This window comes from Glycine max, chromosome 3 (genome assembly GCF_000004515.6).
Source record: "Glycine max cultivar Williams 82 chromosome 3, Glycine_max_v4.0, whole genome shotgun sequence".
NCBI classification, from domain to species: Eukaryota; Viridiplantae; Streptophyta; class Magnoliopsida; order Fabales; family Fabaceae; genus Glycine; species Glycine max.
The window spans coordinates 42,130,345-42,201,947 of record NC_016090.4 but is presented as its reverse complement, the minus strand read 5'-3'; the positions used below and the strand labels follow the sequence as shown (position 1 = coordinate 42,201,947).

At 32.6% G+C, this 71,603-nt stretch overlaps 11 protein-coding genes and 2 pseudogenes across 14 annotated transcripts in view; 10 read left to right on the top strand and 3 right to left on the bottom strand.

Moving 5' to 3' along the window:
• The window catches only part of LOC100796354 (digalactosyldiacylglycerol synthase 1, chloroplastic), a 5,990-nt gene extending 5,590 nt beyond the window's left edge, over positions 1-400 (bottom strand). The window contains exon 1 of the mRNA XM_003521446.5: positions 1-400. This exon is cut by the window's left edge and continues 552 nt beyond it. Coding sequence (XP_003521494.1) covers positions 1-42 — 42 coding nt within the window. The 5' untranslated portion in view covers positions 43-400.
• A 13,244-nt stretch (positions 401-13,644) lies between these two features.
• Positions 13,645-17,489, top strand: LOC100305366 (protein kinase). Its single transcript, NM_001349334.1, has 2 exons — positions 13,645-16,238; positions 16,718-17,489. Exons 1-2 carry the CDS (start codon positions 13,910-13,912, stop codon positions 17,224-17,226), a joined length of 2,838 nt encoding a protein of 945 aa, NP_001336263.1. The 5' UTR covers positions 13,645-13,909; the 3' UTR covers positions 17,227-17,489.
• Positions 17,490-20,612: 3,123 nt separating this feature from the next.
• On the bottom strand, positions 20,613-23,999 carry LOC100796886 (mediator of RNA polymerase II transcription subunit 27). Of its 3 annotated transcripts, XM_006577033.4 has the most exons (8): positions 23,651-23,999; positions 23,369-23,534; positions 22,464-22,911; positions 21,640-21,699; positions 21,480-21,548; positions 21,331-21,374; positions 21,056-21,251; positions 20,613-20,959 (listed from the first exon to the last, which is right to left on the bottom strand). In XM_006577033.4, the coding sequence occupies exons 1-7, from the start codon at positions 23,964-23,966 to the stop codon at positions 21,077-21,079; spliced, it is 1,278 nt and encodes a 425-aa protein (XP_006577096.1). In that variant the 5' UTR covers positions 23,967-23,999; the 3' UTR covers positions 20,613-20,959; positions 21,056-21,076. The 3 variants fall into 3 exon arrangements, with proteins under 3 accessions (XP_006577096.1, XP_025983693.1, XP_014629409.1); XM_026127908.2 differs by having other exon boundaries at positions 20,613-21,256; positions 21,336-21,374; XM_014773923.3 differs by having other exon boundaries at positions 20,613-21,251; positions 23,651-23,998.
• A 183-nt stretch (positions 24,000-24,182) lies between these two features.
• LOC100808054 (protein CHROMOSOME TRANSMISSION FIDELITY 7-like) lies at positions 24,183-24,843 on the top strand (annotated as a pseudogene).
• A 14,241-nt stretch (positions 24,844-39,084) lies between these two features.
• On the top strand, positions 39,085-40,290 carry LOC100795832 (NDR1/HIN1-like protein 1). The gene has a single exon (XM_006577032.4). It carries the CDS (start codon positions 39,205-39,207, stop codon positions 39,961-39,963), a length of 759 nt encoding a protein of 252 aa, XP_006577095.1. The 5' UTR covers positions 39,085-39,204; the 3' UTR covers positions 39,964-40,290.
• Positions 40,291-43,465: 3,175 nt separating this feature from the next.
• On the top strand, positions 43,466-44,422 carry B13-1-9 (syringolide-induced protein B13-1-9). Its single transcript, NM_001250190.1, has one exon. The coding sequence runs from the start codon at positions 43,604-43,606 to the stop codon at positions 44,213-44,215; it is 612 nt and encodes a 203-aa protein (NP_001237119.1). The 5' UTR covers positions 43,466-43,603; the 3' UTR covers positions 44,216-44,422.
• A 1,939-nt stretch (positions 44,423-46,361) lies between these two features.
• Positions 46,362-47,374, top strand: LOC100795302 (NDR1/HIN1-like protein 10). The gene has a single exon (XM_003521445.5). It carries the CDS (start codon positions 46,534-46,536, stop codon positions 47,221-47,223), a length of 690 nt encoding a protein of 229 aa, XP_003521493.1. The 5' UTR covers positions 46,362-46,533; the 3' UTR covers positions 47,224-47,374.
• Positions 47,375-48,896: 1,522 nt separating this feature from the next.
• On the bottom strand, positions 48,897-49,725 carry LOC100794769 (NDR1/HIN1-like protein 10; annotated as a pseudogene).
• Positions 49,726-51,689: 1,964 nt separating this feature from the next.
• Positions 51,690-52,750, top strand: LOC100794249 (NDR1/HIN1-like protein 10). 2 transcript variants are annotated; one of them, XM_041014158.1, is made up of 2 exons: positions 51,692-51,925; positions 51,998-52,750. In XM_041014158.1, exons 1-2 carry the CDS (start codon positions 51,914-51,916, stop codon positions 52,595-52,597), a joined length of 612 nt encoding a protein of 203 aa, XP_040870092.1. In that variant the 5' UTR covers positions 51,692-51,913; the 3' UTR covers positions 52,598-52,750. The 2 variants fall into 2 exon arrangements, with proteins under 2 accessions (XP_006577094.1, XP_040870092.1); XM_006577031.4 differs by having other exon boundaries at positions 51,690-52,750.
• Positions 52,751-55,464: 2,714 nt separating this feature from the next.
• On the top strand, positions 55,465-56,480 carry LOC100806990 (NDR1/HIN1-like protein 10). The gene has a single exon (XM_003520665.5). It carries the CDS (start codon positions 55,756-55,758, stop codon positions 56,377-56,379), a length of 624 nt encoding a protein of 207 aa, XP_003520713.1. The 5' UTR covers positions 55,465-55,755; the 3' UTR covers positions 56,380-56,480.
• A 2,683-nt stretch (positions 56,481-59,163) lies between these two features.
• LOC102660144 (probable galacturonosyltransferase-like 7) lies at positions 59,164-60,249 on the top strand. Its single transcript, XM_006577654.1, has 2 exons — positions 59,164-59,619; positions 60,133-60,249. The coding sequence occupies exons 1-2, from the start codon at positions 59,164-59,166 to the stop codon at positions 60,247-60,249; spliced, it is 573 nt and encodes a 190-aa protein (XP_006577717.1).
• A 336-nt stretch (positions 60,250-60,585) lies between these two features.
• Positions 60,586-61,510, top strand: LOC100793725 (LEA_2 domain-containing protein). The gene has a single exon (NM_001253965.3). The coding sequence runs from the start codon at positions 60,646-60,648 to the stop codon at positions 61,327-61,329; it is 684 nt and encodes a 227-aa protein (NP_001240894.1). The 5' UTR covers positions 60,586-60,645; the 3' UTR covers positions 61,330-61,510.
• A 1,898-nt stretch (positions 61,511-63,408) lies between these two features.
• On the top strand, positions 63,409-64,474 carry LOC100793187 (NDR1/HIN1-like protein 10). Its single transcript, XM_003521442.5, has one exon. The coding sequence runs from the start codon at positions 63,516-63,518 to the stop codon at positions 64,179-64,181; it is 666 nt and encodes a 221-aa protein (XP_003521490.1). The 5' UTR covers positions 63,409-63,515; the 3' UTR covers positions 64,182-64,474.
• The last annotated feature ends 7,129 nt before the right edge of the window (positions 64,475-71,603 follow it).

Genomic DNA, 71,603 nt, shown 5'->3' with positions numbered 1-71,603 from the left:
GAACGCGTTCGATGAGGTTGGAGTTTGCGGATGCGTTGCCATGGCGAAACCCGAACAACCTTTCCAGAATGATGTGGTGTTGTGTTGTAGGAGCCACACAAGCGGGGAGCGAGGGAAGGAGGAGCAACCAAGTTTTAACGGTTAAGATTTTCGGACTATTCAAGCTTCGTTCTGCCACGTAGGATGTGGACGGATAGCGTGCGCGCTGACGTGGAAGTGTCACATGATGTGGCGAGATTTGGATGGACCAGGTGGACTCGTGCTGATTATGGACTGTGGACGGAGGGAAGAATATTCTTTCTTCCCGCCGCACAAAAGATCCATGCTTATCAATTGAGTGACGAATCCAAGTGTGTTTCTTGGACTCTGGAGTCTTCAGATTCTCGAATTAAGGATGAAAAAGTCAAATAAAAAGAAGTTGCTAGATTAGAGAAAATTTATAATATTACTAGGATTTTGATAAATAAGAAATATTAAAGTTTAATTTAAAGAATAAAAAAATGATAAAATAAAATAAAGATGAGATGTAACAGAGAGAATAAAGAGATAAGATTTCGAAAGAAATTTCAAAATATGTTATTGTTAAAAAAAGAACAAACTAATGATGAATTAGGATGGGTTTGATGGCGGGAAAAAGGAAAGAATGAGAAAGAATATTTGAATTAAAGTCGAAAGAGATAGGTCTAAGATTCACATTATTTTGTAAACTTTTTTTCCAGAAGGTTAATGAATTTTTTATGAAGTTAGAGTTAGAAGGAATACATGAGAGAGGTTATTTTTTTCTATACATGTTTGATTAAACATTCTGTATCCCACTTCTCTTCCTCTCTCCAATAAATTATTCCAGACATACAAGAATGATAGCAGTAGTTCCTATTTCCTCGGGACTTTTGTCGTAACTTGACGTCCGTGAAACATAACCATGACCCGCCACTCTGAATTGCCATGCCTCTATAAAATAGTTACTCAAATTAAATTGATTCATTGAAGTAGGCTAAAGATGTGAGTAGAAGTTGTAATAATAATAATAAATTAAAGTAAAAGTTAACTTATGTTGGTTAAGAAGATACAAATAAAAATATTTATTAAAGAAGAACCATGCGAAACTTCTAGCAAGCAAATAAAAATGTACTAAAAGTTTTCCAAAACATTGGTTAACTGGATTCAAGTATTAATAATTACTCATGGAATAATGTAACACGTTCAAACCCAATAATCTAAGCACTGCATTATAATGCGTACAAACAAGTGATGACAAGCAATTGACACCAACAGCAACGGTATGGAAGTATGGAACAAAAGAACGATCCACAACTCTCTCTTTCTGGCTGGTGAGCAAACAATGAATCACCGTTTCAACTATTCATAACATCCAATGAAGATATTTGGGGGACCAAGCAGCACAATTTTCTGCTAACGCTTGGATCCTTCACGCTAAACTTCATTTTCTCACAAAATATATATTTGATTTGACTCGTTTGGAAGTTACTCCAACCCATACGTACATACCCATCACACATCATATATGTGGTTTTGCTGCTCCCCACTATATTTTGCCCCATTCTGTTTCTTATTTTTTTTCCGTTTGGTGTAGCTTCAATAACGCCACACGCGGGTCACGTTATAGTCTTTCCTTTTCTTTTCCTAAATCCTGTTTCAGTTACAATACAATAATGGAAAGAATGCTCACAGACAATGCCATGCAATAGAACCGTGATTGGACATTATTTTGGGTCGCTCAACTCAAGGCCCAATATAATACCTATCAATCTTGGCAGATTGTATTTTTGGGCCATTCGGGATATCAAACTATCGGGCCAGAAGCCCACAAGTAAAGAGGCAAATATTATATTCACTCCCTTTTATTTTAATTTAAATTTTCTACTACCAATAATACTCTTTATACCTAAAATATCCTTACACACTGTTTAATTACTATAAAGTAGTTTCTAAAATTATGTTTTACTTTTCTTTTAGTGTCAAAAAGTAAATACAAAATCTGAAAACAATACTCCAGAAACTACATCCCAAAATGCAACAGTAAGGGTCTGGAAAGTAGATTTCATATTGTTTTAGATGTCGTATTCTGAAAAGAGCTTTTTAGAATGTAAAGTGCAAAATAGTATTATAAAAACTACTTTTTGGAATTTTTTTAAAAAATGTATTTAAAAAAATCACTTTATCGAATTTAATTTTTAATTTTCTTTCTTTTTCATATAATTTTTATTTATTTATGCATAATTTTTTAAAAAAAAAGGAGTACAAATACTATGTTTGAGAGCTTGGAGGATGAAAAAACCTTAATGTTAGACAAAAAGACCAAACAAACAAGAAAAACCACAATAAAATATTAAATTGGAGGTCATAAAGAGAGTAAAAGATAGGAACAATTTCAATGGTCGTATAAAAGGCAAAATTCAAAGGAAATTGCTTATGAAAGGCAAAATATGGAGGGAATTAAAAGGGGGGTAAAAAAGTTTACAATTTGTACGGTAGAATAATGGCCACCAGTAGGTTCTTTTTGTCAAGATCCAACTCAGTAGCCTCTTCCTAATTAATCGAGACTTGTCCAAGTATCAAAGCATTACAGAACAAGACAATATTCCGCTCCGTTACCAAAAATGCTTCATTATATTCACCGAGAAAATCCCAAGTACCAACAAGGCGGTGTACAATTAACTTTGAACTTTCAATCAAACATTGCAGATGAAGATTCAGTTGTACGTGTAAAACATAAAAGGACATAGCATGCATTCAAACCACTGCTTTTGCGATCAAATTAGTTACTCCATTCAAAGTTATATGATATAATCTTGAACTAGGAAAACTGCATTTACACAACAATCGTTTTCTGGGATGTTCATAACCTGGGCATCCTTACCTGCACTTTTCACAAACAATAAACCAGATCACTTTCAGTTAAAAACTTAGCGAATTAGTTTTAAATAAATAATAACTAATTATGACAAAACCAAAATGCAAATAAAATCATATAATCCCAAACAACTTTACCAGCAGGTTGAACCAGATTGAGTTCACTGACATTCATCTGAAATTAATTAGGCAGAGAAAAAATATTAATATCATGTTTGAGTACGACTTTAGCATAACAAAAAAGAATCTTGAAAACTTTTTAGTTTTCATTCTGCGTCTGTATTTAGAATGTGTGAAAAATAGACAAATCTAGCTTCATGAAAATGCATGCGGCGTGAAGAGAGAGCTTCCAACTGCTGCAAAATGAAATTGGAGAGCGAGCATAGCAAGGGGCGATGAGGTTTTCTTTCGATCAAGACCCAGTTCTTTTTTGGGATCCAATTTTTTTTTTTCTCGATCTATAGGTCCACATCAGGTCTGCAATGGCGGGTTTAGCATTTGGGTTTACTACTTTGGGCCTGACTTGCATTCTGGCATGGAAGCAACTATTGACATTATCAGTTTGCTATTGGCACTATCCCGTGTGCATTTTTTTTATGAAAATGTTCTTTTCAAGGAAACACGATTTTGTTATATACTACACTATTCCGTAAAACTAAATCATGTTTTCATTGAATTAAGTGGGGTGAATATATATATATATATATATATATATATATTCGTTAAGAAAAACGTCTTTTGATGATTTCAAGAACAGTGAATTTGTTGAGAAAGACTTTATAGAGAAAGAACTTATTTAGTTACACTTGCCCTCATTTTCTTTCTTATTTTTTACTTTATCTTCCTATCATATTAATTATTCTATCTCATATTTTGTTCTTCTTATTTATTTTTATTATAAAAGAATATTAAAAAAGTTATAGAAATGGAGTTTCTCAATACAAAATATCAATGATAATGATAATCCATTCCAAAGTCCTTGGTTCAATTGATAATCCAAAATATGATGCCACCCCCACGTTCGTACTTAGATGCCAGACTGGGATAATCACCGACTTAAATGGAATGGGATACCCCATTTCTTTTTTGATGGTTCATGGGTATAATCGACTTAAATGTTGTTGTTGTTTTTTTCATGTCTACTTGTGCTTGTGTGTGATAGCCTCAGATAGTGACCGGAATTGAAGTGTTGAGATCAGGATAAGGCAATGGGCTAAAGAAAAATGTTTCGTTTCCATGGAAAAAATTGTAGATAGCCTCAGACCCACGACCACGAGAAAAGTTTCTAGCACTTCTATTTTGTCTGTCGCAGCGTCACAGCAGAGCTTTCCCTTCTGGTTGGAACTACAATAGAGGGTATATATTCCACTGGAATTGGACCATTCATTTGACATGCATCTAGCTACCAATAAGCGGCTAGCAACATATATACGAGACTTATCTCTTCCTTAATATATAATTAGTATCATGCTATCTGTGTCATCATTTAATGGACACATGCACATAGCTAACTCCCCCACATGTGTTATGTCCCTTATTCTTTTTTTACTGTTTCATAATCCAAAATATATATTTTATCATTTGATTTTGTCAGATTTTCTTTTAACTTTATTCAGTTATCAAATATATGCCGCTTATCTTTAATTTCACCTTTAATTAATACTATATGACTATCAATATATCAATAAGATGTGCTGCTAAACTATATTTGATAGAAGATGTCACATTGACATCACGATAGCATCATCCTCAATTCCTCAACACAAGATAAAATTGGGCCTGTATTAATATCCTGTTCCAAGCTAAAAGAACTTTCTATTAAGACGCGTAGTTTTCACTTATAAAATTGAATAACCTAAAAGGTTGAACATTATGGACATTCCACTGGTCAATATCAGTTCAATAAAACAGCTGGACGCATATATAATATGCCACATTAAAGTTTGGATTTAACATATTTTTTCAAAGCATATCTTTTGAACAGGTGAATCGGATTTAAATTTAATTATCCACAATGACAAATTTTCAATGAATAAACTAGGGAAAGTTACAAAAGTGAGTAATTCCTAATTTGTCAAACGAGAGCAAATTTTGAATTAATATCCAAACAGCAACAAATCGTAGGATTTTTCACGATTTTTGGTAATGAAAGACTTTGATTTTTTTTTTTTTTAAGAAGTTGTCAAAAGTGAACAACTTTTGTTTTTTTATAAGAAGTCGTAAAGTAATTAATGAGTTTAAAGTCATTCAATTTTTTTTAATTATTTATTTAAAACCGTAAAACTTTATATGATTTCAAAATTGTTTTAAATTTTTAAATATTAAAATGTAAAAATATTAAATAAAATAATATAAAAATATTGTAAAAAGATTTAATATTATTTGATAAATTTCAAGTCAATATTATTTATTAATATAACTAACAAAAATATTAAAACATTGAAACAAAAACGAATTAAAAACAAATAATTAAATAAAAAATAGAATGCCTTTAAAGTCATAAAACATTTTACACTTCATATAAAAAAACTAGCATTGTTCAATTTTTACTTCTTCAGTAAAATAAAAATAAAGTCATCAATTTTTTATGACTTTATAATTACAAGTCATAAAAAACGTACTACTTATTCCTGTTTAGATAATAATTTAAAATTTATTCCCATTTAATAAGTTACAAAACGAATTGTCCGTTTTGGTCATTGGGCCTAATAAACTGTTATTGACCAACAGAATATTCATAAGATTATCAATAAGCGGATTTAACAAAAAAAAAAAAGTAAGTGGATACCATTCAATAATCCACACATCAGAGCGCCTGCCGCCAGCCCCTCACCTTTCTTATTGGTTTTTTATTCAGTATTGGTATTTTTAATTGTATGATAAAAATAAAAGAAACACTATATCCTAGAAACAGAAAACTGAATATTTATAATAATATCATGCTTAAACATTATATCCTAGAACTTCACAACTGAGAGTTTGTCAAGTATCTTTTACACTCACATCATTCAACTGACTCTAAATTTTTAACTGAGAGTAACGTGGTGGAGAAAACCCAGGAGAGAAAGGAAAGTTTTTATTAAGTGGAATTAAACGATGAGTTGAAATTTGTCAAAAAGTGACACATGCATGTAATGATAATATACCAAACTGCAATTGCAATGCGACACATGGTTGTGGCAATAGACAATAAAGTGCAAAAAAATTGAGAGCAAAAAGATAAAAAAAACCAAAAAATGTGCCATGTGTCAAGATACTAAACATGAACATTATAGGTATTTCATTAACATCTTCTTTTATAAGATTTTATATAAATTAAAAAAAATTGAGTAACACCTTTCTCAAAAATACAACTGTTACAATATTTATATTTTGAAAATTTTGGTAATTAAATAATTTGTTTAAAGATTGAAAGATTATAATATAGCATTTTCTATAAAAAATATCATTAATATGAGTAATCTCTTAATTCTCAAAGACATAAAATATCACCACTTTTCCGTAGGAAAGATTAATAGTAATGACACACAAGATTTTTTTTATATAATTTTATGACAAATTAATTTTTTAGGAACTAATTAATTTAGTGAAAAATATTTTCAGCCAACGCTAAATCAATAAGTATTTTCATTTTAAAAAATAGAATTCAAAATATTATTTCCATTTGTCATTGATTTAACTAAATGCTATTAATGTTGGTGTTGAGTCAGGTTATCTACGTCACATTAAAGGTTTCTCGAAGTGATGCATGAAATGAAACATTGTATTTTCATTTAGTAAAAATATATTTGAGCATCTCAAATGCTATTTAATATCTAGTGAGATAGAAAAAATTATAAATATAATATGATACGAAGAAAGAAAGAAATAGAAAATAAAAATATTGATAAAATATTCAAATATCATTACTCTTTTATTTAATGAGTGGAAAGATTATAATTTGTAAATGTAATATTCGAAGAAGGTTAAATGAGGAAGGTGTATGGAATGAAATGGCAAGATTAAAAAGAATATATTGAATAATTAGTCAGAATAAATGGCATAATGAAAGGAAAGATTAAAGATCCTTTGGTCCCAGAAAAAGTGATCTCATTGATGCAGTGGAAACAAAAGCACTTGCACGATCCATGGACCCCAAACTTTGCACCGGCACTGCACTGCAGGGCTCACTCTCTCCATTTCATTTCTTGGAATCATTATTGATCGATCGAGCTGTGTGCCTTGCCTTGCCCCACAATCGCAACAAAACTACCCAAAATTATGAACAAATTAAAGTTGATGGGTAGCCAGACCCCACCCTTGCAGCTATGTTTGTTGAAACACTAATGATTGGTTAAACATGTCCAATGCATTGATGCCATAACATAACATTGATACACCAACCCAACTACTTATTATGGCCTCTGAAGAGGTTGATTATTAGTTGATGCGATTAGCTATGTTGGTCTCAATACTGAATAATAATCAAATTTCTAACAACACTATTAAATATATTCATGGTGTGATGTATGTCATTAGAACGAAATTCTTACTTATTTGTATAATTATTATAAGCTCAGATATTAAAAAACAAATATAGATGAAGTTTTGTAATTATTTATTCCAAATTAACATTGTTTTTTAATAAAATAAGTACAGCATGTATATTGTTTTTAATAATTTTGTTTTCTTTTTTAAAGTTGTCATGACAATGCCTGACGTATAAAAATAGAATATTTTGAATCAGAAGATAACATCACCAGTACCTAAATTATGTAAACAAAATATTCGTGTTATGATATCGATCAATTGCAAAATGACGATGCAAAATAATTAGGTACACCATTACCATCCTTACTTGGTCGGAAATTTGTAATTAGTTTAAACTATTTTGTATAATTTAGTCTTGAATCATTTAATAAATTTGTTCAGTTGAATTCTTATCAGAGAAAACAAAAGGACAAACATAAAATAATATAACAAACAACTGAATCGTCATATAATTTAAATCAAGATATACCTGCAGTGTATTTTATTTCTATTAAATTACAGTAATATTTAGACATCATCAGTATTTACAAATACAAGATTCCATTATTTTTTAACCATAAGCTTGTGTAAACTCTATAAACAATGTTCATGCCTGCATACGTGTTAATTGATTAAAGGATCAAGAGGATTACGCGTAAGATCATGAGATGGTTTACTGATAATGATGAAATAGAGTAATAGACATTCCATTTTGATGCATGCACGGAATTTGAGGTGGACATGTGGTAAAGTCATTTTCCTCTCTGATAGAGGAGCTTCTTAATTAATTAATAACACTAATTTCAATTCCAATAAAAAAAAGAAGCTGATTATATATGAACTTGTCCATTTTCTTTAACCATCTTTCATTATAGTAGTAAAACACAAATTAAACAACTTTAATTGAAGAGCTCCACAGTGTATAGATCCATCATCGTAATCTAGCTCCTCTTTCTTTCCGTTTCCCCCCACTTAAGCAACGACTAGAAAATTTCATTATATCATCATCAATTGCTCCAATCTTTTAAAAGGGTACCTGTGCTTTAGGAATTAGGATGTGGCTGCTATAGTCCACATAAAAACAATTAAAATGATCACATTCTTCCATTTTGACCAAACAATATAAAAAGGAGTTACAGCTGGATTGCAATCTTAGTGAAAATAACAATTGTAATAATGTGATATTCACAATAAATATACATAATTTTGCGTATGCTCCTTTTTATCAAGAATCATGGAAGATGCACCTTAAAGATAATATTCCTTTTATCGTGTTAAGATATATGTGTATAGATAGATATAAGAACATTTCTTGTGAAGTAAATATATATATATATATATATATATATATATATATATATATATTATTGGAATGGAGTACATATATATGCAGCACCCAGAGGAATTTGATACCCATTTAAGCGCAATTTATTTGTGGTTAATTTGCAACATTGCTCGAAAGCATTAACGTTGTTGGTTCTTAGAATTATTTTATATAACTAAAAATAAACTGGTTTTAAGAAAAAAAAGTATTTGTTATATTTTTATACAATTTTTAAAAAGTGATACATACATTGTTAATAAATTTATTTACTTGTACTATTATCTAATCACAAACTATTGTCGTGAATATAAGCTTTTTTTTAAAACTTTTATAACAATATACTTGAAAGACATAATACTAAATACTGTTAATTAATACTACACAGTTATTTAATTTTACATTAAGAGTTCAAACTTATTAAATTCATAAATATTTTTTTCATAAAATTTTTATCTTTTAATTATTTAAAATTGTTAACGAATTGAAATTGGTTTCTTTTATAGCACCAATTTTTTTATTAAAGGAAATACAAGGAATTTTTTGGTCCTTTAAAAGATTACCGATACAATATTTATTTGTTTGTTATACATTAAATGAGATGCATGAGATTGGATTTCTTCCACTTAAAATTATGGCATAATATTATTCTCACATTTTAGCCTTTATTCATAATCAAGTCCTAGAACTTCATCAGTTGAAACATGCCACTGATATTATTCAGTTTCTATGTAGTCAGATTGACAAAATAACAGAACACTTTATTAACTTCCGGATTTTTCTACTTGTTTTTTTTCACTAATTCATTGGTACATCAAGAAATGAGTTAGTATTTTTTCCATATTTTTTAGAGATACCTATCATTTCCCAACCATGCATATATAGCACTTTTGCCAAAATATAATAAGAGACTTTACATGTGAGAAATAATTTATCGGTAGTTTAAGAGCTGCAGAATACACAAATGACAAAACAACTTGTCATTTTGTGCTAAAATCTTTCTTTGATATGCAAGTTCACCTATGTTAGAATTCTGTCTGAGAATGCCTTCCAAATAAAAGCTACGATTTTCAATGGGGCCACCTAACTTAGAGCAGAAATTTTTGTATTTTGGAGAAGGCATGCTTAAGAAATAAAATTAAAAAAGCACACTATATATTCTTACATTTTTTTTAAGAGGCTAAAGTCATTGTTCATTACACTACTCACCGCCCTGAGAACCACCACTTTGACCTATCTGTTTCGACATCCTTCCTTTGAATGAGATTGTATGCCGACTTTTTAGTATACATGTACCCCTAAAAGCTAAAACGCCTAATATTGTCCATCGCCACCAACAACTTGTTTTTCAACATTTATGTATTTTTTTTTTTGGTGGAAACATTTATGTAACTTGGGCAATAACATTTTATATAATATATAAATAAAATATATAGATGGATCACGACACATGTAGAGATATTTGTTTGAGTGGCACTTCTTTTTTAAATAAAATATATACTCATATATCATCTATTTTTATATATAGCCTTTTTCTTTTATACTTTAAAAATAATTAAATGACTTTATTAGTCTTTTATATTAATTTAAGAAGTTGTCTCCTCTTTCATTTTCATGTTTTTTCTTTAATTTATTATCTTTGCTTGGACAGAAAACAAAGAAGATATATTATATACGAATAAATAATATTATATTTTCAGTAAAAAAATAATATTATACTTTCTTATAAATCTTCTTACTATTTTATAAAAAAATGTTAAATGAAAAATTGAATATATTAATGTGTTGAAATAAAAACAAATTAAATTCTCACCACATTATTTATATTAATAAATACTCACCATATAAAAAAGTTAAGAAGATATTGTAGAGAGAGAGAGAGATTTGTTATCAAACATAAAATTTTATGCACACGTTACTCTAGTTTACTGATTAATTTAACACGGGTAGCTACATATATATGATAGTGGCTGCCGGCGGCTAACGGCTATAAGGTAAGAGTTACCACTCAACAACTTCATACTATTTCTGATTTATATTTATTGATGTTTTTCTTAAATTATTAATATTTTATAAATCAAGTTTCGTTTATTATTTTTCCTACTTATATCCCTATTTGATGATTACTATAATAATAATTTATTAATAAGATATTAAATAGTTAAACATAACAGTATTTTACATCCATTAAATGTGTCTACTTTGTTTGCATTAATCTTAAACATAACAGTATTAGACATAATGATAATTTTTAAAAAGTTATAAATTTAAAATAAATTTATTATTATTAATTAACTTAACTATTTTTCTTAATCTTAATGAATTGGGTAAAAAAAATTATAAAAATAAAAAAACAAGGGAGTAATTGATATAAAACGGACTTAGTCTTATATACTACTAGAAGCTCGGGGTACCTCCCATGACGTGCTACCAACTCCAACAAACAATGTACTAAGCATAGAACCGAAGAAGGTAGTGAACTACTACTATTAAATTATCAATACAAGAACAAACTACGTGCACGCAAGTGTCATTAGTTTGAAACCTATTAGTATTCTGTATAAATTGGTAAATTATTTGTATAATTGTATGATGACTTGTTGTTTTTCCTTTAAATTTGTAATGTTTTGACATTAAAAGTATAATAACTTTTCTTCTAAATATGTTTTATAAAAAAGGCACTGGAGTGGAGGGCGGCAAAAGTAATCCTATATAAAAAAAGAAATTATTCATTATTTAAAAGGGTAAGATTAAGAAGAAGAAAAAAAGACGTGATATTATTACTTGTCCGCTAAAACGAATGTGCGTAACTTACGGTAATGTCAATTGTCATTTATTTTATTTTTTCGAGGATCGTCAATTGTCATTATTGGAATCATTTATTTTCTACTTTTGTTATTTAGTGTAAGGAGATGTATTATTGATGAACATGATGATGGCGAAGATTAAATAATATACATTCTTTTTAATGTGAGTTTAAAAAACGAGAGCAAAATGGAAGCAAATATAGATGATTGGGCGGAGGGTGAGAAACCATAGAAAATGAAAAGGAGAGGGAACAGAGAGATGAGATAAAAAAAAAAAAAAATGTACTGTATTCACTAATGAAGGGAGAATGAAAATGAAAAAAAAAAAAAAAGAGGGATAGAGAGGATCTCAACATTAATTAAAATAAATAATGAAAATTGAAATGCCAAAGGATGATGTATTACTATTTTTGCTATGTTTAAATAAAAGTAAATATTATGAAAATTTCTATGGGCCATTTTTTTACAAATAACAATAAATTAAAAAATAACAAAATAAAAAATATATTTATATTTGAAATATTTTAAATAAAAATTAAATTAAATATTAAAGTAGAATACAAATTCATTAATATTTTAAATTGAGATAAATTTAAATATAAAATTGAGTGCTGATAGTTGCAAGTTTTAATATAGGTGGCATTATAGAGACGATTAAAATTGAGTTAAGAACTCTAAACTTGAATTTTGGATGAAATGTTCTTAAAGTCTATTTCGCTTAGTAGATCATCTTGATTCAAAGTTATTGACCAGTCCAATTCATTAAATGTTATCTAAGGTTAACATCCATTCAAACACAAGGTTCTTTCAACGTAATTATAAATAGAAAATTACATTTTAGATTAAAGTGAAATTATCATGTTACACCAGAATAAGGATAGTATTACTTATGTGTAATCTTGAGTTTTGTGTCAAGGAATCCAAATTACTACCTTATGAATACAACCAACATAACTATGTTAGATAAATATTTATTACATATTATCATGGATATATAATTTTTTTTATTGACTTCAGCACTGAAGTATCTTTTACAGATAATTAATTAATTTATTGGAGTGAAGTGTTTCCATCCTGACATGTATAATATACATCCATATATGTATAGTGCACCTTAGTTAAAGTAGTTGGGAGTTACGTGAAAATTCATAATCTTACATCAAATGTAACAAAATTCAAAACGTATATTTTTTTTCCCTTTTGACTCTCTTTAATTTCACTTTTAACCCCAACAAATCCAGATATAATCCTTGTAACTTTAGTTTCTAAATTTTACAATTATCAATTGATTTAATTTTGCTGTTAAGGATTAAGTTATTTGATATGTAGCAAAGACTGACGACTAAATTAATTAATTAAAAAAATAAGAATTAAATCACTATTTTATAACATGATTGTGAAATACTATACTAAAATATTAACTAGTAATTGTCAAAATTAAAATTATAGTATTTGTTCTCCAGAATATCAAACATTAAATCTATTGATAAAGTAAAAGTTAGAAACTAAATTGCTATTTTATCCATTATCTAAAAAGTCAAAAGTACAAGAAAATACAAAAAAGATGAAAAATGCAAATCACAAAGAAAATAAGGACAGAATGAATGAAAGTTAAAAGCATTAGTCAAATTAACTTGAACTTTATAATTTTTTTTTTAATTTTAGAAAAAAATCTATTTTAGTAGAATAACGTTAAAAAAAAACAAAATATATAAACTTTGTTATTGGATTCAACTAGATACTAAAATAAGAAACCTATCAGATTAATTAAAATTATGTTTGATAAAATATTTTAGTTAGTTTTTAATTTTTTTATTAATTAAAAATCTCATTTAATTACTGGATGAATAATTTTTTTTAGTAAAATTTTATTTGAAGTAATAATTTTTAAAATATTAATTTTTAACTTTTTATATATATTTTTTATTTTTCTCCTCAATATATTTATTTCTTTATTTGTTATTTTTTAAAATAAATTATGATTTTATTATTTTTAAATTACTTTTAATAATTAATTTTACAGATTATTTTTAGTTTAATAAACTAACATTTTAATTTTTAATTAGCAATTAATTTTTTAAGAAAAATAAGCTATGATTGAACTAAAACGGTGACATTGGGGGAGTGGGGGGTTTACAGTTTTGTTCCGGAGAGGAGAGAAGATATAGTGCTGCTAGCTGTGTCTGTGTGGGGCCCGTCAAGCTATGAATGGGACGACCCCTACTGTGTGTGTAGGTGACACACACCGTAACGGGAATTCCGAAATTCTCAAAAGCCACACCAAATCGAAAGTTCCCTTAATTTCCGTCTCTCATTCTCTTCTTTTCTGCTCAGATTCAACATGCGCCGCTTCAAATCCCACTCTCTCTGATGAACTTCACATTCACGCGCCCTCCTCATGCTGCACCCTTCCCTAACACTCCTCCTCCTCCTCCTCCTCTTTCACCCCAACGCCGGGGACCCTAACGACGCCAAAATCCTCCGGCAACTCCGCAACGGGCTGGACAACCCAGAACAACTGCCATGGCCGGACGAGGGCGACGACCCATGTGGTTGGAAATACATTTTCTGCGACAGCAACAAACGCGTGAACCAGATTCAACCCAAGGGCTTAAACCTCAGCGGTCCCTTGCCGCAGAACCTGAACCAGCTCACCATGCTCTTCAACTTGGGCCTCCAGAACAACAGGCTCAACGGCCCATTACCCTCCTTCCGCGGTCTGTCAAAGCTCAAATACGCCTACCTCGACAACAACAACTTCGACTCCATCCCTTCAGATTTCTTCGACGGCCTCCAGAGTCTAGAAGTTTTGGCCTTGGACCATAATAACCTCAACGCCAGCACCGGCGGCTGGCAGTTACCCGAAACTCTCCAGGAGTCAACGCAGTTGACCAATTTCTCTTGTATGGGCTGCAACCTCACCGGCCCAATACCTCAATTTCTCGGCTCCATGAACTCACTGTCGTTTTTGAAGCTCTCTAACAACTACTTAACGGGTGACATTCCCCGGAGTTTAAACGACTCTGCGTTGCAGGTTCTGTGGCTGAACAACCAGCAGGGAGAGCGTCTCAGTGGGGGAATTGATGTTGTGGCTTCTATGGTTTCTCTCACGAGTTTGTGGCTTCACGGAAACGCTTTCACTGGGACGATCCCCGAGAACATTGGGGCTTTGAGCTCTTTGAAGGAGCTCAACCTTAATGGGAACAACCTCGTTGGGTTGGTTCCTCGAGGTTTGGGTGACATGAAGCTGGGCAAGCTGGATTTGAACAATAACCATTTTATGGGTCCGATTCCGGATTTTAAAGCGGCTACTGTGTCGTATGATGTTAATAATTTTTGTGTGAGCAAACCGGGGGTTCCTTGCGCGTTTGAGGTGATGGCGTTGTTAGGGTTTCTTGGTGGGTTGAATTATCCTCTGAATTTGGTTGATTCGTGGACTGGGAATGATCCTTGTGGGGGGAATTGGTTGGGGATAAAGTGTAATGCTGATGGAAAGGTGATTATGATTAATTTGCCTAATTTGAATCTTAGTGGGAGTTTAAGTCCTTCTGTTGCGAACTTGGGTTCTCTCGTTGAGATTAGGTTGGGGGGGAATGATATTAGTGGTGTGGTGCCTGGTAATTGGACTAGTTTGGCATCTTTGAAATCGTTGGATCTGAGTGGGAACAACATTTATCCTCCACTGCCTGACTTTAAGACTGGATTGAAACCTGTTGTTGTGGGGAATCCTCTGTTAAATGGTGGAGCGAAAACTACTCCTTCGGGGAACAATAACCCGTCAACTGGATCTGGGAATGTTGACCCTTCAGGGAACACTAACTCGAATTCTAGTTCAAGTGATTCTCATGAAACTAAGAAATCCAAAAGGAAACAGTTGGTTTCGATTGTTGCTCCGATTGCGGGTGTGGCAGCTGCGGCTTTTCTGCTCATTCCGCTCTATGCATACTGTTTCAGGAGGAGGAACGGTGGCTTCCAGGCTCCAACTTCACTGGTAATTCACCCTAGGGATCCATCGGATTCGGACAGTGCTGTGAAGATTGCTGTTGCTAATAATACCAATGGAAGCATTTCCACTTTGACAGGGAGTGGGTCTGGGAGTAGGAATAGTAGTGGAATTGGGGACTCTCACATCATTGAAGCTGGAAATCTAAGGATATCAGTTCAGGTTCTGAGGAAAGTGACCGAGAACTTTGCGCCTGAGAATGAGCTTGGCCGTGGTGGATTTGGGGTTGTTTATAAGGGGGAGTTGGATGATGGTACTAAAATTGCAGTGAAACGAATGGAAGCAGGTGTGATTAGTAGTAAGGCCTTGGATGAATTCCAGTCTGAGATTGCAGTTCTATCGAAAGTCCGACACCGGCATCTGGTGTCTCTTTTGGGTTATTCTACAGAGGGTAATGAAAGAATTCTAGTGTACGAGTATATGCCACAAGGGGCTCTCAGTAAGCATCTTTTCCATTGGAAGAGCCATGATCTGGAGCCCCTCTCTTGGAAGAGGAGACTCAATATTGCCTTGGATGTTGCCAGAGGGATGGAGTATCTCCATACTCTGGCTCACCAAAGCTTCATTCACAGAGATCTTAAGCCGTCAAATATCTTGCTTGCTGATGATTTCAAAGCAAAAGTCTCCGATTTTGGGTTGGTAAAACTTGCTCCTGAAGGGGAAAAAGCATCTGTAGTGACCCGGCTTGCAGGGACGTTTGGATATTTGGCGCCAGAATATGCAGGTATTTTTTTTTCACTAGTTCTTAAAAGTTTTAATTAGTAATTTGATCCATATACATATACAATCTTCACATCTACACTTGTTAATCTTAAAGATTATGCAGATATAAGAACCAAAGAAATAAATAAACCTTCTTAAAATTACAGACACTCTTATTTGATTACTCTCTTTTTTATATTTTTTGTTATTTACTTTATATCTACTGAAATATTAGTACATGGGTTCGACAGGTATGGGGTAGATTTCCTAGTGGAGCTCTAGCAGAATTGGTAGCCATTAATCTCTTGTTTTATTGCATTGAATTTAAGGGCTGTCAGCCTGTTAGTAGAGTGACAGATTCTAAGGGGAAAACTTTAATTTACATTTAATGCATAATTTACTGCTGGCAAACTTTTCATTTCTGCATTGTCTTCTAAGTTTTAACACATAATTTTAACTTTATTTGTACTAATTTATTTGGCATGTTCAAATACATTCCAGTGACAGGAAAAATCACTACCAAAGCAGATGTTTTCAGTTTTGGGGTTGTGCTAATGGAGTTGTTGACTGGATTAATGGCACTTGATGAGGATAGACCTGAGGAAAGCCAATACTTGGCAGCATGGTTCTGGCATATAAAATCAGATAAGAAGAAACTAATGGCTGCTATCGATCCTGCCCTTGATGTAAAAGAAGAAACATTTGAGAGCGTCTCCATCATTGCTGAGCTAGCAGGGCACTGCACTGCAAGAGAACCAAGCCAACGGCCAGATATGGGTCATGCCGTGAATGTGTTGGCACCGCTTGTCGAAAAATGGAAACCCTTTGATGATGACACCGAGGAGTATTCCGGCATTGATTATAGCCTTCCCCTTAACCAGATGGTGAAGGGATGGCAAGAGGCAGAAGGAAAGGACTTAAGTTATATGGACCTTGAAGACAGTAAGAGTAGTATCCCTGCAAGGCCTACTGGATTTGCAGATTCTTTTACTTCTGCTGATGGCCGGTGAAACAAATTGTTTGGTGTACCCGTTTTCCTTTTGATTTTCCAATAGATGTAGATAGATAGCATGCTCTTTTCTTTCTGTCTGTCTTAATTGGCAAAGTGTCTAGTGCCAGTGTTATAATAGTGTTTGAGTAAAGAGATTTCACATGCACTTGAAATCTCAGTTGCATGCTTTGTATTTTCCACCAAGACATTTAAGTGTTAATGGTTGTAGATATTGCGCCACGATCAATCATCAATGAGAATGCTTGTTTTTTTGTTCATTCATTTACCTTTCAGCAATCTTATGTCAACGTTGTTTGTGTGAGACTTTAATATGTACCTTTTCCCCGTGTTGCATTGATCATGCAACACAAACCGAAAACAGGTAATATCTAAATCGTTGGTTTTATAATTTATTGGGGAACCCCTTATCCTCATCCACGACTTCCATACTGTGGATAAGGTAGTGTGCACATTTTGATTTGGAATTTAAATATTCTCATTATTTATGGTAATCGGGGGAAAAGACCACTCCTAGTTATTGGGGAAGACAGGGAGAGTGACGCATTCGCTATGCTCATGCCTTTTTGTTGTATTTCCTGCTACTTTTGGTCCAATAAACTTAAATGGTGGATTCTTGCCTCCGATTTTTTGTTTCTTTGTAATAAGCCAATAAACTATTTACTAATAGTTGGTGATCTTTTATACTGCCTAAGACTTGGATTTTGCTTCCTTGTGTTGTTCTCCTGGCTCCCTCAACGACCATTCAATTCTTACAGGAGGTGGTTCTCTACCCACATTATATTGCATATGGGGTTTCTTGTAAGGGTACACGTACACTTTTTCTTTCCAAGATTTTCACGAGGACTCCTCTATTCAAGATCTAGTAGCAATAGGGACTACAACTTGTTGTATACTGTGAAAAAGATTACGAGGAATTTGAAAGCAGGTAGGTCAGCATTGATGATCTGGGTTTGACTCTTGACAATGTCCAATTAGAAATGCTTGGAACTGCAAAAAGGTCACGTGACTCGAACTAACATAAGTAATCTTTGGTTCTTCAAACTGTTATAGTATATGCATCTAATTTAATGCGTAACTGGTTAAGAGTCAAACCTTCTTGTCGTGTCTCTCTCTTGTTTAGTTTGCACTCTGATGCTGTGTTTTCCTATGAAAGGTAGTATGTGTAATGTGTTGGTGACTTGGTCTATACTAACATTAATTTTGGAGCCAGATTGTAGTGTAGTTGTTGCCTTTGAAAGTAGCCCCTAATATTGCCAATTATTTTGGTGAACTAGCAGTAAATGCGCAGAAGTCCACTTTGCAAATATCTACCACTCTTCCCCAGAAATTCCTTTCCTTCTTTGTCTTTTTTTACAATTTCGAAATTTTAAAATTCTGTTTTGTAATAGTAACTTTTGAATGAGCTGCAAGACAAAAAGATGCCATGTGCCACGTCCTTTTAATGAAAACTTGCAAACAAATCTATCGTGTCACTAAATCATCTAATTTATTCGAGACTGGAAAGAAATTGAATTAAAAAAGCTAAATTATTTTAGGGATGGTGTTTAAGTTGAACACATGGATTTTGAGTCACTGATTGTCCAAGTAGTGATTAGTGGACCATGGGGTTGAGAGGAGCCAGCAAAGGATGGTTGTTGTTTGACGTGGATGACTGATGAATCTCACATGGCATGAAGCTGAGAGTCATGTCAATCAAATTATTATCCGCCATGCAGTTGGCACACACATAACTCATAAGTCCCTTTGCAAATGCAAAACAGAGACAGGTGTGGGTACAGAGGTTGTTCGTTTTCAATTGGAAAAACAAGCACCTATGAATCAGCCAAATGCCAATTTCCAACTGAATTCGTACGTGTACGTGACCAATTTGATCATATCTAGAATGAATGACCCACCCACCTTTTGCCACGTGCGTAGCTACTCGTGCCGACACCTGGCCCATCTGCGCTTATGACAAATTCTATTGGCCACGTGATAGGACTCATACACCAATCAATGCAATTATTAATTATTTCTGACTGTGGAATGGATTCGAACCTAACCTATTAAGCGGCGGAAGGAAGAGTGAGTCACGTAGTTGTGGCTTGCCACTCTCAATTTTGTAATTTATTTGATTGTTCCTAGTAATTCATTTTAAAAACTCTCTTCGTGTTATCTGTGTTCAGTCCACTTAATATTTTTCTAGCTCCAGGCTAAGCCTATGTTTTTAATGATTTATTGATGAAGAGCTTCAATCAAATTCTTATTTTTTTTTTTATTTCTTTGAAACTGCATCTATTTCTCACGAATCACGGCAAGCATTTTTGACATTTGACTCTACTACAAATCTCTGAATATAAGCTAATGAGTGATTATGTAGACATGCTTATATATCAAACATCTTGTTAATTAAAAAAAAACATCTTGTTAATATTTTCTTGGATTAAATATATTTATAATTCTTACAGTTTTACATTTTTTTTAATGATTAGTCATTACAAATTATGTTTTTTTGTTTAGTTCTTAAAAGACACTTTAGATAACATTTTTATTTATATTCAAAATATTATGTAAAGTGACTTAAGAACTAAAAATAAAACAAACCTAATTTATAAGAACTTAATATTTTTTTTACAAAGATAAAAAACAAAAAAAAATTATAAAAACTAAAAATATATTTAAACCAAATTTTTTATACCATATTATATCAATTATTATACCTACATTATTCTTATCTTTCTTCCCCTCTATATTAGGAGTATAATAATCGGAAAAAAATGTTTACACTGATAATGTAAAAAGTCATCAAATTACAAGCCATGATGTATAATAAATTTGTTAATTTTTAAAATAATTATTTTAAAGTAATTTAAATAATAATTTATGAATAAATAACTTTTACACAATCAAACATTAAATTTATAATAATTGATAAAATATGATATAAAAGTTTTTATAATTAATATAACACCAATTTTTCACTATATTACTCCCTCCTCCCTCCACTCTTATATGTAAAACTCAATTATCTAATTCATAAAGATTAAAAAAATTATTAATTTAATTGATAACAATAAATTTATTTTAAATTTATAACTTTTTCTAAAATCATCATTGACATTAATACTCCTCTCATAATTATTTATCAATATATTCTCTCTTCTTTTAATGAAAAATATTCTTAGTCTATAAATAATTAATAAAAAAATATTATAGATCAAGTCTTATAAAATAGAAATATACATAATTTTAAACTTGAATTTTATAATTAAAAACTAAGGGAGTAGGACGTAGAACTAGGACATACGGAGAAGGTAGCTGTGCAATACACTGTAATTTTGTAGTGATTATATAATAACTATTATACGGAGAAGGTAGTTGTGTACTACATCGTAGTCAGCATCATTTTAAAATAAGAAATATTGCAGACGGTCATTATAATGTATTCACATGCTGATAAATTTCAAAAATTACAGTCAGCTGGCACTTTCATTTAGCATACGCAGGTCATAATGTTCCTATCTTGTACTTTTTGGTCTAGTGGCAATTATACGTGAGAACTTCTTGGTATCCAAAAAACCAATCTCAATGAATATCTGAGAAATCTTTAGAACAGATGGCTGCCACTTTCATGAGGCTTACAAAACAAGCAAGGCACTCGTCAATTTCCTGAAGATCCAATTCCAATCTAAGAGATGAAAAATATAGACCAAAGATAACCAAATCGCTTCACCAACCCCTTACCTTCCAACCTATACATGACAGGAAAAGGGGAACATACATACATCAATGAAATGGAAACTCTTGCTCCTGGTAGTTCCACATTGAATCGGGCACTTGGGTTATACCTGAGTCACTGGTAGATGCAATTATGTTTCCTCAGAGAGGCAGTCAATATGATAAGCCTGAGTAGTATCAGAATTCTGGTCCTTTGAGGATATGTTTAACAAAATTTTAGAAAAGGAAAACTGCCAATAAGGACGATGGACTGGAGGTAACAATAAAGTTGATTGTTTATCCATTGCAAGTAGCCGGGAACATTTGCTGCACCACCAACAAATTGAGATTAGTAATTTTACCAAATGATAGGAAAATTTAAAGTTCTAGAAAGTGCCAATGGAACCTGCAAGGTTTTGAAAACAGTGTCTGGTAGCTGCAAATCCAGTGCTACAACAAAAATGGCAGAAAGCTAAGCAAACCTCAAGTATATCGAGAATTAATACATTCCAAGCCAAAAAAAGCATTATGATTTGAAATAGATAATTACAGTACCAGAAGAAAATACAGACACGTTTCAGATTGGTTCCCAAGAAAATACTGCAGAGCTGTCGCTGCATACTCCTGTAGTGCAAGATAAAAAAGCTATATACATGAAGACTTCAAAGAGTAACTGAACGAATAAAATGAAATAAGGAGCCACAGAGACCATTACCGTAATATGTCTAAACACATGATGAACTGAAAACCCCCTTGCATGCACATAACTTCCGCTCTGTTAAGTAGTACACAGTTAAATACACTGAGCCAGAGGTATTAATAAACTATAAAACAGTGGAATATGTAGATGGAAAATTCAAGAAAATTGAAGTATTTTTATTACAATATAAGTCATTTTGGAGAGAACTTTAAAAACTCCCCCAGGTCACAAGGCAGCAACCTTACTATTGCACCAAGGCTCACCCTATGAAAATTTTAGATTTCCATATAGACACAATTTGAAGAATGACAACTTTAAAAACTTTGCATCTACAGAATCATAATAAAACACATATATTATGAGTAGACTATCTAACAGAACAAATACATGTATAGTGAGGTTGAATAAATAAATGAAATCTTAGATTAGATAAAGACAAAAATATGATGACTATGGTGGATGACCACAAGCCTGTTCACCCTGAAACCAATTTGGTTATGAAAATAAATCAAGAAATGAATAGAAAAACAGCTTCAAGAAGGTAGTGGAATCTTGTAGACAAGCAAGTTTACATTGCAATCAGAAAATGAAGTTTACAGCTACAAGAGTTAATATGGGCTTTATATACGAGCTTCATTATCTGAAACTAGGGATTCAGGAGACAGGAAAACAAAAATCACATCAATTACAGGAACTATCAAAGAACTGATGTTAAGACATCATCTAGTATGTCCATAGAATGCTGAATGCTGAATTGCTGAAAACCAAACAGTTCACACCACCAAAAGGAATATTAGGAAAGAGAATGATAAATATCACAATAATATTGGCAACCATACCTCATCTGGAGCAAAGAAAGCTACAACATCTGGATCCATGGAACCAGCAGGATGTAAGGATATAACAGCCCTGAAGACACATGGGAATAACAATTCTATCACTGCAACCTTCTCTGCAGGGACGGTTCCCACTGATCCTAGCCTTAGCTTATTAGAACCATGATAGTTATGTTCCAAATAATTCTCATTTGTTGACAAGGTAAGTGTGGAAGCTCTTTTTAACCAGTCCAATCGTTCAAAAGTTAATATTTTCAGATTTGGTACATCCTTCTCCAAGGACTTCAGAACATCGGGCAGCGTCCTTAGAAAACTAATTCCTTCCTTGGGATCCACTGCAATTTCTTCAGACCCACAACATTTCTTCGATGCTGATTCACTAGTTTCAAGTCCATCATCAAGATGTGGGAAAAAACGCCTTTTCTGATCAGTGAAAGCTTTGAGAGCTAACCTGATATCATTCAAAAGCCTAAGTGAGCAACTAAAGTACCACAATTTAGCAGACTTGAGATTCGAAAGTCAGCACGATCATTGTAAACCACAATACCCAATAAAAAAACTGTTTTCTGGCGTAGTACTAGTTCTCTATTTCTACACAACTTAGGTACGAGACAGCTATATCGCAGCATAACTTGGCTAAGATTCATATTATTAATACCATGTGCTACGAATTCAGGAGGTAATACCAAAACTTAAGATTAAGATATCCACCTAAGAATGCACAAAAATCATAAAAATAACTAAATAAATAAATCGCTAATAACACCATAGCAATTATCAACTCCAAGCAAAACAAAAGACAGTTGAATTGGAATCCATTGTTTTCCATCCTATTCCGTTATCTAAATGTACTAACACAGAAGTTTGAACGAGAGAACTGAAACAGAACCAAATTGAACAAATCGAACCTGGTCCGGTCAACGGCAGAAGCACCCGCTTGTCCTGCAAGTTGTCGTTTCCACGCATACGCAACCACGGCGCCATCTGGACAAACCAGTGGCATATGCAAGCCCCAAAAGTCTTTCCTCGATCGAACTGATTCGCTGAGAACTCCAGACTCTTCTAGCTCCTTACCTATTAAACCAAAACCACGCAGAACTAATCACACAAACGACGTCGCAGAGTCCAATCCAAAACCCTAATCCGCGGAACCTAAAAAACAAAAGGAGCGAGTGAAAAGGCACGCTTACCAAGCGACCGAAGGTCTTGAAGATACTGACGCATGCATGCGTCTTCTTTGAGGAAGACTTGGAGAGGCTTGTTGCCTTGGTGAGGCTGCGCCGCCGCGACGAAGAGCGCTTCGAGGAGGCGGTCGGCGCCGATTCGGATGTCGGCGATGATTCGTTCGGCTTGTCCGAGCTTGTCCATTGCTTGAGCCACCTGCTTCGGCGGTGCCTCGGACGCGGAGCCGCCGGAGGAAGGAGGAGGAGGAGGAGGAGTGGAGGTCGAGAATGGTGCCGCCGTGGCCTGCAGCTGCTGCTGCGTTTGTTGCATCTGCATCTGCATTTGCCCGTGGCACGCCCACAAAGAAAAGAAAGTGGGTTCCGACTCAGTTAGTATTTTCGTACAACTCGGATTGGGCCACCCTCACCAGTCAAGGCCCATTAACACAATAAACAAACGGCCCATGTTATTTTTTTTTTGTCCCGGCACAAAAATAATGAGCGGGAAACTTAAGAACAAAATGTAAAACTAAAACCTTACATAAGTTTGAAGCTAGTTTTGGAGGGAAATGAAAACTTGCATCCATAACATCGCTGCGGAAGGAAGAAACATTCATTATTGAATCGCAGATGCAGTCCAAAATCAACGCTTTCTTCAAATCTACTACCTCTGATTCCTCTTCCGCTTCTCTGGACATCTGGGAGAACCAGCAACACCATATCATCAACACCTACACCCGAAGGCGTCCAAAGCTTAACGCCGTTATTCCTTCGGTGGTAAAAAACAAGAAGAGGAGCTACGCCCAATTCCACCTCGATTTCGGCCAATCTGATTTCCTCTTACGCGCATGTTCCACTTGCCGCTTCAAGTTCACTCCCCGACTTTCACAAATCTTACACCCAGGGGATTCAATTCAGAGTAACTTCTCTGCTTCCTCTCTCTCTTTTCGCCATTATTTATTCCTATTCCCATTCTTCTGCAGGTTGGACCAAAGAAAATGTTTTCCCTCCACCCAGCGTAGAAACGGGTCGAATAATTTTGGTATCGGAGAACGACCTCACTTCTCACCGAAAAAAATGTTGAGGAGGTCGTGAGAATGATGGAAATTGAACTTGGGACTGAATGGATACTTCACGACTTCTGCAAGGCTGTTTGTTTCTCTTCACAGGGTTGTAGTCTGTGTTTGGTTTCACAATAGGAAATGTTAACCTCCTGTCAAACATATAAGATTGATTTTGCCTTAACTTTAATTTGATTAGAAGTGATAAGAGTAGCTTTTCATTTGGTTGAACAATTTACATTAAGTTTTACATCAAATTGTGATGATAAATCACTCTTTCAATTTTTCAAAATTAAGTTGTGGAATCAATTTTGGAAACTCTCACAGTCTCACCCAAATGCAATTATTTTTCAACCAGTTGCTAATGTTTAATTAACACAAACATAAGCTATTATTCTTGTAAAGTATAACCTTTTTAGCTCATATAAGCTATGAATCCTTGATCTCGTTGCTTCTTATTGTTGTAAGCCTTTTGTCATTCCGAGTTGATTTTCCCATTAGGTTCTTGAGTATCGCCAGTTTGCAGACTACAACCGTGGTTGAGGAATTTTAGTATATGTTTGGTTGTGTTCAAACAAGATTAATCGTTTGAGTTGGGGTTAAAAATTAATCTTAAGTTTTACTGCAAACTGTTGACTTCGAAACAAGTTCTTAAGCTTTTAGAATACAAAATGTAATATAATAATGAATTGAATGTTTTAAAAGCAAAAAATTAAGTCTGTAACTCAGGGGGATGCCATTAGAAGGCTTAAAATAGTCGCCACGCTTCTTTCACATGCTATTCAACATGATATTTAAATATTTATTCAATCTTCATCTTTTATCCGCTAAATTGAGTTACATCCAACCTTTAGTTACTCTATGCATTGATACATCGAATGGAAATGGAAGTGGCCTTTCTCGATTCTCACACCAAACAAGGATTTCATTTTTGCTCACCATGAAAGGATATATAACAGCTGTTACTCCAATGATGGTTCGGATGTTAAAGGTACCATTCCTTTTCTCGTCTGAATCAAGAAGGAATTTTCCTCGTTTTTAATGAAGATTAGAATAAAAAGTAGAAAGTAGAAAACTAAGATAATACGTTGTCTAAATTTGGAAAGACCGATGGACTCCATCATTCTTCATCCGTTTAAGTCGCAGCAGCCAGCCGGGAATATGTTTGATCAACCGATTCAATATTAAAATAATTTTATGTTAAATTATTTTTAAAATTTTTTATCAATATATTCTTCTGTCAATTGAGGGAATTAATTTTAAATAATTTTTTGAGTTTAACGGTGATATATTTTTTAAGATAATTTTATAAAAATTAATAAATTTATCTTAAATTTTACAGTAATTTTGTATAGTTTTTTTCTTCTATTTTTTTATCAAATAACTTTAACTTTAAAGTAACTTTAAGAGAAAAAAAATGAAATTAAATAAAATTGGGTTAAGCATAACCTTTATTTCATAATTTAACTAGAAAATATATGGATAAATTAATTACAGTTAGTAGTTACTACCTCTATCATATACATAAACATTTGATTCCGTGCTAAAAAAACATTGATTCCGTGACATTTGCTTCTTTTGTCAAAAGTTAATACATAACATTTTCTTCCTATGGTAAAAAATATTTAAAGCCATGTAAAAAATGTTTATACCATTAATGTATTCTATGCTTTTTATATTATTTTTAAACATCATCCTTAATTTTTTAATTTGTATTCTCTTATTATTTAATGAATTAATAATTAATACACCTTCTTTAAAAAATAATTAATTTCATATTAAATTTAACAATATTTTTATATTATTTTATCCTTAAGACTATTATTTTTTTATGCGTATCCTTAAGACTATTAATGTTTTACTCTTGTTCTTCTCTTTCTAATTAATTAATTAATGCATCTTCTTTTAAGGAAGTAATTAGTACCTTACAACAAAATAATTAATATGGTAGAAAACTTGAAAAGAATATTAAAAAACCTTCAAGACAAGTTTAAATTTTTCCATAAATATGACATGAAGAGGACAGTTTCCTTGAAGCTCCTTTTCCATAAATACCCATCACCGCCTCTCGTATTCCCCAAACCACCCCCAAATTAAAACCCGGCTTCCACATTCTTCTTTTTCTCCGTTTATTTTCATTTAATTATTATATAAGTACACATAAAAACCCTCTAATCCCCTCACGTACTCATCGGAGCAACATGGATGACGGCGGAGGCCCGTCCATCTCCGTCGTCTACTTCGACGGCCACACGGAGGCCACCGTCGGCGAGGTCACCGTTGATTCGTCTTTCAATTTCAAAAAGTTCGTCTCCTTTCTCAGTCAGAAGATCGGAATCTCCCCGCACAAGCTTTCCGTCTACCTCGCCACCTTCGGCACCGACCGGAGAATCCCAATCTCCGGAAAAGTCAACTTCGCCGCCGTAGCGCGCGACAACGCCGCCGCTTCCTCGTTCTTCTTCGTGGAGAGAACGAAGCGTCCCAGGAGTCGGAAGAACAAGTCGCGCAGCAAAGGCAATTCCCGTAACAACAGCAACGCGCCGCGGGAGAACGTTGTGCTCCTTCGCCGAAACGACACCGTAGCGGGCCACGTTCTGGGCCGGGCCGAGTACGAAAAATGGGTTAGGGATTTACAAATGGAAAGAGAACGGTATTGGCTGAGTATGGGAATGAGAATGTTATGCGAGGAGTGTTTGACGGGGACTGACGGCGGTTTTCACTGGTGCGTTTACGACGCCGTTACGGTGGGGTTTCGGTCACCGGCTGGGCCGGTTGCCCGACCCGGAAAGGGATCCGGTTAATAACGCCGTTACATTTCTCTATCTCTTAGGTTTTTGGGTTTGGTGATGCGGCGTTGTGCATAAAGCCTTGATGGCATGTTGGCTTTTTTTTTTTTTTTGGTTAAACTGAGAGTAAAAGGTATAGGCGCAGTGGCGGAGTCTAATTATTAGGTGAGAATAGGATAAACGTATACATGGGGAAATGGAATCAGCCACGGGTGGGGAATGTGGTGTTTTGATTTCGTGTAGGACACATGCAAAGGTTTTTGTGGTATAATATTTGGTAGTTATATATGGTTTTGGGGACCTTAAGGAGAAAAGAGAGGGTTGTTTTTTTCGTGAGTTGTAATAAATTAATAATGCCCTAGTGGCAGTAGGGCAGCAAGGGCTGCTATCTGCAATTTGCAACCTCAATTTGAGGGCGTGAATCATGATTGAGATGTTACAACTGTTTGGCCATCCAATTATACTTTTTCTAGTTTTTTTAATATTTTCGTTTTCAATTCCTACTTTCCATTCTATATTCTCGAGATCTTATATCTAGTATCTATCCAAACGTGACAAAAAAACGTATTAAAAGATATAATGATAGTTGTGAAGTCGGAACAATTCAATGGAGTTATTGGATTAGTGATTTAATGGTTCAATCGATGAATTAGTAATTGATCCGTTTGACTTGATATATATTAAAAAATTAAAATTATATATATTTATTATATATAAATATATAACTAATATTATTTGAGTAGAAAAACCTATCTATATTTCTAAAATAACAATTGATAATTATGAGATATTGAAACGGCGTTGTAGAGGTGATTCATTTTTATTTTTTTTGCAAAATCAACTAGGTTAGACTCGTCTAATTGAAATCTGATAACTTAATCGGTCAAATTTGACCGAATCATTTCAGATCAATTGTATAACGATTGAATAGTGAAAAGATTGGGTCAAACCAGATTTAACAATTATTGATATAATTTGTTTATGAAATAATATTTTTTACTTTTTTTTTAATTAAGAAATTAAAATGTATATTTGAATTAGCATATGTGATTCACATCTTTTCATTTTTTTTATGTCAAGATGTATCAAAAAGTTAGGTTTTTTTTATTCACATTTGACTTGTGTGAATGAAAATCTAAACACTACAAAATGTAAGAAAAAAAATTCTGTTATCATAAATTCATAAAAGAAAATGCCAATGTCCTAACTGTTGATAAATAATGCACGGTGGATTATATTGACAACTCAAACAATTCCAGCTCAGACTCGTTTTGAAAAATACAATTATGAATAGAAAAACTGCTGCCTTCCCCACCCTCGAATTCAATTGCAATGACGTTCCCCTTCTGCCCTTGAAATTTGGTTGCAGACCATTTTTAATTTATATTCCATCCAATTTTCATTGTCCACCACAATAAAGCAATGCATATTGAGGTTAGCAATCAGACATCAACATGACTACGTTTAAGGCGAAGGTACAAAGAAAATTATAAAAATAAAATAAAATACCCTGTAATTCATAAATAAGAGATAGAGTTCTTTGGCGATCTTTCTCTTGCTCGTTTTGCCTTGTTACTAAATGGGTTGAGATGCCTCAAATAAACCCTCCTCTACATTCAGTTTGATCAATGATAGCATTTGATGGACAGGTTTAAATGGTGGTGTGTTTTAAAAAGAGAATGCAACAATACAAGGATTTTTAAAATGTAGGATATTTGCTGTAAAAAGAAGTAGGATATTTGATTGAACAGAAGATAGAAAAGCAGGTTAAACGCTACATTAATACTTGTGGATAGACTCCGACAAACAGTGTTTTCTGTTCACAAATTTATTAAATCTGAGGCCTTATTTAACCCACCGGCTTTTATCCAAAAATTTAGAAATAGTATATAACATTATGTGTAATTTTGGAAAGGTATTATTACTCGGTTGGTCCTGAACTGTTAGTAAATTTTTAAATAGGTCTCCAAACTATTTTTGTTTAATTAGATCTATGATCATGTGATTTTTTTTAGTTAAATCCCTAAAGTTTTTAAAATCGCCACTAATTATCATTGTGTCAGTTTAAGGACCTATTTAAAAATTTACAAATATTTCAGAAATTTATTGAATAACTTAATATTTTAAAAATATTTACAATGTTTTTTTTATGATAATGCAAAATTTCTGTAGAGTCTCTGTAAAATTATGTATGCTTTAATTTTTAATTCGTAAATCCATTTTTTATTTGATAAATCATAGTTATTCAGTAATATGATAAAGGAAGTGTTAAAAGAAAGTATTGTCGCTTCACTTCTGATCTGTCAATTTTAACTAATTATGGGCTGGACTTACTGGATTGGGCCAACTTTTATAAGAGAAAGCAGACAAATCAGGCCTGTTGTATCCAACAATCCTATTATTATAGCTTCTACCTCTCATTACATTTCCAACAATTCATTTTAGAATATAAATTTATATTTTAGAATGAATTTTTTCAAATAGAACGAGAGATATTCGATGTAATAATAAAAGTGTACAATGTAAATGCCACAAATCAGTTGGTTAGGTCCAATTGCTTAAATAAAAAAATGATTTTATGATACTTTTTTTCTTCTTCTTCCAGCAAGTACGGTTTTTATCTCATTCAAATTTATTTAATATTTAACATTTTTAAAACTTAAATATTATAAATTTTTAAAATATATCTATTAAAACATTTCTTTTGTTAGACACAAAATACCTAATAAATGGTCTTGGACTTACAAATAAGAATTAACAAAAATTAAACTCAATATCCATGCGATAAAAAAAAAAAATCAGCCACCTAACTATGCCACAAATTCAAGAGGCCAAAAACATTGATAAAAAAAAAAATTAACCACCTAATTACTCAAGCTTTACAGAAGACATTTTTTTTTAATAGAACAAAAATGTCATATACACCTATAACAAATCACAATATGCAACAGTTACGAAATGCTCATAATTAGTTAAAATTGGACTAAACATGATAAACTTGGACTAGGTAACTCAGGCCACTTCTCTAGCATAGGCGATGTTGGAAAGGGCGACTAAGAAGACCTCCAGTTTTTGTTAGTTAGAGCAACTAGGCTGAGAATATGAAAATTTGGTAATTATCCCGGGGTCATATGAGAAGTGCAGAAAGCAATTGTTACTGAATAATGGCCAACATGAACGCTCCTGTGGATGTTTGTGATGATACCTGATGGTTTGCCACTTTGCCCATTGCTAGGACGCTGCCCACTGGTTTTGTTTTCTTTACCCGAGGGTTTGAGTAGCTCGAGTTCTTGATTAACAAATTAAATCCTGCATCACTTTTTAGGCATATCATGAATTGCTGCCACTACATGCAAAATGTCCCTATACAAGAACAAAACTATCTATCTATCTATATATTGAGTCATATAAAGGAAGAAAAATTGTCCCTATAAAAATTGCTTCCATCAAAATAGATTAAATGGAGCATATATTAATCTCTTAATAGAGACGGCTTAAAGACTTAAGATACTTAAACTAAATTTAAGGATGAAATCTTTTATTTACTCACTCAAAATGAAATAATGATCAAGTAAATTGAAGAAGCAGATTAAAAAGATATAGAAATACGAAAAACATTAAAAAAAAAGACAGAATTAGAATTAAATAGAAAGAAAATAAAAATAAAAAGAAAAACTTTTAAATTTCTTTAATTATCAACTATTAAATCTCTTTTTTCTAAACAAAACATGATATTGGTGAAGAATTGTTGTTCATTAATTGTTACTTATAGTACTAATAAAAAAAATTAATAGTTACTCATAATATTTTAATTAAAATTTATTTTTAAATATAATTTTATAATATTTTTTTTGAGGTATATTAATACTAAAAAAATTTAAGACTTTTTTTTTGGAACCTAAAGTTTTTGCTTGGAGTATTTGGGTCTTAAACCGACCCCGTCTCTTAGTAAGAAAAACGGGATATATTTTTTAAAATTTATTCTCAATTCTCTTTCACTACTAGTATACCCCTTTTTAGTTTTTGAGTTTTCAGACATTCTAAAATTTTCAAATCTAAGCCTCCAACGTCTATCTTAGCCCCAACACTTTTCTCTTTGTTTGCCTCTTCTGAGTGTCTTTTTTCACATGTATGCATCAATGCGGACGAAACTAACAAGTTTAAAGAAAGCCAAAATATGTCCCAAAATCAGAAGATTTCTACAATTTAGAAAGGAAAACCTTCTCTTGCGTATATGGCCCTTGTCTGTTTGCATTTTAGCCCTGTTTCTCGCTTAACGGATTAGGTATCTATTTATTTTTAAAAAATCTAAATTTAAAAAATATTAAGTTAATAATTATTTATTAAAATTACATTGTTTCTTACAAAATATATTAAATATTCGTGTGTCATACAGATACTCAGATATACAGTACTATATTTTATTTTATTTATGTTTTGTGTACTAAACGCTGTCGTTACTCGTTAGCAAATCCAGAGAGTAAAAAGTAAAGGTACTAGTTAAGTTCTGGAATTTTAGAAGTCCCAAGCAGATCTTGTTGTTTTATAAGGTCAAAGTTCAGAATACAGTGTCAGTGCAGGTGCATGAACGCACACCTTTTAATACTATCTATTTGCAGTACTAAGCCATCGCTTCTAATTCTATTTTATAATTTGGGGATTTGGGGTATACTTTCGTTTCGTCATACTTTCGCGGGCTGGGCCATATAACTAATAGAATACTTATTTAATCGTACAAATGAAACAGTGTGAACGATATTAACAAAAAGAAAGATAGAGGAAAGATAATAATGCCCGATAATTTATAGCAGCGGCAATTAAATTAGAATACAGTTGAATTGAAATTTCCTTGGACATGTGCTTCGCATCTCATTTGAGAATTTTCTCTTGTCGATATATTTATACCTACCCAACGGATTGGATAATTATTTTTAAAGAAAGAAATAAAAAAAAAGAAACACTGTTAATTAACGAAATAAGATAAAATGAAAGCATTGTTAGAGAAAAGAATATATATAGACAACAATAAAATATTGTAAAGTGGCCAGAAAAATGGCCAATTCTTATTCTCGGACATTAAGCCCAATAAATATTAAATAATGCATTGTGATTGTGAAATGCAGAAAAAATAACATGTTTGATAAAATTCTTACTTTGTTCCCCACCCATGTTTTGGAGGAATTCAATCAATGATGCTTTTCGCGATCCTCGTCTCCGTTGTGTCATAGCTACAAGTTGTGCCCCAGTAGATTGCCGTCACTAGAGTCCAGAGGTTCACGAACAATATTCTTTGAGGTGAGGAATTAACAAATTGGTTTATGAAAAATATAAATTTAATTTTTAATAATTTAATTAATTTTCTTATACCTAAAAAATATAAGTCGTTTTCAAATTACTATTTAATATTAATTTTTTTAACTACATACTTGAAAAAAAATTATATTTTAATTTATTATCTATCTTTAATCTCGCCCGTTAAGTGATGATGCAGTATCAGGTAATTATCTTCAATAATATCAACGATACGGTATGATGATGTGTCACTCCATCAGTCATATCATTATTTAACAGCCTGAGACTAATGCTAAGTTGAAATATAAAAAAATTTCAGGTAGTTATTTGAAAAAAAAATGAATTATTAGATAGTAATATGAAAACGAGCTATTTTCTAAGTATGAAAAACTTGATTAAACTAATTTGAAAAATAATTTTTTAGTCAACAAATGATAAGAAGAAGTTTTATCAAAATAAATAATTTAATTTATGATAAAATGATAAAATTTATTATTTTATTGAAAATAAAAATAAAAATTATAATCATAAACTTAAGTTATATTTAAAAGCAAATCTTATAAGTTAATAAGAAAAAATTATTTTTCAAACACTTTTATTTGATCAAACAAATTTGTAAACTTATAAAAAATTAAAAGTTAATTAAAATAATTTGATGAATATATATATATAATTTCCTTTTATATAGACTTAAGAAATTTTATTAATCTAGTTCAATTGATTAAATATGATAAATTGATAGGTGAATTATTGTAAATTTTAAATAATATTTTTTTATTTCTACCAATAAAAAATCTTATTAATTTAATGTATTTCTTATTTTAAATGAAAAATTATCTTTAAAGAATAAATAGTATAAAATTTCTTAAGTCTATATAAAAGGAAATTATATATATATATATATATATATATATATATATATATATATATATATATATATATATATATATATATATATATATATATATATATATATATATATATATATATATATATATATATATATATATATATATATATATATATATATATATATATATATATATATATATATATATATATATATATATATATATATATATATATATATATTCATCCAATTATTTTAATTAATTTTTAATTTTTTTGACAAGTTTACAAATTTATTTGACCAAATAAAAGTGTTTGAAATTTTTTCTTATTTGGATGATCCCGAATTAGTATCTTGGTTTTAATAATAATAAAAAAAAGCCTCGAGGCTAGCTCTCTGTATTAATTGCAACTTTACACTTCTAATTTAAAATATAAATTTTGAAAAATATAAAGTAAATTAAAAATTTTAAACGTAAAACTTGTATTATAAAAAGTCCTTAGTGAATGTTTGGTTAACCATAATTCGAATTTTACTTTTTGTTTTTAAAAGATAATATTTGTTTTTTTTTTAACTAAGCTGTGTCTTGGAGAAAAAAAATCTAATCTAAAAGCATTCAAATGTGAAATGTAATTTATCTAATAATCTAAAAGCATTCAAATGTGAAATGTAATTTATCTAATTAGGTCAAGTGCTTAGATATATATAATGATGCATTATAACCAATCGATCTAGTATTCTTGGAAGGCTTATCTTAGCCTTACTTGTAACTTAGAGATCCCGAGGCACACCTCACTTGGATTATTTTAGGGATGCTTATGGGTTAAGGATTTTACTTTACAATGGTTGTTATCAGGATAGTGTGGACACATCGATCAATAACTCTTTGAAAACTTAGGCAATGACATTGATTGAGGGGACTGAAGGGATACATAGTCTTGTAATCTCAAGTGCATAAGCACGATAGGAATAAGTATGAAGCATAGTCGTTCGACGCCGATCAAAGGGGTACACAACCCTAAAATCTTGAGTGTACAAGCACTATGAGATTAAGTATGGAGCATGGTCACCCAAGAGCGCATGAGGAGATACACAACCATGTAGTCTCGAGTGCATGAGTATGATGAGACTAATTAAGAAGCACGGTTGTCCATCGTCAATCAAGGAGACTAAAGAAACTCAAATCTTATATTATCTAGAAATAATATCAAATAGAGTAAATAAGATGGTGGAAGAGGAAAAAATCCTTACCTTACAATCGGTTTTTTTGGGTTAAAACCAAAATTCCAAGATTAAGTATCCCAAATAACCTCCAACGTTCGCAATATATACATCTTTATGAGACTGCCTCCTGACTCCTATAACTGCAAGGTCAAGTATGCCATCTGGTCCACGTATTTGAATGTCTAAGCTGCATGATCAGATAGTACAATATATAATAATATCAATTTTCTCTCTCTCTCTCTCTATATATACATATATAGATATATATATTATCAACTATTATAAAATACGAAATATATAAGTATTTTATACGTACATGCTATCACTGTGATAAAATATATATTAACTTGAGGATAAAAGTGTCTTTTACACCTATCAAGTCATTTTTTTAACAAAGTCTTTCACAAATACCTGCTGAATTTAGAAGATCTTGAACATCAATCCACTCATGAACTCATTTCAATCAACATCTATTAGAAGTCAGTTCCAATCGATTGCCAACCCAAACACATAAGCACGGTCCATAAACAAATAATTTCTTAATACAATACACATAATATTGTCTTAATTTATTATCTAAAATTTTAACTTTTCTTGCACCAAACCACATCTTTCAAAGTAAAAAAAAGAAAAAGGAAACACATCTTTTCAAAAGTGGGACTGACCACTATGTGAAACGGCACGGCAACAAGTACAAATGATAATCCGTTCATGAAATTGAAGAAAGTGATATGAAGTTGACTAACAGGCAAATATGTCTACATTTGCTTTTAAACTTTGAATTTTCAACAAGAAATTTAGGTCACACGTTGAAGAAGTTTATTTGAAATTATAAAATTGATTCGTGATTTTTTATGACATTTTCAATTTATTTTAATAAATTTTATGAACAAATAATAAAATGTTTTTTTATTTTAATAAACTTCATGATCACACCTATGGATGATCCTTCATTTCATAATTATCGAATAAAAATTAATTTAGTTAATTTTTTCCTATAAAAAGTTACTTTTTCGTTAGACATTAATTAAGTTACTTTTTTTAAGTGTTGCTTTCATTATTTACATTTACTTCTGTACTTTGAATTTTCAACGAAGTAAGGAGTTGTTTCTTAGTAATTTTAGTGCTAAAGAGAGCGACTGAGTAAAGAAATATTAATGGCGAGTTGTGAACTGGGGTTGCTTATTTATAGCTTGTAAATACATCAATTGGAGACAGAGTACGAGTTGTTAGCGTGTCAACTAATGAAAGCGAAATGATTGATAAAGATGTGCTGTAGTATGTAATATTGTACCCAAACATTTCTACAATATTACACACTAATGAAAGCTTAATATTAATTGTACCCAACCGAAATGATTGATAAAGTATTAACTTTAAGAGATATATGGCCAATAGGTCAAGGCAAACTCAAATTTCAATTTCCCAATTATAAATCCAAGTCCTAATTCATTCTCAAGGTGATAAATAAAAAGAAAACATTAAAGATAGACCTAGAGACCAACTCTAATAATATAAAAGGAGATGGAACTTTGAAAAATAATTTAATTACAAAAGGTTCAAAGTAATAATTCTTCCTAACCTAACCCTAAGAAATTTAGAAGTTAAAAGAGAAGAAAAGAAAAACAAATTTATAAGAGATAGATTAGGTTGAAGTCATTAAATCTTCAATAATTGTTTCAATCCCTTGAATCTTGAATGTTAGAGTGTTTTCAAGAGCCTTTGTAGCTTTGGCTTCTTTAAAGAGTCTAAAAAACCCCTTGAAATGACCCATGTGTTGCAAGTGTAGAAAAGTAGGCTTTGCGCGAGTGATTTTTCGAAAATTACACTAGTGATACATGCTCACCGCCCAATTTGTCACACTAGGCATGTTTTTCATTTGTGGCTTAAATTAACATCATATTTTCCGTCAATGAAATTATATGAACAGTGATTATAACCGCTAACATGAGTTTTTCTTACATTTTAAACCAATCTGCCAAAGCCCCTTTGTAGAATTGGTTAGAAATAAACTATTTCTTCTGTTCTTGATTTATTATTCTACTTGATCTTGAAACATTTTAATGCAATCATACACCTGATCTATACATTTTAGGCAGTAAAACATACCGAAAGAGGGGAAGGAGTAGTAGTATTTCAAGCGTATTAGAAACAAAGTTAATTAGTTTTGCAACCTCAACTATTTTAGGTCTCTTTACTGCTTTGGTTTCTTTGTTTCTTTCTTAATTTCCTGAGTTATCCACAATTCATGACACTGTAGGAATTCGTGTTTACCCCACAATACATATAAAAGAGCTTTCTTAATGGAAATGAAAATTGATTCCTTTTTCTCGCAAGAATTCGTTTTCATTGATTCACACTTTGCCATAAAGGCTTTAGGCTTTTGCTCGGGCCCTGGTTCATGCTAACTACCAAGTATATTCTGGAAACTCTAAGAAAAATCAAAAGGATGGTCGGTGTGGCTGAGCTGGGAGCATTTCTGTCATGACAAGTGGGGCCTAAACATAACTTGTCGTTGTGATGTTCTTTAATTTCCCCAATCAAACATCCATATATAGGTTATGAGCGAGCATTTCTGATTTTTTTTTAAAGCATGACGATACACGAAAATGAAAAAGAAAGTAATATATCCTGAAGAATAACGTTGTTTAATTCTACCTCTTGTTTAAAAATAATACTATTCATTTTTCTTTTTGGTTATTCAAGTGTACGAAATATAATGATAGACAATAATAATAGAATAATGTAATAATTTTCAGTATACTGATGAAAGATTGTAATTTAAACTGATATGTTAAACTTGTCTATTCTTTGAATAAATACTATAAACAATAAATATTTTAAAAAACAAGATTAGTTATTAGTTTTTTTTTTATCGAATTTGATCGTCACATCTTTACTTTCTTTGTCTTTTTTAACTTTGATTATTTTACTAAATGTTAAGCATCCCCCTTTTTTTTAAAGCAAATGTTAAGCATCCCTTTGTTGACTTGGCAAGTATAAACATTAATGAAATCAATGCCATCATAGAAATGGACGAGAACTATCTAACATTCCAACTCAACGTAGAATCTACATTTAAATTAATAGGGCTTCAATTAATTTAATAATATAATATATAGCCCTCTCTCTACTTGTTAGAATTTAAAAATTGTAGTAGTAATATGTTGAATCAAATGTTGCTGTGAGAAAGGAGATAGAATCATGCATCAAATATATAAAACGAGGACAAGTAGAAAAAGATTTGTAATTACACTATCACACATTTAATTTCCGGGTTATTCGTTACCTTTTCTTGGTTTACCGTGTACGTGAATAGAAAGTTTTCACAAAAGGAGTACACTTTTTTCCTTCTGGAAACATAATAAAAATACAAAATCAAAGTAATTATTAAAATTTGATTTGAATAAAATATTCTTGATCCTTTTGTTTTTTGTTACAATATTCTTAATCCTTTATATGCAATTATATAGTTAAAATTTACTGATTTCAGCACTCATAATTTTAGTAAATACGTTTATCCCGTGATACTCCGGACCCGGAAAGAAATGTTACACAAACCATAGTAATCAATCAAGTCACGAAGCAGAGGGAGCCACATGCATTTATTAAGTGGCAATTCTAAAACATGCAGCCCAAGAGACATTGTATGCAAATAACTCTCGTTAACAAGTCAGCAATATTCTGATTCCTCTATTGTAGGCCATGAATGAATATGATTTTCCAATTATTTTTGCATACCATTTCTATGCACCGAACAATGTTATCGTAAGAGTGGGATCGATAAAGAACACCTGTTACGTGCTAACAGGACAAAGGAGGCGGGAAGTCACTTTCAATGCAAAGCTTGATAGTTTTCCCTGCGTACCTAAAGGAGTGCTTTTTAACACAACCAATTATCCGCTGAATTTTATTAAAAACTATAATATTATGTGTATAATTTATTAGGAAATGTTCTAGTAACATTTCTTAACCATCTATAACTCAGTCATAGTGACAATAAATGAGCTTAAGTTATGCACAAAGCCATGAAGGGAAGTTGCTGAAGAATCCGGAAAATTCCTCCTACAACCCGCATACGTTGTACTATAGGAACTGAGCCATGGACAAATTGCTTTAGGGGAAAATATCGGATCAGATGCAGTAACATGATTGAAGTTTCAATTGAACCGGTACTAAAATGACGTGACATTAATCTACTACGGAACTTCTAATCCAAAAGACAAAAGATGCAAACAAGAAGTGAAATAAAATAATAATAAAAAACATTCAATTGCGCGATGACTACGTATACATGTCTAGTAGCAAATTAATTAACTCAACCATTAATCATCATCCAATAATATAATAACCCTCTATCATATAAACATGATCTTACCATATCATTTCAAGACCTTAAAGTACCAAACTTCCAACTCTTCTCTCTTCTCTCTTCACTCTTCACTCTTGTCGTCATTTCCTCACAAAACCAGTGTCCGTAACATCTCCACCTTAACGATGTCGGTAAAGGAGTGTCACCACCACAAGGGAAAGAAGCACAAACTCTGGAGACGCATCTTCTGGGGCATAGTGATCTTCGCCTTCATCGTGTTGCTAACAGTTCTTATAATCTGGGCAATCCTAAAGCCTTCAAAGCCAACCTTCATCCTCCAAGACGTGACCGTCTACGGCTTCAACGCCACCATCCCCAACTTCCTCACCTCAAGCTTTCAGGTCACGCTTTCCTCGCGCAACCCCAACGACAAAATCGGAGTCTACTACGACCGTCTCGACACCTACGTCACTTACCGGAACCAGCAGGTCACGTACCGAACCTCAATCCCACCCTCATACCAAGGTCACAAGGAAGAGGATGTGTGGTCCCCATTCGTCTTCGGCACTAACGTCCCCGTCGCACCCTTCAACTTCGTTGGTCTCAGTCAAGACCAGACCAACGGCAACGTCCTCGTCCTCGTTAAGATTGACGGTAAGGTACGATGGAAAGTTGGTACCTTCGTCTCTGGTCACTACAACCTCTATGTAAGGTGCCCTGCTTTCATAACTTTTGGCCCCCAAAGCACCGGGATTGCCCTTGGCAAGAACGCCGTTAAGTATCAATTGGTTCAACGCTGCACCGTCGGGGTTTGATGTAACCGCCGTCCAACATATATTCATTCTGTCTTTGCTCTGCTCCTTGCTATATTTAGTGTCTATCTATATACGGTCTTTTCTCATTTCTTTTTTTTTATATACGTATTCTTGTTATCTTCCACTACGTATTTCTTCTGTATTGACGGATCACTTTGTTGTTAGGCATACGTGCGTGTCTTTGTTACAGCATTTGGAATTGTACATTTTGCTACAGAATAAACTGCACTTGGAAAAAAAAGTATGTAATAGAGATGAAAGCGAAATTACAATTTGTAACAAAGAGCCAATTGAAATAAATTAAAACGTTGTTTCAATTTGGATAAAGAGATCGGTGCCTCGTGAATCATCTAGCTAGTGCCATTTGCCTTCTTCTTCTTTCAAGAATATTCATGTATGATTCTCGTTTTATTTGGCTTTAATTCTCTCAACTTTTGGTTTTCTCTTCTTGGATATGCATGTGAATTTCATTATCTGCCGCATATTCTGCATATTATTGGATCAATAATGAAGTATGATGATAATTTCGAAATTAAGGGTCTATATATATTGTTGGACCACTTTTTCTTTCTCAATTTTAATTTAGTGATATATTTATCCAGGGAAATACCTAAACCCAGATTCAACGTAAGATGAGTATTCTAATAAGATAACCGTACCCCTCACACTATGACATTATCTCTCCTAAAATAAAAGTGCAAGTGAACAAATTAAACCGACTATTATTCACTGGAGCGTGTCATTGAATTGGATGGAGAAGGGATAATATCGTGAATATATCTCTAATTAGCCTGTTTTTAGAGGTTAATTATGGTCAATGACTTTGGCCACATCCTTCCACATGGCTTGGTGGTGGTGGTGGTGGTTGTCCTTTTCAGTCCCCTTTACCTACCTTGCGTGCTACTAATGCGGTGAAAGAAAGGAGCTTTCCCTAATTATGTCACGCCTAGCTACAAATAGAGTTCAATTATGTTCATTTATGCATATTCTATTGACTATTATCAAATCAGAGACTTGGACAACTCAACAGAACACATGCATGCTTAATTAGCAATTAGCATCAAACAGTGTGCGAACAGATTTGGTATTCAGCACCGTCAAGGTAGTGCAAATTAAAGGAACCTTCTTTGATTCGTCAACATTCAAAACCGGTCACCATGTGCATGTGATAGGATGCAACTTTTTTTTTTTTTTTTGGGGTGAGAATTTGATAGGATGCAACTTTGATAACGACTCACGACGCTCCATACAATACTCCTCAAGCAATGTTAATTTAGTAACCCCATACATAGGAACGTTACACGTATATTATTGTATTTTGCTTGTTTCTAACTAGACACAATAATCAATCACATGGTCTCTCTGTCACCACTACCGAATTGACTAAAATCTGAACTCTCAGCTGCTTCTTTATTTATCTTATGTTAGTCTATTCCACTATTTCCTACAATAAGATATCTTTTTCCGTTTTTTTGGGCTAAAAACAAGTGCGAAATATCTTTAAAAATGACACACACACACATGATGGTGTTATGGTCAAGTGATTTTGTGGCCAATTCTTTAACTAGTGAAAATTAGGTAATTTTTTTATTATCAAATTTCATAACTATTTTTTTAATTGTCATTATGAAATAAACAAATTTATATAAATAATATGATGTGACTGTTAGAAAACAAGAGAACACTGAGTGCCGATAACTTTTTTTTTTCTTTTGGAAAATAGCATCATAATTTTTTTTTGTTGGACTTCTTATTAACTAACCTTATGGTCAGAGATTATAGGGAAATTATCATTAGTGTAAGTAATACTTGCATCTACTGCTAGCAAAAAATTATATTTCAACGAGGGGCGAATATAGGGATTAGGTAGCCAAGACCTCATAATTTCTTGACATTTTTTGTTGTCTTTAAATGTGAGAATAATTTGAGTAGCGTCATTTCCTTTTACAAAAAATATATAAACAATCACCCATGGCTAGATTTTGTAAAGCGGACATGTTTGAAAGTTACAACTTCTACCTATTTTACTATAACTTATTCGCACAAAGAGTAAATAGTTCATTTTGATGATATAATTTTTTGCACAATTATCTATACACAAATTATCATATATATATATATATATATAAAGCTCGTTAGTTTTTATAATAACTATTTTAAAAGTAATATTATCATAATTTTTTAAATAATTGATAATATAAAACTTTAGACTGACAACATATAAAACAATTGATGAATTTATAATTTATAACACTTAACAATTGTAATTAGCTGAAAATATATTTTTTTTATAAAAAATATGGACATTCTTTCTGCGTGAAAACTCTTAATCACTTGAATAACCATCACAGGACAATGGAATCAAGTTATCAAGGTGTGACCATTTTTTTAAAAATTTCGGTAAGAAAGCCACCGGGAAGTCAAATGAATTGAAAGAATACAGTCCACGATGGGCCTCTAAATGGCCCAATTTGTGAATTATAGGCTTCTGCCTTGTAGCCCAATCGCTGAGCCCACAAGTGAATCCAAACTTATAGAGTAAAACTTAAATTGGACTTTGAAAAATATTTTAATTTCTTATTCTAGACCCTTGGCTCAAAGAGAAGAGCTTGTTTTTCTTCTTCTTTCGTTTAAGTAAGCTATTTAATTAGTAAGCGCTAATTTTTTCAAATTTTACTCTTTTATAAAAATAATTTTGAAATAAAATATACTTACATTATTAATTGAAAAGTCAGTGATTAAAAATTGTGATATATGTATGAAAGAATATAAAACTAATTATAAATTGAGCTATTGATTTTCTAACTAATAACAAGATAAAGTGCATTTCTCTTACAATTCTTAAAGATATACCGTCCAAGAAATGCAATTAAAAACATAATAAAAAAATAGAAAAAAATTATGTACATTCCATCATTTCACAAAAAGTATATTAAGTGAAACATAGTTATAAATCTTTATACTTATTTTTAATTTTTATGCATAAAAAGAAAAAAGTGAAACATAGTTGCAATATTACCACTGCCATACTTTGTAATTTAGATCCGGCCTAAATGGTAATAATGAGATGCGATAGGGTTAGAACTAAGAACTTAGAAGTTTCGTTCTCATGGGAACAAAAACACGCAAAGAAATCTGATTGCAGCAACGATTTTGAACGTTTCAAATTTCGTATCAATGGCATATTGCCAACTTGCCATTTATGCCCATGAAAAGTTCACGTCCACATATTGACAAGATCAAGTGTCGTGTTTTTGATAATCATCAATTAGAGGTGGCAACAAGTTCCGTACGAATGTTTCTTCGTGGTTGTTGCTGCGGTGAGGTCAATCTACGTCAAACTTTGCACGGGTCAATACAAACACGCAGAGTAGCAACTGAATAAGGCAAATAGCCAACACGCACTGGTGCCCACAACCGCGTTTCATTTCTATATATAAGCATTAAGCACTATCACTACTTTATCCATTCTCTCACAACTCACCACCTTCTCTCTATCCATCAAGTCCCCTATTGGCTATTAGTCTATTACAAATCACAACTAATTCTCCTCGATCATCTTTCATTTGTCTTGATAATTTCTTAGTTACATCAAAGTATTCCCGGTTAATTATATTAGTTCATTCACTCATCTGCAAGCATGGCCGATAAGCACGGAAGAAGCTGCTGTTGCTGCCTCTTTGGAATCTTGTGGAAGATTCTGGTTGCACTCATCGTCCTCGTTGGCCTCGTATTCCTCATATTCTGGCTGGTGGTTCAACCCCGCTCCTTCAAGTTCCAGGTCACGGAAGCGGACCTAACCCAATTTGATTACTACACCAACAATCACACTCTCCACTACAACATGGTGCTCAACTTCACTGCACGCAACCCCAACAAGAAGCTCAGCATATACTACGACAAAGTTGAGGCATTAGCATTCTACGAGGATGCCAGGTTCGCCAATTACGATGTCATAACTCACATGAACTCCTTCCGCCAGTACAAGAAGAGCACCAGCCCCATGAGCGCCGTTTTCTCGGGGAAGAAGGTGTTGATGCTCAACAGCGAACAAGTCTCTAAGTTGAACCAAGACAAGAGTGATGGGGTTTATGACATCTACGTGAAGCTCAACTTCAGGATTCGGTTCAGGCTCGGGGACTCCATATCCGGTAACTTGAAGCCCAAGGTCAAATGTCACCTCAAGGTTCCCTTCAGTAAAAGTGGCACCTTTACTCTCTTTGAGACCACCAAATGTTCTGTCCATTTCTAGGGTCTGCATGTTGGATTTCTTGGATTGAGATTGGAATTTTCTTTACCCTTCATTTTAATTTCACATAATTAAGGATGTAACTTTTGCAGTTATTTTATTCATTCTTTGACTATATTCAATAATAATGTTATTGTATATGTTTTCTTACAATAAATTCTTTAATTTTGGTACTCCTTTATATGAAGTTTTACATAATTAAGGATGTAACTTTTGCAGTTATTTTATTCACAGGTACTCTTTTATAAGTTTTCTAAACCCTTCTAGGAAAAGGATAATCAAATTGACGCATCTCTTGATCTTTTCCTTATATAAGTTAGGTGTTAGTTTATGCTTTTTTATTATACATCTTTTTTTTGTCATTTCTCCTTCACTTAAACTGGAATCATATGAGGTAATGTTAGGGGTGAGCAAGGAACGGATGGGAATGAGTTTATAATTTGTCCCTGTTTAACGCGAAAGTTTGATTGAAATATTATACATTAAATAACAAAGTTTTATTATCAATGCATAATTGTTAAAAAAAACATATACTTTATATTGCGAATAAAAAAAGGAGGTTGAGTCGACTCGAACAACAACCTGAATCCGTCCTAAAAATGCACGACTCTATTTTCCTTATATTGTTTAGTTTTAGATTATACTTTTTTATTATACATTTTTTTTTTCATTTTTCTAAATCTGCCTTTCGTCCTTTATTTTTGTTAGTCTTCCACTTATAATTAAACTGATCCATATGAGGTAATGTTAGAGGTGAGCAAGGGACGAATCCAAATGAGTTTATACTTGTCCCCGCTGTCGGACCCGAACCCGTCCTAAAAATGCATGAGTCTATTTTCAAAACTCAAATCCATCCAAATCAATCTTAGATGGGATTGGATTAGTTCACGGTCACCCTTAGGTAACGTTCTCTCTTGTTTTATCTCTTTTATAACTTTTTCAACCCTTTACCTTCCTTTACTATATAAGACTGTGATACTTTATCACATTGCACGATTATAAAGAATAAAATAAAATTTGTTTATATGAATTATATGGCATCCAAAATGGTTGCAAGATTGGTGATCATAATACCGAAAACAAAATAAAAAATATCTCAAGACCCATATCGGATTTAAAATAAAAAATCACTTGATAAGCATATGAGACCTCAAGCATTATCAAGAGTGTTCTCCCGACAACAATTAAGACTTTATTAGAAAAATTAGATGTATTATGTTTTTTCCTTTTAAATAAAGGTATCATATCTGTTTATATTCATAGCATTAATTAGGAGGATAATAATTGGCTTGAGGATTTTCCATCCCTTGTCTGCTGTTGTGTTGACCATGATTTGAGGGCTTGTTTTGATCCCTCTTAATTTGCTGAATAAAATTTGGTTTTTGACTTAAAAAAAAAGAGAAATATATAGTTGCAATGTTTTTTTTTTAAAGATAATATAGTTGCAATGTTACGACCACCACGATCTTTTATTTGAGTAATGGAATGCTATTAGTTGAAAAATAAATCTGTTTAATGTTTTAAAAATATTAAATTCACTTAATATGAGTTTACTGTATAAATAAAATTCTAGGACCTTTTTTTAAAAGATAATTCTAGGACTTAAAAGAAAGATTTGATGATGGAATTTATATATATATTTTTTTAAAAATTAGATGTAGCTTATAGTAACAACGAGATGCAATTAATTTACAAGCTTAATTCTAAAAAAAAAGTTTTCAAGTTTCCGTTTTCATGTAAACCAAACCACGCACAATCATTATAACACACTTCTATAAAAACACGCATTCGGATTAGTGCGACGATTTTGAAATGTTCAAATTTCGTAACAATGGCATATTGCCTTATATTATATGTCCATGTGAAGGTCACTGAAAAAAAAACCAACCCACTAAGATTTCTTTTTTTAGTATACACAGGTTTAAATATATATCAACGAGTATATAAATATAAACAAATACTTACAAGAATATAGTGAAACTTGTAACGTGTTTGCTTGATTATTTTATACATTACATGCATTTGTTCCGCACGAATGTTCCTTCTGCGGTCAATCTTGAACAAAGTTTGCAGCGGTCAATACAATCCGCGGTTGATCGATTCCTTTCACGCAAAAGGACACGTATTGCCATTGTATATATACGCACCACTTCCTTCTCCCATATCTCACAACCAACCACCATCTCTGCTCTCCATCAAGTCCCCTATTACATTACAATTCACCATTAATATTCTCTTCATCATATACTTTCCCTTGATAATAATTTCTTGGTTACATCAAGGTACATATTTTCTGTTCATTCATTAACTCATCTGCAAACATGGCCGATAAGCAACCCCACTTGAACGGCGCTTATTACGGTCCCGCCATTCCTCCGGCGGAGCAACCACGCTACCGCCCTCACAGTCACCGCGGAAGAAGCTGCTGTTGCTGCCTCTTCGGAATCTTGTGGAAGATTCTGGTTGCACTCATTGTCCTCGTTGGCCTCGCGGTCCTCATCTTCTGGCTGGTGGTTCAACCCCGTTCCTTCAAGTTCCACGTCACGGAAGCCGACCTAACACAATTTGATTACTATACCAACAACAACACCCTTCACTACAACATGGTCCTCAACTTCACTGCACGCAACCCCAACAAGAAGCTCAACATATACTACGACAAAGTTGAGGCATTAGCATTCTACGAGGATGTCAGGTTCGCAAGTTACGATGTCATAACACACATGAACTCCTTCCGCCAGTACAAGAAGAGCTCCAGCCCCATGAGCGCCGTTTTCACAGGGCAACAATTGCTGATGCTGAACAATGATCAAGTCTCAGAGTTCAACCAAGACAGGAATACTGGTGTTTATGACATCTATGTGAAGCTCTACTTCAGGATGAGGTTCAGGCTCGGGGACTTTATATCCAATGACTACAAGCCCAAGGTCAAATGTCACCTCAAGGTTCCTTTCAGTAAAAATGGCACCTTTACTCTGTTTCAGACCACCAAATGTGATGTCGATTTCTAGGGACTACACTTTTTATTAGATTGGTTTTAATCTGGACTTTTCTTTCTTTAATCTTTATTTTAAATTTTTATAATTAGTTATGTAACTTTTGTGATTATTTTATTCATTCTTTTACCTATATGTTTGTAATGTATATGATTTCTTGCAATAATATTTTTGTTACTCCTGTTTATGCAGTAGTGTATATCACGGATAAGCACTTTTGCGAATAGCCAAATACACAATTTGATTACCCTACTAATTGAAATTGTTGCCACGAAACATATGTATGTATGTAAATTGTTATTGTTTAAGGTTTTGGTCATTTGGTGTGCCTTAAATTAGACCTCTGTATTCTTTCTACACGGCCCAACTCTTAACCGCTTGAATAACCCTCGCAGGACAATTCAATTAAGGCGTGCCAATTTTTGTTCTGGTAAGAAAAAAGTCACCTTGAACTTGAAATCAAATGAATTACAAGAACACCAACTAGGCCTCTGGAGCTTGTGTCGGGTCAGGCTTAATTCTGCCCTGACCATTGTTTCATATCAATTTGGTGTTCCCCGCCTTGCTGCTATTGTTGTGGGATTGTGAATGATCGATCATTTCCACCTAATTGTGGATAACTGGAATTTAGGGCTGTATAGATCCAATCCAATCTTTTAAAAGACAACAAACTGATTAAAAAAACATGAAACCAGTGAAAACTGCTTTTTAGACCATTATTTTTGCATAATTCATCAATTTGGGTTATTTTTGGTTGATGTCTACCAAATTGAATTGATCCAAACCAAACTGATATTTTCTAATACATATATGTTATTGAGAAAAAAAATATTATAGACCAATAGTATCAATTAATGTCACAATGTCATCCCATCACAATCTCTATATATGTTTGGTAAATTTATTAGTTTTGATAATAATTATGTTTAAAATCACATTAATATTAATTTATTATTAGATGAAGGTGTCAAATGATTTTATCTTATCATTGTATCACCATTAAACTATGTGTTAATATGATTTTTACATGTAACTTTTTTACGTTTTAATATTCTCTTAGTAAATTAACGATATTTTTATTATGCTTTTTTCATCTATCCAAAATCAACGTAGCAAAATTATATATACTTCGCTCTTCTCAGATTTTTATTTTGAATATAAATGTTCTTGACTCTTTAGGGAAAACAAACCATGTTAGAAGTCACCATCATAATTTATTAAAACAATAAAGTAGAATTTTTTTTCTTTAAAAAAATGTCACTAACCTAAATATGGATTCACGAATCGATTATTTTTGTGTAATTTATACTCGTTTATCAAAGTGGGTCTAACGTATACCTAAGCCCCATATGTCTTTGTCTCTCTTCGCTGCACTACCCAATAAACGAGTAGAAAATATCTACATTCAGATGTTGTAAGAAATTTCGAGCCCAAAGTGATATAAAATAAATATTACAAGAAAAACATATACATTATAGAGAACGAATGAATAAAACAATGACGTATACCTAAACTTAAAACCAAATTAAGGGAAATTCTAGAGGAGTACGTACCAAAATCAAATTTATTGCTTGAAAACATATACATTATAGAGAAAGAATGAATAAAACAATGACAAAAAAACACACAATTAATTATTAAAATATAAAATAATTAGTAATTAAAGAGAATGTATCCAAGAAATGAAATGTCTAGCAGTCGATCCTTAGAAATGGACAGAACATTTGGTGGTCTGAAACAGAGTAAAGGTGCCACTTTTACTTGAAGGAACCTTGAGGTGACATTTGACCTTGGGCTTCAAGTGACGGGATATGGAGTCCCCGAGCCTGAACCGAATCCTGAAGTTGAGCTTCACATAGATGTCATAAACCCCATCACTCTTGTCTTGGTTCAACTTAGAGGCTTGTTCATTGTTGAGCATCAACAATTTCTGTCCCGAGAAAACGGCGCTCATGGGGCTGGTGATCTTCTTGTACTGGCGGAAGGAGTTCATGTGAGTGACCATATCGTAATTGGCGAACCTGGCATCCTCGTAGAATGCTGATGCCTCTACTTTGTCGTAGTATATGCTGAGTTTTTTGTTTAGGTTGCGTACGTGCAGTGAAGTTGAGGACCATGTTGTAGTGGAGAGTGTTGTTGTTGGTATAGAAATCAAATTGTGTTAGGTCGGCTTCCGTGACGTGGAACTTGAAGGAACGGGGTTGAACCACCAGCCAGAATATGAGGATTGCGAGGCCAACGGGGACGATGAGTGCAACGAGAATCTTCCACAAGATTCCGAAGAGGCAGCAGCAGCAGCTTGTTCCATGGTCTTGCTTATGAGCCATGCTTGCAGACGAGTGATGAACAGGAGATAAATACTTTGATGTGACCAAGAACTTATGAAGGAAAAATGAAAATAATTTAGCTGGGAATTGTAATGGGGGAGTTGATAGAATTAGTAGGTGAATTGTGAGATATGGGAGAAGAGGGTGGTGCATATATATAGAAAGGAATGGCATTGAAGAAGATTCTATGGGTCGTACAATACAAAGCGGTTGTGATCGATCGAGCACACGTGTTCGTGTTATGTATTTCTTTTACTCACGAAAGGAATCCCTCAACAGTGGATTGTATTGGCCCGTGCAAAGATTGATGTACATTGACCACGAAGGAACATTTTTGCGGAAGATATGCATTTTTAATTGTAGATAAGTCGAAGCAGGAGGGTCGTGATTCGTGAAGCCGGTTCAGGCCAGGTTTCTGAGAGTGTACCTTGCTTGCTCAGCTACAATACAATGTTGCCTTTTATGTATACACTTGTCTACTCGTCGATATTAATTCATGTAAAATGTGTACTGAAGCCATCACGTTACAAGTTCATATTTATATTTGAGGAGCACTAGAAAAATAAATTATTAAATACCTTGTATTTTTCTCTTAAAACTAGCTAGCCCTATTGTATTACATATTTAATATATGATTTTTCAGTCCACAAAGACCACATCAAAGTTCTGTGTTTGCTGTTTAGCCTAGGTGTAATTGCTCCAAACAAGATACTGAAAAAACATGAGCCCTATTTAATGGAAGGTAATGTTTAAAGTTTGGTTAAAATATTATAATATATCATTTATATAAGAAGAATAGAGTGTTGAATTGATATCTGTTAAATTTTTTAGTGCATCTTATCTCTAGTTTTACACATAATTTAATAATAAATATTTTTGTGAAACTCATTATTTATTAAATAATTATTTGCTAAAAATTAAAATTTTAAATAATTGTGTAAAAAATCTTGGTCCTCCCTTTGATATATTTCTGTATCTGTCCTTGATAATATATGTCCTAATAATTATGTTTGAAAAAAATACTTGTATTTGTTCTTATACTCACACAAATAACCACTTTAATATCTCTATTTTTGTACCTGTTTTGTATTTGTTATTATACTCACACAAATAACAACTTTAATATCTCTATTTTTGTACCTGTTGAATAATTATATACTTGCACTGTACTTAATTGTAAAATCAGAATATTAGTAAAAGTATTAATTAGAAAAATTGCTAAAACTAAAACGAAAAATCATTTTTAAATCATCCAAACATTATCTAAAAAATTTTTACGGCCCCTAGGCTGAATGCCAAAATCTGAAACAATACCATGTCTAAGTTCATAGCAATGTATCATGGTCCAAATTAATATGCTCAGAAGGCCCTATTATAATAAGTAAAAACAATTTTGGGTATAAATTAGTTATATGAAAACAATTTTTCATTCTTATTATTTTATTGTTTTAATTAAAATACATGTAATAACTTACTGGAAGATGTATGTGCTTCTTAGTACACGTTATTAGGACACGGATATTGGAATTTTGTGGTGCACAAACGACAATATCAGAAGCTGCAAAATCTATAAAACTGGTATGGGGTTGGATTTAGTACAATTTATTTGATGTAAATCATTGAAAGTTTGAAACTACAGTGTGGCACCGTGAAATTGAAATTTATAAAACAGTAGCATAGGATCGATTAGTTATGGGAAGGAGAATGGTAACCACAATGATATATACCACACTCAAGAGGAACAAAGATAGATATAATCTCAGGTCCTGAATTGGAAAATAGTGAGATGAAGAAACGGTCTTGGCTCTCTTTTTAATACTGTTATTGAGATCTAAATTACTGTATTTTGATTTCAAGTTGCACAAATTGGTTTCACTCACATAATGAAAAGTTCAAGTATTGTAGTTGTCGATAAGTATCGTCACACAAATGGTCCTTCGTGGTTGTTGCTTGGTCAATCTACATCAATCTTAATTTACACTGGTCAATACAATCGTCCGCTGTAGATGGATTCCATGAACTTCATGAATAAAAAAAGTAAATAATACAGACATGTGCTAACAAGTTCACAACTTGTACCCATCCAATGAATCTCCCATGCCTTTCCTTTCTATATAAACGCACCACTCCCTTCTCTCTATCAAATATCAATCAAGTCCCCTATTATTACAATTCACAACTAATTCTCTTCATTCTTCCCTTCATAATCTCTTTTTACATACTTCGTTTTAGTTCATTCACTCCCTTCTCCCACAATTCACATTTTCCTCTCCACCATCAAGTCCCTTATTAGTACAATTGATCACATTCACAACCAATTCCCTTGATCATTTCTTGGTCTTGTTAGTTAATTCAATTCAATTCAATCATCTGAAAGCATGGCCGATAAGCAGCCACACTTGAACGGTACCTATTACGGTCCCGCCATTCCCCCGGCGGAACAACCACGCAATCGCCATCACCACGGAAGAAGCTGCTGTTGCTGCCTCTTTGGAATCTTGTGGAAGATTCTGGTTGCACTCATCGTCCTCGTTGGCCTCGTATTCCTCATATTCTGGCTGGTGGTTCAACCCCGCTCCTTCAAGTTCCAGGTCACGGAAGCGGACCTAACCCAATTTGATTACTACACCAACAATCTCACTCTCCACTACAACATGGTGCTCAACTTCACTGCACGCAACCCCAACAAGAAGCTCAGCATATACTACGACAAAGTTGAGGCATTAGCATTCTACGAGGATGCCAGGTTCGCCAATTACGATGTCATAACTCACATGAACTCCTTCCGCCAGTACAAGAAGAGCACCAGCCCCATGAGCGCCGTTTTCTCGGGGAAGAAGGTGTTGATGCTCAACAGCGAACAAGTCTCTAAGTTGAACCAAGACAAGAGTGATGGGGTTTATGACATCTACGTGAAGCTCAACTTCAGGATTCGGTTCAGGCTCGGGGACTCCATATCCGGTAACTTGAAGCCCAAGGTCAAATGTCACCTCAAGGTTCCCTTCAGTAAAAGTGGCACCTTTACTCTCTTTGAGACCACCAAATGTTCTGTCCATTTCTAAGGATCGACTACTACACAGTACACATTTCATTTCTTTGATTCACTCTCTTTAATTACCCATTATTTTATATTTTAATAATTAATTGTGTTTTTTTTTGTCATTGTTTTATTCATTTTGTATCTACAGTGTATGTTCTAAACAATAAATTAATTTGTTTTTGATACTTCTCTAGAATTCTCATTTGTTTTATTATATGTACATTGCAAATCTGATATGTTTTTCATGTAATATTTTTTTCTAACACCTTGGGCTCACGTTTTCTTTGATCGAATTTATGAATGTAGATGTTTTATAGTGTTGTTAATTGGATAGTGCAACAAAGAGAGATATGTTTACTTATATATTTATATAAGTATACATTAATTGTTAAATTTAAAATTAATCTTCTTAAATATATTGTTAAAATAATCAATAAATTAAAGATAGAAATTAGGAGATGAATTATTATATATATATATATATATATATATATATATATATATATATATATATATATATATATATATATCAATACATATTTATATTTTCTTATTTCATAAAATGTTAATAAACTAATTTCTTTAAAAACAATAAAATTACAAAATTTTACATTATAATTTTGTTTTGAAAATCTGTTACAATGAAACTCTTGTACACGTGTTGGAAGGGGTGTACCTATAGAGATTTTAACGTCAATGTTGGGTAGTTCGAGTAACAATCTATAGCATGTGGATTAATGTGTACATATTGAAGGTTCTTAATATGTGGTATTTATAGAGAAGTTAGCGTGCTAGGCAAATTTACATCATTATCGCCTTCGCTTTAGTTCGGATTCTTATCAAAGAAATCATCAGTTGAGCGTAATGGCGACATCTTTCATTTGTAGCATCCATAGTGACTGTGTTTGATAGTGGTGGTTATGTATTTTCAGCAGTTAGTTGTCCAATGACTTTTATTTTTAGGATCAACACATGGAGATGAGTCGCGTACGCGATCGACATGTGGGGTTGAACTGATTGGTTAGATAGCCTATAAATACTTCAAAGAACAATCTTAATACACACAGAGCTACGAAAAGGACATTTTATGTGGGAATTTTTAGATTATTTATTTAATATTCGAGGTAATAAAAAATGCGGCCACAATTTTTGTGAATAATTATAGTTTTTTTATATCGTTTGTAAACTATTACATCGATTAAAAATTTAACCAATGTAGAAAGTTGGAGGATCTTGCGAATGTCTTTTTGTTCACTTTGGTATAGTTGCTCTTTTCGATTTTTTGCTTGGCAATGAAAGTGAAGAGGGAATTTGATCGAGAATTAGGATTTCTAAGCAAAAAGGTATGAAGTGAATTATTTTTTAAGAAATGATAAGAACATATTTTTTTAATATATATTTTTTAAAATTGACAAAGTTTTGAGGGTCTCGTCTCATATTTTATAATTTTCTTTTTGATTTTATAATTTTCATGAAATTTTGATCAAGTAGAGAGTGTGTTTAAAACACTCCTCCTAAGTTTGTGTTTCTTGTTTTGAAGTGGAATTCCTTGTTTGCGTTGCGGGCAATAGATTATTTCATGATGTGTTTATCTTGTGTATTTTGTTGTTTCTTTTTCAATCCAATAAAGAAGATTTCGACGAGAGCTGTCTCTCTCCTTCATCTCCTCCACCCGCTCCATCAACCCGAGTCTTAAACTTCACTGAAAACAAAACTACAACCTTTGGATGACCTCTTGTCGAAGAAAATTGATCAGAAGCATGGGCCTCGACGAGAATAAGATTGTTCGAAACATTTACGATTTGGGTTTTTGGAAATTGGAAATGAAGCATACTATATCTATTCTATTGGTTCTAATACAAATTAATGTAAAAATAAAAACTTTTTACATTATCAGTAATTACATCAACTAAATAATCAATGTAAAATTAATGTCATATTTATCCAACGTGAAATACTATTTTTGTTTTGGTGATAGATTAATATTAAATTTTTTAATAGTCAATGTTTAATTAATGATAATTTTTTAAATATATATAGACTTACATATGCTAAGTTTGTAATTAAATATGCTAAGTTTTTTTTTTAATTTGAAATTTGAATAGACTTAAATATAGATAAGATAATAGTTTATTTTAAATCAAACTATTTAAGTTTAAATTTAAAATAATTACGAATTGTAAACCAATTTCGAGGTGTCAAACTACATCCATTAACAAGATTAAAAATACACATACGAACAGGTAACAAATGCAATTAATAATATGATCCCGAAAATATAGGGAAAAAACCATGGCTGCAATAATTTATAGTCATTGCGTGAAAGTATAAATGAAGAGAAACTTAAATGTAATACACGGACACAATTTTTTGATAGAATAATATTATATTTTTCTTTAAATCTTCTCACAACTTTATAAAGAAAACGTTAATTGAAAAAGTAAATATATATATTGAATGTTTTTAGAATGTATATAAAACACATTCAATATTTACCGTATAAAAAAGTAGAAATATTAATAGGAAAATATTGTAAAAGGGTCAATACAATCCGCTGTTGATCACCCCCAAAACTAAGATTTCTTTTTATAGTATATACAACAAGTGCGTGTATAGATATAAATATAATTGAGGATATAAATACGTAAAAATATATAGTTGACTTGTAATTTACGTGTTCGCTTGACAGTTGACATGAATATAATAATATCAACGAGTATATAAATATAAATACAAATACAAATACGTAAAAGAAAGGTTATGCCCACATAATGAAAAGATCAAGTGCTGTCGTAGTTTTGGATAAGTATCATCGCAACCAACAACTAAGAGGAGGCTATACAATTAAATTTAAATGCACTTCTTCCATACGAATGTTTCTTCGTGGCTTTACGGTTGATCGATTCCTTACATTTGCATGTGTAAAAAATGAAATAACACGGACACGTGCTTATAAGTTATAACCGCGTTGTACCCATTACCATAGAATTTCATACCTTTCCTTTCTATATATATACTCACCAGGTTCCCTTCTTATAATTCACCACCTTCTCTCTATCAATCAAGTCCCCTAGCTATTACGATTCACAACTTATTCTCTTCATCTTTAATTTCCCTTGATAATTTCTTAGTCACATCAAAGTAATATCTCTTGTTCATCACTCATCTGCGACTATAAGAATGGCAGATTATAAGCAACACCACGGAAGAAGCTGCGGCTGCTGCTGCCTCTTTGGAATCTTGTGGAAGATTGTGGTTGCACTCATTGTCCTCGTTGGTCTTGTATTCCTCATATTTTGGCTGGTTGTTCAACCCCGCTACTTCAAGTTCCACGTCACGGAAGCGGACCTAACTCAATTTGAGTACTATCCAAACAACAACACCCTTCACTACAACATGGTCCTCAATTTCACTGCACGCAACCCCAACAAGAAGCTCAGCATATACTACGACAAAGTTGAGGCATTAGCATTCTACGAGGATGCCAGGTTCGCCAATTACGATGTCATAACTCACATGAACTCCTTCCGCCAGTACAAGAAGAGCACCAGTCCCATGAGCGCCGTTTTCTCGGGGCAGAAGGTGTTGATGCTCAACAACGAACAAGTCTCTCAGTTCAACCAAGACAAGAGTGTTGGAGCTTATGATATCTATGTGAAGCTCAACTTCAGGATTCGGTTCAGGCTCGGGGACTCGATTTCCCGTCACTTGAAGCCCAAGGTCAAATGTGATCTCAAGGTTCCCTTGAACAAAAGTGGCACCTTTACTCTGTTTCAGACCACCAAGTGCCATGTCAATGTCTAGGGACTAAGGATGCATTTGATTTCTTTGATTGATTTTTGAACTTTCTCTCTTTACCCATTATTTGAAATTCTAATAATTATGTTACTTTTGTCTTTATTTAATTCATTCTTTGACTATATATGCCGCAATAATTTTCTGAAGGAGTACCATGCAATAAATTTTTAGATCCACTCCAGCTTTTCGATGATGTAACAATACAGGATCTAGGCAGAATAATTTTGTATGTGTGAAAAATAAAAGAATTTTAAAAGAGAAAAAATGTTATGCATTGATATGGTAAAAAAAAATTACTTTATTATCCAATTACAATTCATCATAAATTTATTGATTTTCAAAATAATTCATAATAATATCGTAAAATTATTTTTCATCATTATAAATATTAAACACATGTTAAAATATGTAACTTTGGACTTACTATCCAAATCTTCTACTGTGATGAAACATTCTTAGAAAATATGCTTTTAAAATACAGGGTCTAGAGGAGAACTCATGTATATTTCAACTTAAATTTTTGAAAAATAATATTTTTATTAATAAATTAAGCTAAGTGCGCATATGTTTATTTAAGACATGCTTTCTTCAAAAAATCTAATAATATTTAGATATATATGAATCATTCTAGTTATTAAAAGAAGTAATGATACAATACATGTTGTAAATAAAGATAAGTAAGAAATAAAAGAGATAGAATTAAAACACGCATATTAACACAATTAAACAATAAAAAAGTATGTCACAATTTTTTTTTCAATTTAGTTTAAAATTATAAATAACATTTCATCTATTCATTGTATTTTTAAATCGTACGTGCAGGATTTGTAGATAAAAATTTTCAATCTATTTTATTCCTTATATATAAAATAGTAACTTAATTAGTTTATTAATATATAAGATATCTTATTAAATTACGTAACATCCATAGTTTTAAGTATTTATTATATTATTCATAGTAAAAAAATTCAAGTTGCCATATGTGCATAACGTAAAAATAAAATAAGTGAAAAATGATTGGACTAATTAATGGATAACAATTATAACATATGAACAAGTTTTTAATAACTAAAAATTTACATCAACATTCATTTTAATGTGGTTAATTTAAATTTTTTTATGAACAATAATAACTAAAAATATTTTAAAATTTAAAATGATTCATAATGATTTATTTAAAATAATAACTAAGGATAAAATTAAGAAATAAATTATTTATATTTATTCAGTTAATTAATTATATATAGTGTGTTAATATACACTTATTTTTTTCTATATGGAAATATATTTTATAAAATAATTCTTATACATGCTTAATAAATACATAACACATGTTCCTGTAAAATATATATATATATATAACAAATGTACCCATATATGTAAAACACACAATCCGATGTTTATTAGTTGATTCCTTTGATAAGAAGAAATTGAATTAGGCAAAATGGCCAACGCGGAAACGTACTGACGAGTCACGACCGGGTTGTGGCCCCCATAGAATCTTCAATGCCTTTCCTTTCTGATCTAAAGTCTATATTTGTAGATAGACACAAGACACGCTCTCATATCCTCTATTACCATTCACAACTAATTAATTATCTTCATCATCCCCTTCATAAATTTCTTGCTCACATCAAATTACATATCTCCATTTCATTATTCACTTATCTGCAAGCATGGTCGATCAGAAACTCCTTTTGAACGGTGCCTATTACCATCCTCCAGAGAAACCACGCTACCTATACCGCTACTACAGCAGAAGCTATTTTCGCTACATCTTCGGAATCTTACCCAAGATTGCGCTTGCACTCATCTAGAATTATTCTCGATTTAATGCAATCAATTATATTTTTTCCTTGGGAATTGTTGTCGCAAAGCTTATGCTTTGAAATTGTTACTGTTAAAGGTTTTGAATAAAGATTGAGAGTTTCTTAAATAAATTTTGTTTACAAATAAAATAAAAGAAAGAAGGAAAATAACAAAATATTTGCAATTACGTGTAGAATCATGCCCTCTTCTGCGACCGATCGACCGTGTTCTGGGCAACAATGTCAAGATTTTTCAAGTATTTGTATTTATGACAACAATTATAATTACTATCAATCACATTTATTTGTAATTTTCTGTGATATCAAAAAATGAGATGAAATCGATGGATCAACAATTTTTGTCACAAGCTCCTTGCCATAGATGTTCTTTTTGGTTTGCGCCAAAGATGCACTCATTTCTGACTTATATAAACAGGCTCCTTGTCATACATGTTCTTTTTTATTTGCTCCAAAGATGTAAATGGAATTCGTGTCAAAATTCCACATATATATCGATGATGGCAATACTATTCCTGCAGTCAGCAGAGTCAAATCAAACAAGCACTTTGGTCTATAACAATAATAATTTACTCTTTTTTCTTAGATTGTGTTTGAATGAGGTAATTTAAAATTTAAAACAAAATTAATTTTAAGAGTTTTAAATAATTCAATTAAAATTCCTTTATTTTTTAAATTTTATGTTTGGATAAATAAATTAATTTTTTTCATTTTTAAAATTATGTGTTCGGTACAAATCTACTCTGAGTGCGTGAGAGTGTCTCTCTCTGTGTCCTGCTACTGTTGCAATGTGTTTACTCCTTTGTTACGAATTTCAATATTATTAAAATTAGCACAGAGAGAAAGAAAACATTTGGTGGAAGAGGAGAGGGAGGTAGCAAAGGAAGAAGAGAAGAGGAGACGGTGCACACCTTAGCATGGATTCCTCTCTGTCGTCTTCTCTCTCCTCTCTGGCTTCGTCCCCATGGCACCAACATCCGCTCCTCCCACCATCTCGACAGCCTCCTCTGCCTCCCTCTGCCCCACTGCTCCATTCCGCAATGCCGCCAACGGTAAATGCGCCTCCTTCGTTTTCACCTCCGTCTGTGACCCCTCCCTTGTCCACATGGCCATCACCCTCGACGTGGAGTACCTTCGTGGCTCCATCGTCGCCGTCCACTCAATCCTCCAACACTCCCAGTGCCCGGAGAACATCTTCTTCCACTTCCTAGTCTTCGAAACCAACCTCAAATCCCTCGTCAAATCCACCTTCCCACAATTGAACATCAAGGTCTATTACTTCGATCCAGAGATCGTTCGCAACCTGATCTCCACCTCCGTCAGACAAGCCCTCGAACAATCCCTCAACTACGCTAGAAAGTACCTCGCTGACCTTCTCGAACCTTGCATCGAGAGGGTTATATACGTGGACTCTAATCTGGTCTTGTCGACGACATTTCAAATTTCAGAATTCCCTCTCTATAAACAAAATTTAAAATTCCAAAATTTTAGTTAATTAAAAATTATTTATTAAAATATTAAAATTTGAAATTTCAATCCGTAAATATCCAAATAGACAATTTTAAACTTAGAAATTTTAAGTCTTCTAAAAAATTATTTTTCCTATTTTAAATACTCCATCCAAATATACTGTTATATAAATAGTAACATCATTTGATCTTGTAATTGCCAAACAAGCCTGCCAAGGGGAATCATTTCTTTCACGGATAAAAAAAACAATCAAAAAGAAAAGGACGCAACTACAAGGGATAGATGGGATAATTTCCAAAATAGAAGTTGAAAGAAAACAGTGAGCTATGGTGGATCGAAAAGGCCACAATACTAGAAGTTCACTTATATTCACAATGTGTTTGCATTAATGAAAAAGGAAAATAAGATATTTTTTATATAAAAAAAACTGATTGATAAAATATATAATGATAATTCTACATAGGTGTGCACTAACAAATCTTACCTTGTGGACCTGACAATGTTGTCCACTGAAGATGCAGTGGAATTTGAAGATGACCAAGGCCTGTTGTTATTATTGTTATTAAGTTCTAAGGGTTAGTGTATTTGATTTCAAGTCTATATAAATTGGTTAGGCCCACACAGTGATAAGATCAAGTGTCGTAGGTTTGGATAAATCATTAACTAATTATATGGGGCTACAATTAAAAAAGAGATTCTGGGAACTTTCTTCCGTACGAATGTTTCTTCGTGAGTTGTTGTCAATCTACATCAAACTACCGGTCAATACAATCCGCTGTGGTTCGATTCCATTCCTTAAACGAAACTGAATAGGCAAATGCAGAAGAGGGACACGTACTCACAAACGCGTTGTTCCCATAGAATCTTCAAAGCTTCCTTTCTATATATGGGAACCACACCCTTCTCCCATATTCTCACAATTATATTCACCACCTTCTTTATACCAAGTCTCCTATTATATCACCAATCCTAAAGCATGGCCGATAAGCAACCCCACTTGAATGGTGCTTATTACGGTCCCGCCATTCCCCCGGCGGAGCAACCACACTACCGCCCTAGCCGCGAAAGAAGCTGCTGTTGCTGCCTCTTCGGAATCTTGTGGAAGATTCTGGTTGCACTCATTGTCCTCGTTGGCCTCGCGGTCCTCATCTTCTGGCTGGTGGTTCAACCCCGTTCCTTCAAGTTCCACGTCACGAAAGCCAACCTAACACAATTTGATTACTATACCAACAACAACACCCTTCACTACAACATGGTCCTCAACTTCACTGCACGCAACCCCAACAAAAAACTCAGCATATACTACGACAAAGTAGAGGCATTAGCATTCTACGAGGATGTCAGGTTCGCCAATTACAGTGTGATAACGCACATGAACTCCTTCCGCCAGTACAAGAAGACCACCAGCCACATGAGCGCCGTTTTCTCGGGGCAGCAAGTGTTGCCGCTCGACAACGACCTAGTCTCAGAGTTGAACCAAGACAAGAGTGGTGGGGTGTACGAGATCGATGTGAAGCTCTACTTCAGGATTAGGTTCAGGCTCGGGGATGTCAAAACCCGTCGCTTCAAGCCCGAGGTCAAATGTGATATCAGGGTTCCCTTGAGGACCAATGGCAGCGTAACTTTGTTTCAGACCACCAAGTGTGATGTCGATTACTAGGGACTACGTATTTGATTTCTTGTGTTGATTTTGGAATTTTCTTTCTTTACCCATTATTTTATATTCTAATAATTATTTATGTGTGACGACTTTTGGCATTAGTTTATCCATTCTTTGACTATATGTATATGCTGTAATGTATACGTTTTCATGAATTATTAATATTTATTTTTTGTTCCCCTAGAATTGTCTTTTGTTTCTATCTTTTGGCCCACGTATAATAATATTCTAGAACGTAACTGACTTAAGAAATATCTTAAAAATTCAGTAAAGAGAACCCTATTATTGTGTTTGATATGGAAGAGAAAAATAATAATGGAGATGAATTTCATACTTTTTGTGAGACTCATATTTTTTATACTTAATTTACTTTAATTAAAAAAGTATCTTTTAAATTAAATACCCCCTAAAAATTGAAGAGATATCCTTATGTATTTAGGTGTGTTTGATAGGGTGAAAGGAAGATAGGAAAGAAGAGAAAATTTTAAATTTAAATTAGGAAGAACAAAAAGTAATTGAAGTTTAATTTATAGAAATAAACTATTTTTCTTGAATTATCAAAATATTTATTTAAGAGGAAAAGAAGAATAAGAGTTATAATTATGATAAAATTCATGATACTGCAGTTTATAATTGTAAATCACCCCTGTGACAATATAACTTATTAACAAATTATATTCAAATAGAAATTTATTTAATCGTTTACTTAAATTCTTATCCACCTATCGTAAATTTGAAAAATGCCAATTGCCATGACTTTGGTTTAGAATTTAAATTTAATTATTAGAAAATTATTGTATTGAATTAAACTAATTAACCACTATAAAGATGGAAAATTTAAAGGTAAAAAATTAAGGAGGAAATTATGATAAGCCTATTTAAACTTATTTCTTGAAAAAAATATTTATTTTAAGAAAATAAACAGTAAATAACTTTACGTTTTCTTATTATGTTTGTTTAAAGTATTTTTATTTTAAAAAATATTTTTTTATTTATTTTAAAAAAACAAATCTTATCTACTAATTAAATTTTTTAAAATGATTTTTTTGAAATAATTTTTTTAAATTTAAAAAAGCCATAGCAATATATATATATATATATATATATATATAAAATTTAATTACAAGAAAGAAATTAGCTACAAACTTAATTTAATTATTTGGCCTATTGTTAACGTCAATTATAAAATTTCTTTTATGTCATTAATTAGATTGAATCGGCTCCTTTTTTTCTTACTTTAATTATTTTAATTGTACTTGTTTCGTTAGTTTTAAATAAATCTTATAATTTTGAAATCTATATATGAAAACTTAAAGAACAATTACTATGGGTAGAGAAAATAGTTGCTAATATGTAGTATGTATATGATTGAAAAAATAGCAGTACACGAAAAGGAAAGCATGCAAGAGTCAAATGACTTTGGAAATAGAAACTTGGAAGTTTCGACGAACCAGCACAGTGAACGCACAATTGTCAATTTTGGACGCACACGCCAAAATCGGAGAAATTCATATATGCGAAAAGCAACCGCGTTGAAACAAAACCACAACTTCTTAGTATTCCTCAGTTCGCACCTCCTCCACGAGCAATTATTTTTTAAGATAACTTATTTTGTAAAACAAATCAATTTTTTTATGATTTCTGATAACAATTACTAAAATACAAAGAAAATAAAGGGAATTATAAAAAAAAATTAAAGAGAAGTGTATAATGATAATAAGATGAAAAATAATTTATACTAAAGTTTCTTGATATTGCACCTGCTTTTTTAACATTTATAATAATGTTGTTTAGGAGTATAATGTAATAATTTTTAAACAATTAAGAAAACATAAGTATAGTGAAAGAAAAGCAAACAGTATAGGAGTAATTTGACGGAATTTTAGAAAATATCAGTATGATTTAGTCTAAGATGAATTCTATAATGAAAAAAATAAATATGATGCAAACTCTTTTAATTGTTAACGGCAGTTAGCGCAATGTTTGGTGGCCGGTTAAGTTTGATGTTTGTAGATTATCACGCGCTTTTTCTAACTCCCCTACCCCAGAGTTGGCTATAAAACCAAACCCACAGACACAAGGAGCTTCAAGTCTTGTTCCATTGATTCCATCTCTCACATCATTTCCCACTCTCGCGTTTCCTTTATCATATTTATATTCTTTGGTTATTCAATTCATATTACGCCATGTCCCAGTTGAACGGAGCCTACTACGGCCCCTCCATCCCGCCGCCGAAAACTTCCTACCACCGTCCTGGGCGCGGCGGAGGCCTCGGCTGCTGCTGCGGGTGCCTCTTCAGCCTCATCTTCAAGCTCATCCTAACCGTGATCATCATCATTGGCATCGCCGTGTTCCTTTTCTGGCTCATAGTCCGTCCCAACGTGGTGAAATTCCACGTCACCGAGGCCACCCTGACGCAGTTCAACTACACCCCCAACAACACGCTCCACTACGACCTCGCCCTCAACATCACGGTCCGAAACCCCAACAAGAGGCTCGGAATCTACTACGACCGCATCGAGGCGCGTGCAATGTTCCACGACGCGAGGTTTGATTCCCAGTTCCCGGAACCATTCTACCAGGGCCACAAGAGCACCAACGTGCTGAACCCGGTGTTTAAGGGTCAGCAATTGGTGCCACTCAACGCTGACCAATCCGCGGAACTGAAGAAGGAGAACGCCACTGGGGTGTACGAGATCGATGTGAAGATGTACCTTAGGGTCAGGTTCAAGTTGGGTGTCTTCAAGACCAAGACGCTTAAGCCCAAAGTATCATGCGACTTACGTGTTCCTTTGAAAGGAAGCGCCGGTGCTGGTGTCTTTCAGACCACCAAGTGCGACTGGGATCGCTGATGGATTCGGATTCACCCGACCCGACCCGACCCGGTTCTGCTTTCACGTCATTTCTCCCTTTTCTTATTTCTTTATTGGTTAGTTTTGGACATAGTCGTCGTACTCCTTGTCCTTCAGGGTTACTGTTCAGAGATATGATTATTTTATTATACCGCATGTATGTATGCATGCATCATCTACCTTGACTACTGTATTCCCTTCTGTGGACGGGATTTTTGCTGTATTATTTATATCACACATTCACACTTGTTATTTGTTGATAAATAAATTTCATTTTCATTCCGCTTCTTCAATACCCTTGTAACTTGTTCCGTTTCTCAAGTTGCCAGCTTGCGACGTAATATAAATTTACCTCCTGATTACGCGTGCTCAAACAGAAAACGTAATGCAGTAAATGAAGAAAGAAAACTTATATTTATATAAAATATTCATTAACTTTATCAATCAGTTCGTTCGTTGCTAATAAATCAGTTTTTTTTTTCATTTATATTTCCTTTCAATCAGTTCTTTTTCACTCAACATGTACAGAGATAACATAATATTATTAGGTTTACTCTTCTAAAAAAAAGGCATGGCTTACTAACACGGAGATTATGACAGAAAGTAAGACTTTTAAATATATATTGGAAAACGACCCATTACATAACTTTTTACTGTGAAAAATTAAAAAATATGTGTAATAGTTAATATAATTTTTAAACAATAAAGGGAGAATTAATATACAGTTCTACTATTCTCTATAATATAACTCAAAATCAAATGACTTTTCTACGCCATATCAACTCTGTTTCTTTTATCCCTAGTTTTTCTTGCATATATAGGGTAATAACGTTGACTGTTTCAGCATTTGGAGGGCCTTCTTGTTTATGTTATGCATATGTAACTGTTTTGTAGTGCTGCTGGGATAAAAAGGAAGCCAAATCAACTATTCACAAACCACCTACGAAGCCCAAGGGATTTATCAGTTGACATAAGTCACATAACTGATAGATAATGAAGCATACCTGTCAGATAAATCCAAATTCTGTACCTTATAAAATCTTCAACTGGGTCATCTAGTGTATCGACATTAACTTTTTTAATAGATGATTCAGTTATAACAAAGCATATAGATGAACAAATAAGGATCAATATTTCTACCATCCTCAACTCTTTTCTCAATTCCTTTAATTTATTTAATTTAAATAAATTATTTGTGCACGTTAAGAATACTTTCAGAAATAAAACAAATATCAAGAATTATATTACGGATTGCAGATATATATCAATATATACAACTAATTAAACAAGTCAAGAACAGAAAATTAGAACCACATTAGTCAAAAACTAACCTCTATACTTTCAGATGCTGTCAGTCTTGATCATATTCTCTCCTTAACTATAGCTTGCTGCAGCTACCTCTGAGTAATATTAACCCAGAAACAACCTCTTCTGAACCTAGTTCAACTTTTACTCCACATGATGCAGCTTGAGGACCAAAATGAACTAGAAATTCTCTTGGAAAAGAATTACCAGTTATAGGAAGTAGATCAACCAGCAGCATGTCCATCAAATTACCAGTTATCTCTATGCTCATGGAAAAGAATTGTGAACATGAAATTTGGTCGGGCCAAGTTTAGTGATTGCAGCAATGCTTGTTAAGGCAAGCATGAGAACTGATATATATGTTAATTGGGCTTTTTAAATCCAGAGATATATTTGTTCCAAACCTGGGAAATCCATTAAAAGGTCATTTCTGCATTGTCTTTATTGAAAAATAACTACAATGTTTGAAGGAACTAGGACAATAAAAGCTAATGTTTCAATAAAAACAAATTTAAAGATGAAACATACTAGGCAGAGGTAGCAGTAATGCGTGAATCCTCTTCAAACTTATTAACAAAGGATGCCACTACATCTGGAACTTGCTTGGACCCAAATCATATTCATATTCTTCAAGCTGCTTAGTTGATATTTTCCCTCTAATTAAACTCTCCAAGGGAGCATATAGTTGATAACTGATATGCATAGGTATATTTTGTGACCAATTCATATAAAAATTATTGGATTTCTTTGTTTTTATTGTTTCTTTTTATAAAAATAATTAGAATTTTAACATCATTCAAATCTTTGGTCAGTAGGTATGTTTAAATTGATGAATATTATATTGGTCGCAGAAACATAGAGTAAAACTTAGAAGAGAGATTGAAGATATAAAGATTCTCGTTCAACGTGCCATACACACTCAATACGATCCAATCGCTCAACAAATAATACTCGCTTAACACAAAGGAGTCACATGGAGAAGCCTGATTAGACGCACTTAGCGCGAGTCGCACGCTAAGTGTGTGACCACCGACTCACTCACTCAGCGTGGTGGTCACGCTCAGCGTGAGGTTGGTAAAATCTAAACTAACTGCGCCTATAAAAAGAAGAGAAAGGATAGAAAAAATATACCGAATATCCACAAAATGAGAGCTTCTCATAGAGAGCAAATGTTAGGATTTGTAAAGGAATATGGAAATCAATCATTAGGAGTCATTCATTTCTCATCTTCATTCTTCTTCTCTTCTATCACCCTCTCGCAATCGTAAAGTCTCTCATGACAATGAGAGAATAAACTCTCCATTGTTGGAGTCTAGTAATCAAACGCTTATGATGTAATTTTTCCTATTATCCATTTAATATTATTTCTATTTCATTGTCCCCTTTTGTGCTTAATTTCATTTACTATGACTTGTTCATCCATATTTATGTGTTTTAGGATTTAGGTATAGAAAAATATTTATCTCCTAATAAGTGAGAAAGAACATCTAAATAATTTATATCTTTTACCTCTCTTGCTCCCTAAGATTCACGATTATTGTTATGATCATATCTGAACACGGGCATTCAATCTACTCCTTTCTCCTAGCTTGTAAGTGAAATAAACCAAGAACAGTCAACAACTACAGTAAGGCATGCATGTACAAGTGGTGATCAGAAAAATACGATTGGTACTTCGTTATGTGCGTAGCATGTCTGCAAGCAGGGATCTATTGTCTCCTCAATCTTAATTAGCATGGCCATTTCCCTCTCTCACCGCTCCACCTCTTATTCTAGTGCTTAATTTTCTAATTATATGGGAAACAAAATATCGGCCGGGTTTCGTGAATTCCAACAAAATTGAAATTATCACTGTGTGGGGTGGGATGGACATCATTTAATTTCTGTGAGATTTCAGCATATAACACGAAGTTTTCATTTGACCTTTTATATAAAAATTGTGTAAGGAAAGACCCATTCCTGTCCGTATGCGTGTACCTTTTCCATTTGTGTTTTCAGGCTGTGAAACTTCTCCATCAATAACATATGCACCGGACGCGGCGGCGGCTCACCATGATGACTGAGAAACGATAATCATTTCTCTTATTGTTTGACGTAATTTTCTGGAATTGTACGTGTTGAGTGAGAAGTGATAAACATTTATTTTATTGTTTGACGTGAAATTATTGCAATTCTTGTTTTTCAATGTCTCAAACTGATAAATCATAATTTAATTGATATTTATGAGTTTTTATGTTATTTTATGTATTTTTTTGATAAAATTTTAATTTGAATATTAGTTTTTATCTTACAAGAATACAATCGATCTATCAAGTGAAAAAATTAAAAAATATATATATATAATTTCATGAAGATCGACTGTTATTTTTAATTGGCAACGATCGTGACACAATGACAATGATCATAATCAACCAGAAAGATCATGATCAACCCTAAAAACCCTCGTCATTTCACAACATCTCAAACTTCAGCGTTACGATTTCGACAACGATCATGGTAGATATTAATTACTATGTAGTGAACATAATTAAGGAAAATTATCTTTAAGCGTATCATTAAAATAATTATCTTTAAGAATTTAATCATAATATTTATCTATAGTACACATAATTAAATTAATTATTTTAAAGATCATATTAAAATATCTATACTTGTAGTGTGATTAATTAAAATAATTATTTTTAGAAATCGTATTAGAATATTTATTTATAATGTGTCTAATTAAAGTAGTTATCTTTAGAAGTCTATAAATAATAAAAAGGTGGAGTCTTTACTTTATGGATTCGAAATTCATTAGACATTTTATGAACAATGAGAGCTTGAGGTGAGTTGCACCAAAAACAATTGGGGTCTGAATCTATAAGGATTTTCAATCTCTTTTATTTCTAACGCAATATGATATGTTGTTTAGTTATTTCATGGCCGTGATTGGTTTAACCCCTTAATTAGAACTAGGATTGTGATGTAGTTGTGTTCATGTTATCTAATTTTTCTTTTTAATAAAGTTAGTTAATATTATTCAGTTAATTGTATCTTTTTATCGCTTTCACTTCTATATTAGAATTGATCACTTTAATGATTAACTAATTGTGTATTAGTAACAATCTTCTTGTAATTAACTAAGTTATAAAATGATAGGATGCATAAAATTTACATGACCAAACTCACGACATGAATCATTTTTTTTATAAATTTCTTTGTTATTCATCTTTAATGATCAATGCAAGATTGAATTACGGAAAATAATATTCTCAAACCTTGATCATGAAATAGCACAAAAATTTCCATAAAATATAACTCAAATTATAATTTATCACACAGATTACAATTGTTTTTCTTTTCTCCTATTACTCAGGAGTATTTTTTTCCAAATAATGCAAGAATAAAGAACCCCACTCTTTATCTTACGGTACCCTTCCTTACCATGAAAGACAACTTTACGAAGGAATCCATCCTATTCTCAAAAATGCTCCTTTAGCTTAAAATCATTCTAAACATATATCTCAATTTATTTAAAATCATTCTAAACATCCATACTCTGTTCTTGCCATTAAACAGTTTAAAAAAAAATCAATGAGTACGAGAAATAAATAATAATGATAAACAATGAGCACCCCACCGTTGTGGAAGTTATGTCAATCGAATAGGGATCTCGTGTTAATTAATTAATTTTCAACTACTAAACTAAGCTTTCCTTTTGAAACTACGAGGACCAAACCCGAACCTCTCATTCTCCAAATCATATTCAATGTAGAAATTCTGCTGTTGATAATTCCCCAAGATGATGGCCGGGCCTGAGGTTATCGCCGGACCGATACCTCCGTTGGAGACAACGGTCAAACACACGACCTCGGAATCTCTGACCAACGAGAAATAATTGACCAGCGGTTGCGTCATTTGGGCGCCGCCTTTGAACTGAAAAGTCAACTCGGGGAAAGTGACGGTCTTGAAGCCAGTGATATCAAAACAGGGGCTCAATCCAGATTGGGCCTCAGCGTCCTGGAATAATTCTTATCCATCTGCTTCACAAACTCTTGTGCCACCAAATTACAAACGGGCCTTTCCATGAACGTGAAGGTGGATCCAGTGTCAACGATGGTGCCGCCGTTACCGTCAACAATGACCTTGCGAAGAGTGAGATAGTAGTACTCTTTGAACGCCGGGTTGTTAGTTGATGGATTGGAGCCATTGAATGAAGGGACACTTGGTGTACTCAAGATAGAGATAGAATAGAATGGAACGAATGAACGAATGAAGGTGTTCATTAACTATGTTTCCGTCAACGGCAACGCAACGGTGGAATTTCAGTTTTGACGCCGCACTCTGTACGTGGACTCAACTCAACTGCTGACAGCCTGACATGTTTTAGATAAGATTAATCTAAAACAGAAAGTAACAGGCATGCTGCCTCCTTTGAACAAATACATTGACATTCCTGTCTCTACCACCGCTTAATTTGGGATGAACTTTCATTTGCAGCATGCAATAAGGAGTATACAGCAGCCTCAGAGAATTATTAATCCAACTTATTTCTCAGCTTTTCATAAATTATTAGAAAATATGGAAACAATGAGTCCAACATGAAATATTATATTACTAATGAGAAAGCTAAAAAAGAGAGTATCAGTACTTCTATCAGTAGAAGCATTACCCAGCCAGATATATTCATTCATGAATGATGAAGCATCTATGCATAATATACGATTTGGCAGCACCAATATAAATTAAATGATGTTCATTGGATTATATTTCTAACTTATGAAGGGAAGAAGGTGGTGACAAATGATCCTAAGTCCTAAAATGTTAAACACAGACACTATGCTAAGTTAATTACTTGGACTTTTTAAGAGAGATATTCTTTCGTGTGGAGGATTGACGATGAGGCTTAGATGGAGCAAAACTTATAACACAAAGCCTCTATCTCTGCAATATATATGCTTAATTAGGAATGCTTGCTTGTCAAGACAAATCCTATTTTGGATAGAAGAGGGAGTACGGGACACCTATATTGTTCTCGTTGGACTTTAACTTCTTTCTAGAAAATATCAACTTAGGCAAAAAAAAATAAAAAAATAGGATGTTGGAAACCGGCGGGAGACTAGACACAGGAGAATGTCAAGGCTGAGCATACTCTTAGTCTTAGATGATGTATTAAAAAACTTTGTTTTAAACTTTTCTTTTTTAATAATAATAATAAAGGTGTTGCTGTTGTGATCGTGAAATTCAGAATGATAAAATAAGGGTAGACATACATGGGTTCATGGAGACTCGATAACTTGAGAATTCTGATCCGATTTATACTTTAAAATTACAATTTTGATCAAATTAGTTCGGATATATAGGATTTAATAACGTAGAACTTCAATAGTTGAATATATATATTATTTTAGAAAAAAAAATGTTATGTAATTTTATATTATATGAGTAATTTTATAATTCAATTCATTTTTATTTATTATCACTTCCTATTTTATCTTTATTTGACATGTTTTTATTTATTTATTTATTTTATCTCAATAAGTGCTTAATAAATTCAAAGACAAATTTTATCATATAATTATATGTTCAATTATATTATATGATAGTGGATGTAGGACTTTAAAGGAATAACATAAGAATAAAGTGAGAGTTATAAAAATGAGAATGTTAAGATAAACTAGCAATCATAATAAAAGATAAAAGGAAAAATGAAGTTATATAAGAAAAAATTCATGTAACACTTATTGAGAAAAGGATGACAGAAAATCAATTAAAATAATATGAACATATACAAAGGTCACAAGAGGTATCAATTAGAATATTGAATTGTATAATTTTAAGTCTAGAAAAAAATGAAAGAGGAGAACTCAAAAAAAACATTGGAGTAAAATAAATCATCAAGGGAGACATAAAACTTAATAATATTTTGAAACTTTAAATTTAAATGTATCAAATGATATTATATGTTCATATAGTCAATTTTACTTAGAGAGATAAATTTTTGTTGTTGCTATATATTTATTCATCAGGTTGGCTCAAACCAACTATAATGTGACTAGATTGACTCAATTTGAAATATAAAAAAATTTATTTGACTCAAATTGATTAACAATAATAAGTTTGAATCTAAGTGTTTTT

Bases quoted from the DNA above. Each gene is read 5' to 3' on its own strand.
- LOC100305366 (NM_001349334.1), top strand. From the start codon at position 13,910: ATGCTGCACCCTTCCCTAACACTCCTCCTCCTCCTCCTCCTCTTTCAC. The intron at 16,239-16,717 runs GTATTTTTTTTT...AATACATTCCAG, and splicing joins TTTGGCGCCAGAATATGCAG to TGACAGGAAAAATCACTACC.
- LOC100806990 (XM_003520665.5), top strand. From the start codon at position 55,756: ATGGCAGATTATAAGCAACACCACGGAAGAAGCTGCGGCTGCTGCTGC.
- B13-1-9 (NM_001250190.1), top strand. From the start codon at position 43,604: ATGGCCGATAAGCACGGAAGAAGCTGCTGTTGCTGCCTCTTTGGAATC.
- LOC100795302 (XM_003521445.5), top strand. From the start codon at position 46,534: ATGGCCGATAAGCAACCCCACTTGAACGGCGCTTATTACGGTCCCGCC.
- LOC100793725 (NM_001253965.3), top strand. From the start codon at position 60,646: ATGGCCGATAAGCAACCCCACTTGAATGGTGCTTATTACGGTCCCGCC.
- LOC100795832 (XM_006577032.4), top strand. From the start codon at position 39,205: ATGATCTTACCATATCATTTCAAGACCTTAAAGTACCAAACTTCCAAC.
- LOC102660144 (XM_006577654.1), top strand. From the start codon at position 59,164: ATGGCACCAACATCCGCTCCTCCCACCATCTCGACAGCCTCCTCTGCC. The intron at 59,620-60,132 runs GTCTTGTCGACG...AATTCTACATAG, and splicing joins TATACGTGGACTCTAATCTG to GTGTGCACTAACAAATCTTA.
- LOC100793187 (XM_003521442.5), top strand. From the start codon at position 63,516: ATGTCCCAGTTGAACGGAGCCTACTACGGCCCCTCCATCCCGCCGCCG.
- LOC100794249 (XM_006577031.4), top strand. From the start codon at position 51,914: ATGGCCGATAAGCAGCCACACTTGAACGGTACCTATTACGGTCCCGCC.
- LOC100796886 (XM_006577033.4), bottom strand. From the start codon at position 23,966: ATGCAGATGCAGATGCAACAAACGCAGCAGCAGCTGCAGGCCACGGCG. The intron at 21,700-22,463 runs GTATGGTTGCCA...ACTACTTAACAG, and splicing joins CTTTCTTTGCTCCAGATGAG to AGCGGAAGTTATGTGCATGC. The intron at 21,252-21,330 runs GTTCCATTGGCA...TTGGTGGTGCAG, and splicing joins CTGTTTTCAAAACCTTGCAG to CAAATGTTCCCGGCTACTTG.